Source organism: Poeciliopsis prolifica, unplaced genomic scaffold, assembly GCF_027474105.1.
Source record: "Poeciliopsis prolifica strain line A6 unplaced genomic scaffold, Auburn_PproV2 SCAFFOLD038, whole genome shotgun sequence".
Taxonomy (NCBI): domain Eukaryota; kingdom Metazoa; phylum Chordata; class Actinopteri; order Cyprinodontiformes; family Poeciliidae; genus Poeciliopsis; species Poeciliopsis prolifica.
Genome location: NW_026562413.1, coordinates 2,075,562 through 2,147,650, shown reverse-complemented (window position 1 = coordinate 2,147,650; position 72,089 = coordinate 2,075,562). Strand labels below are relative to the sequence as shown.

The 72,089-nt window shown below is 36.7% G+C and overlaps 2 protein-coding genes and 2 long non-coding RNA genes across 4 annotated transcripts in view; 2 read left to right on the top strand and 2 right to left on the bottom strand.

Moving 5' to 3' along the window:
• Positions 1 to 1,799, bottom strand: part of LOC129374948 (transcriptional repressor scratch 1-like) — an 11,413-nt gene extending 9,614 nt beyond the window's left edge. Inside the window, exon 1 of the mRNA XM_055053656.1 lies at positions 1,781 to 1,799. The gene's annotated coding sequence lies outside the window, so the exon portion shown is untranslated. The remainder of the gene's footprint in view (positions 1 to 1,780) is intronic.
• A 35,873-nt stretch (positions 1,800 to 37,672) lies between these two features.
• Positions 37,673 to 39,697, bottom strand: LOC129375133 (uncharacterized). The gene is made up of 4 exons (XR_008607603.1): positions 39,623 to 39,697; positions 38,568 to 38,659; positions 37,906 to 37,996; positions 37,673 to 37,739 (listed from the first exon to the last, which is right to left on the bottom strand). It is a non-coding gene; the product is annotated as an uncharacterized LOC129375133 (long non-coding RNA).
• Positions 39,698 to 42,237: 2,540 nt separating this feature from the next.
• LOC129375122 (uncharacterized) lies at positions 42,238 to 44,453 on the top strand. Its single transcript, XR_008607601.1, has 4 exons — positions 42,238 to 42,411; positions 43,374 to 43,465; positions 44,040 to 44,130; positions 44,293 to 44,453. It is a non-coding gene; the product is annotated as an uncharacterized LOC129375122 (long non-coding RNA).
• Positions 44,454 to 66,589: 22,136 nt separating this feature from the next.
• slc39a4 (solute carrier family 39 member 4) overlaps positions 66,590 to 72,089 on the top strand; it is a 10,723-nt gene continuing 5,223 nt past the window's right edge. Inside the window, exons 1-3 of the mRNA XM_055054072.1 lie at positions 66,590 to 66,888; positions 70,193 to 70,510; positions 71,807 to 72,008. Of these exons, the coding sequence (XP_054910047.1) occupies positions 66,631 to 66,888; positions 70,193 to 70,510; positions 71,807 to 72,008 (778 nt within the window). The 5' untranslated portion in view covers positions 66,590 to 66,630. The remainder of the gene's footprint in view (positions 66,889 to 70,192; positions 70,511 to 71,806; positions 72,009 to 72,089) is intronic.

The window sequence follows — 72,089 nt, the reverse complement described above, 5'->3', positions numbered from 1 at the left end:
TGGCGTTATCCCGTGCTTTGAATAGTGAGTGTAAGTTAATAGCGATGGAGTCAGTGTTATGTGGACATAAATGGCTTTGCTGGCTTCAGAAACGCTGCTGCACTAAGTCCTACAATATTTTCCCTTAACAGCAGAGGGCGCTACTCAGAAATTAACACCAAGACTGACGTCGTAAAATTAATCGTGCAAACGTGACTGTGTAGGGGCCCGTCCCTGATTGGCTGCCAGAGGACACCGGAAATGTCCAATTGGTGGCCTCCCGGAAGTGACGGATATAAAAGCTGCTGGCAAGTACTTCCTGCTATCCATCCACTTGTTAACACCTTGTCAAGTTCTGCTGTTTGTTTGCTTAGTTTTCTCATGTTTTTCCTAATTAGGGAGGCAAATTTTTGTCATTGGGTTTTACTTTCAATTAGGTAAGTTTTGGTTAATATTCAGGTAGTTTCTTTTTGTTTATTGTTTTTCGCATTATAGCTCACTCTGAAGCCATTTGCTCCATTTCTTAACATCTCAATCAAAAATACATCTTTTTAAAATAACATTATGAAATGTTTAACTTCGTGTGTATCAACTGCTTGGGATCTGATAGAGGATGTTGTGATCTGGCCACCACTCATCTTTTTGTTCAGCTTTATAAATAAAAGTTAATTTTTTTGTAAAACGAATAATCTGTCCTGTGACTGAAGTGGAAGGTGAATCTCTAGGCAATATTCCCAAAACTTCCCAAAATGCAATTGTTAAACAGAAAACTAGCTGCAAGAGAATACTTTCATGCACAGAAAAAACATTAGTTTAATTTTTTAGTGGTTTTTGAAACTCTTACAGCACAACTATCTTAGATTTTTAATGTAAATGTGGATGTATGTTGAAACTTTTTATGATCCGGCCTTAGTTTTATATTATTCACATCCAACAGAGCATATATAAAAGATAATCAGAACCTACAACAAACATCTCTGTCTTTTGGACTCTAGAAAACAAATGTTGGTGCCATTGGCAGAAACAGACACATTTATTGTCGTATAAATGGTAGAATATACTGTGAATTCATAAAGTGATGAACCGACCAGAAGAGGACCGACAACTGAGCCTTGTGGAACTCCATGACCTGCAGATTTCTCTCGCTTTAGCTATATTTACATGTTTGACAATTAATTTGGAACAAAAATGAAGGTAAATGCAGAAAGCAAGTGAACTGATGCGTAGATAAATGGATTTGAGACTTTCTCACTGCAACGCCGCAATGCTAACAACTTCGTCATTATGCAACCCACCATCACAAATTGAACTTCTTATGAGACAAAACATAGGACAACCAACAACTTCCTTCTTTACAAGTCGAGCCCCTTGCAGCTCTACAGTGAGAGTAATCCAATAAGTGGTCACTGTTGTTTTATCAAATGATCTTTATCAGACACATACAGACGATGTGAGCGGACTCTGCGGGGCACGATGTTCATTCGTGAGTGTGCTGTAGGGAAGGGAAGCAGTGCAGTGACGAAGCACTAATTTGGAGTTTAAACTCACACACACACAAACACACACCGAGAGTCACACAAAGCCGGCAGTGCAGATGAAGTGTGATGTAATTCAGTGACGTCTGTATTTATGTAAGTCTTGTTCAGAGAGGTCCTTGTGTTATGAGTTAATTGATAGATGCTTGGGAATTTATCTGTTTTGTAACTTACAAGTGTAACTTCATTTGTATGTTAATGCTTTGCAGTGAGGATGTTTTCTGTTAGCTCTCTGGTGGATGGTGTTTAATTTAATTCATACTCACAGCACAGTATGTGTCTGAACATGTAATCTGACGCTGTAAAATGCTCCGAACGTGGACAGAATTTGATCAATCGGATTGTGTGTTTCCAGGGCAATCCAGTTAAACCGGGCTGTATTATTTGATTGAACTGATTATTTTGAGAACTAAACAGTTTGAGAGTAAATATTTATCTTCCAAAAAGCTTTGAGACAGTTAAAAAAATGCTAATTGTGTTTGTAGACAGCTGGAATATAAAATGTTTTAATATTCTAGTTGTCGCTTTTAACAAGCCTTTGTTTGTCTTAGCAAATGTGCAAAAATGCAACGTTTTACTATTCAAACAACAAAGCCCTCTGGTGGACAAAAAACTGATGACTTTTCAGTGAAGACCAGAATAAAAACAGATAAAATTGCTTTAGCAATAGAAACAGTAAAAGAGTAATTGGTAACACATAAAAAAAAAAATCCTTTTACATGCGAATTTAAGTCATCCTATTTGGCTTAAAACAATTCTGGGAAATGGTGCTTAATTTCACTTAAAACTATCACATCAAGTAAAATCTTGTAAAGTTTTAGACTTTCTGGGCGCTAAAGAGAGTTTTCTTTCAATAAATGAGTATAATAAATTATTTTTTTAAAGCACATTGAGATATTTTTTTCTTGTGAATTATAGAGATGATACCATAGGTTAAATGTCATATAACTGAAGTAAACTAAGCTGCATTTAAGTGAACTGACTCAAATTAGGAGACAGAGTTGGTAAAAGTGTAAAGGTTCAACATTTATGACTTAATTTAGATAAAATGAATTGTTCAGGATGAAAAGTGACATTTTCATCCCTGTAAACAAATAATTACTGCAGTAGAGAGAGTGACAGAGCGTGTTGAACCTCTACAATAATAAAAACATCCACTTTAGACACAAGGTAATAATAAAGGTCAAATAAAAACTGTGATATATGTGGTGCTTATCATAAAATCTTAAAAATTGAAATATAGATCTTTTTCCTTCCTTCTCTTTCCTGTTTTGGTAGAAACCAAATAGACATTACTGAGTCAGGTTCATGTTGCCACTTAGTTTACTGGATTGTATAACAGGAGGATGTGCCACCAAGCTCTCCCACAAATGACATTTAAAATGGGCCACTGCAATGTCAAATCCACAGAAAATACACATCATTATGTGCAGTGAAACTTTAACCTCTGGGGCTAATACAACAATGTCAAGACACTGAATTTACAGTGAAATAATAATGAATTTAGGACGCAATTTAGGCAACAAATGACTTTTGAAATCTAAAGGTGACATAATTGATATAAAAATCTAGTTACTTATGTTTTTGAATGTTTTTTGGGGGAGGTTTGCTTGCAATTTGTCCAAAATCAGATTCAGCACAGCATGGAGGCCAATTATGTTGTTTGTGCATCATGTTTAGTTTTTTACTTTTCAAGGAAGGATGTCAAACCGATGACAAAAAATACAATAAAATACCTTAGTGGCGTTTCTGTGTCCGTCAGTGACCATTCTGTTTGAAAGCTGCTGAAATTTCGGATTATTTTCCATGCTAGCCACGAGTGTTGCCACGCTGCTGAGCTCAGCAAAATAGAAAAAAACGCTCGTGCATGCGTGTGAACGTGAAGACTGTGGGGACATGTGGAGACTGGAGACTCATTAGCATAATAATAGACTTGGATGCATGTAGACAGGCAGGCAGTGTGCGAGCATGTGTTTGTGTGTGTGTGCGCGCGCGAGTCCTGTCAAGAAAACACAATCGGAGGGTTCTTGTTGACTTTTCATTGCTCTGTCATCTAAAGACCTATTTAAATGACAGGGTTTAAAATAAAACCCCTTTCAAATAGACGGGTTTTACATTTAAAGCAATATCCAGATGAAAGGGTTTGTAAACAAAAAGTGACAAAGAGAGAGAGACTGGCCAGGAGGAAGGAGAGAAAGCAGAAGGAGGAAACAAAGCAGAGAGGAAATGTACAGAAAAACCTCTGATGGAGGACAAATGGAAGGTCAGACGGGTTTAGGTGTGCAAAGAGATGGAGAGAGACGGCTCAGATAAGTGGTTAAACGCTGTGATGGATCACCCTCACTATCGCTTCACCCACTTCAGAAATATATCATTATTGTTTTGGTAGCTGCTCTTCATTTTAAAAGTTAATGGTAGCATGCAAAAGCTAACAAACAGTGTAAGGTTCCATATGTTAGAGTAACTGGATATTTGTTTTATTCCCTTTCCATCAATCTTGTGCACACAAATCTGATTAGTTCTGATCACTATCTGCAATATTATAAATGCCACCAAACTCAGGCTGAGTTTAAGTGAGCTCAAAAGCATTTTGGGAATAGTTATTTGCAAGTCAAATTCAAAATATTTGCTCTAATCTTGAGCTAACAAATGAAAACTAGTGTAGTTAGAAACTAGAACAGAGTTTCCTCAGCAAGTGTGTAGCCTGAGTCTTCAGGCTGCGTTCACATTGAAGTGACCCAATTCCGATTTTATTTTATTTTTTTCGCCGTGTCCATTCACACTTCCAAATACATGTGATTTGTATGTGGAAGTATCCCGCATGCGCAATGGAGGGCGCAATAACGTCGGCGTTCTCAGGGATTTGCCAACAGAAGAAGTGCTCAGTGTTTGCGGAAGTAAACATGGACCCAGAATAGTGACGTTTTGTCGAGTATCAATGATGTTCAGGTCGGATGAATGCGACCTGGACGTTAGGTCACATTTGAATTGGATGCATATCGGATACGCAAGTGACCTGGGTCGCATACAAAAAGAATCTGACCTGTGTTGTGCAGACTGTCATGAGAAGATCAGATCAAGTCGCAATATATTAATAGAGAATTGGGAATTGGGTCACCTCCGGCTGCATTGTGAATGCGACCTTAGCTTTACCTTTCCAAGATTTTGGAAAATTCCTTACCTGTGTGTTAATGATTAAAATGTTTGCTTCTCTGTTTTTATCCATTTGAGCACAGTCTGTACAAAACGTCACAATCTAAATATATCAGTTTACGTTTCAGACAGTTCAAGAAAAAGTCTTTGTGTTAGTTGGCACTGCCTTTCTTGATGCAACCACAGAGATGCTCCCTTTAATGTTCAGGGAATATTCTCAAGGGGCCAAAAGAAAAGATAGTCAGGGTAGCAGGATGAAAAAGGAACAAAGAAGAATAAACTTTGTTTCGTTTTTTTTTTGTCCTTGAAATAATATTTAAAACTTTCAAAAAATCTGCAAATTAAACAACATGTGGGTGGAAAGAAAACTGGTGAAGCCACCAAAGTGAAGCAATTCAGTGTAATATTAGTGTAACAACATGCAATACAATTACAGTTTATTACTGTTACAGTGTTGGGATGACACGCCTCTTTAGTGTTACTTGTGGAGTGGCGGGTTTGGGCGGTGGGAGGCTTTTTGAGGAACGGGTCCAGAAATTGAAGTTCTAATTATCAGGGAACACTTTTCTCAGTCTCAGAAAGAAAACTTACTGGATGGTGTGAGGCTTTCATCCTGACCTTAGAAGAACGTCTAAGGGCCTTGTGGGAGTTTTATTCTATGTTTAATGGATCTGAAGATACGCTCAGTGTCTTTAGCTGGAGTGCTTTGTGAATCTGGATTATCTGGGTTGTTTTAAGGCAATTCAGATCTTGTACACTCAAATCAAGCTGCATTTCGTCAGCACTGCCCCTGCTCTGATCCTGTGTGTAGCGTTCATTGAGAGCATTGTGTCAATGAACGCCCCTGGAGAGGAGAGTGTCTGGCTTGGGTTTTTGCAGATTATGTGGTTCTATTGGTGTCTCCAGCATGCAATGGGGCACTTCACAGCGTAATGTGAACCAGCAGAGATGAGAGTCAGGTCTTCTAACACTGAGGTCCAGGGAAAAGTGTTATAAAAAAGTTACATAAAAGAAACAGTTAACCAGAAGATTTCTGCAGTTCTTATATGATTTATTTAGAGTAAAATAAACAACATGGAAACTGAACAGTGTCTTGGGAGAGAATTTGAAATAAATATTGAGACAGGGTGTGTTCAGATGACTTTTTTTCACACAGTAGACTTTGCACGTGTTTTGTAACATCCAGTCTAGATTTCGCTGTGCACATGATCAATCTGTTCATCCTATTTTTAAGTCCAAATAGAAAGTCCTAAAGTTCAATGGAATGCTAAGTCAATCTGATAAATCCTGGTCAGCGTCATATTTATACACCTGGTTATGTATGAAGTACATAAGCCACATAATGTGGAATAGCCAAACTAAGCAGGGGCCACCAAGGGGCCCCTCAGTGGAGCTGATTTTTTTTTTTTTTAAGTTATAATTTCTATGTTATTATAAGCACACAATTTCATTATGAATTTATTTGTTTTTACAGTAAAATATATCTAATAATGTAGCCTATATAGAAATCATTTTTTTATGGATAAAAATTTTTAAAAATTAATTGCTCTTGGGGCCCCCTGGTGGCTGCGGTAGGTACACACGCTAACAGAAAATTAGCTGTTCAACGGTCAAACATTTATGCTAGCGTCTTAGTGTTTGTTTAAACCTTCAATGGGTTGATTTTCATGGTTGGCTCTGTATATTTCTGAGGTATTTTGGCTTCAAAACGCCGTGTTTAAAACGTTTGATAACAATAATTAAAACTTCTCAATGTTGGACATCGTCTAACAAAATGTTTTTACATCAGGCTACATGGCTGCTACATTGATGAGCTGCTCCATGCTGTAGTTGGGGATTTGTTGTTTGCTATGTATATAATGTTAACAGCACTGCCAGAGATGCAATAAGTTTATAGCAGGTGTGTAAATGATCTAATAATCAACCTGCTGATTGCAGCCAGTCCACATTGTTAGCAGATCCAGCGGGCCCCAAAACCACTTCTTGGATTTTGCTAAATTTATCAAAATTTTCTTACTGTATTGTGGAGTTGTTCCCTTATACTTTTGAGGTACAAGAATTGAAACAGCCAATGTTCAGGAAATCTGGAGAATCATTGACAACCAATTTAGAAAATCACAATAAATACATCATTGGTGTTTTGTGCACTGCAAAAAACATTGGACTGTAAACAACAGGAGGCTTGATAATTACCGTAAAAGGGACCTGCATGTGGTCAGATGCAATAAAACCAAAACACAGATGAAAAGACCTGAACACCTCTGGTAAAGCCATCATGTCTGTGTCATCAGGACACATATACGGCTCTGCATGTGTGCTATGAATATGTATGTTGTATGTATAAGATGCGACCCTGGGCATTAATATGTATTGGGTGGTAATGAGGCGAATTGACAGATCAGATGGTCCCTTCTTTAACTGGTCACATGTGGCTCATTAGGGTAGGGCCACACATAGCACCTGATACCCCCAAAATGACTGCGGCACCCCAAGAATTATTATAGGTGATTTATGTTTTAGGGGACAGGACAAAGAGATGAAAAGTGAGACACAAATGAGGAAAAATCTGATTATAACTCACATGGCAGGTATGTAGAAACTTGTGGTTAATTTCTGAAAATCAAACAACATACAGGAAATAGAAGAATTGTCAGAAGATCAATATAAAAACTATTCTTATCTTATTTGGTGGTAAAAACAGCTGATCTCCTCATGAGAAAAGCCTGTCCGTCCTGTTTGTAAAACAGTAAATAACATAACAAAACAGAAGTTAAAACCAGGTTAAGATTAACTCTGAACACAAGAGTTATAGAAAAAAATTACACCTGTGTTTCCTGAATCGTTTTAAGTACCGACCCGCCTCTAAACCATCACATACGGAGAAATTAAATTTCCTTTGTTTAAAAAAAAAATGTGATAGAGTTACAGATTCCACACATCCAATAAAACTGCAATTTCTCGACGATAAAACACCAATCCAATCCAAATCCCAGAAATATTCCTCTGCTAGTATTAAACTGGAAATCACATTAGTCATGATAAATCTCGATGCTTGATTTGAAAACTAATCCATGGGAGAGCTCTAACTCGGCGGGCTTCTTTGAAGGAATGTTTCGTTTTTCATTGAAACTTTTGAAGAAATGTTTACCTGCCTCTCTAAATAACAGCAGGAGGAAAATACAGTTATCACAGCATGAGCTTATATTTGGTCAATTATGTGTTAAAAAGTCCATCTGAATCAAAAACAAAAAAATTTTTTTAGACATTATAAATTTTCTTGAAAAATATTCATGCCTCTTGACCTTTTTCAAGTATAGACACCATTTTTTGTTGGTATTTTATTGGAATTTCTTGCATAATTAAGAGGAAGTTAAATCATACACTGCTTTCAAACATTTATACTAATGAAATCTGGAAAGTGTGGCATGCATTTATTTTCAGCTCCCTGAGTAAACACAGTTTGATACTTCGTATTTCCACCTTTCAAAGCATCTTCACCAGCTTTACACATCTGGAAATGCTTTTGGCTCAAGCTCAGATTGGATCGACAATCTGATTGCCCATCAGACAATCAGATTGTCACAAAATAACAGAATATTATTCTGTGAACATGAATAATCAAATTCTGTGACAAATTCTCACTTGGATTTCGGACTTTGACTGGACCACACTAAGCTTCTATCTGATTTGATCAAAACGATTCAGGTGTTTCTGTGGCTGTAGGTTTAGTTTTTTTCTCAGGTTGTTCTCTAATTAACTTCATACATCGTCCTCTCAACTCCGATCAGTTTCCCTGTCTTTATTAAACACAAATTGTGCTTAAATATTATGTTATCTATCAAATCAATGCAGTTTTTATCTGCTTGCTACCAAATTATATCAATCAGTTACTACAATTTCTTCAGAAGTATTGTGGAAATTCATTCAAACTCACAAATCCCCACACTTTTTTTGCACTAATATATAATTTGAGTTTATTGCAGATTTTCTCAGAAATTCTCAAAAACTTTCTTTATCGGACTAAACAGCCACCTCAACTTTAATTGATGTCAGATTATAGTCCATGATCTATGCAGCGAGTAATAAAAATTCGCATTTACCATCATAATAGAATAGAATAGAATCCAAATGAGTACCACAAACATTTTGAATTTATTGCAAAAATTACAAAAAAAATTACAGAATCTTGGAAGAACTGAAAAGATGTTCAATAATGTTATTTAATTTGAAGAATTCATTGATGTTTTAACAGTTTGTGAACGTGTTTTATCAATACATTCAGGCACAACCGGCCCTTTAACAGCATTTATGATCATGATTTGGCCCAAAACGAAGATGAGTTTGACACCACTGGATTAGATGTATATATACTTTTAAAGAACATTATAAATTTTGTATAAGTGAATCTCCTTAGTTGAAAGAAAATAAACCCCCTCCAGAGTCAGAAAGAAAATAAACTCCTTCTAAAAACAAATTTAAAAACTTTATTGGGACTTTAAAGGAAGCTTTGAGGTTTTTTACGGTTTCTTTTTGTACTGATTGGATTTTCTGGTGTCATTTTTTTTATACTTCTCAATAATCGTTAACCATGAAGATATATGCTGATTCTGAAACTCTTCTAAGATGGAATTAAACTTTATATAGACAATAAAAACACAGCTAATATTCCTTTTAAGGTTTATGCTCAGCCCGTATTTAGAGAGCCAAGGCTGTGCCAACACATGTACAATGTAGGCTGACATATATCCAGGCAGGTTTATGAGTCATTAATTCAAACACAGAGGGCTTATTAACCCGTCTGTGCTCACAGCTGTGGCACACCTGATACCTTCAATGGGCCCCTGACACCTTTTACCACACGTTCAATTTCCTGTTTGTGCTCCCAACCTGTGATAAAATGCTTAAGAAATGCTTTTACGTCTTTCAACTCCGCTACGTTCGCCAGATAAATGTCACCTCACATTACGAAAGCATTCAGATGTGTTTTCATATGTGGATAAATGCTTATGACATTCATTATTAGCAATGTTTCAAGTGAGAGCTTGGGTTTTAAATGCTCGAACTGCCTTTTTTTAAATATATTTTTTATATCTTTGCCGCTGAACAGAGGGGAACATTTAATTACAAACCATTACTTACAGAGACCCTAAAACTGTACATCTAAAAACGGATTTTGCCGTATGTAAACACAAAATCAGCTTAATTTCAGCTTCCATTCACATCTCAGTGAGAATTAAGGCTTTTTTCCATCGCATTGAATTAGTTTCCAACTGATTGATGCCAATTTCATGCTAGTATTGATACATAAATTTAATGCAGTTTCAAATTGTGTTTGTTTATTCGCTAATTGGATCTAACAGAACCGGCAGGAGCACCGGTGATCCATTTACCCTCCCCACTGTGCGAATTAAAGCGTCTTCAAAGTGAGTCCGTCAGGTTCAGTCTGCTTTTCTACTTCAGATTTCAAAGGAAGTAAGATGAGTAGGTGAAAATGTGCTCAAATTAAAGTTGATCAGTGTTTTTCACAAAAATGTGTCTAACCTTGATACTGACAACCAAGGAATTTGTGGTTTGTAGCCATTTTTGCAAGTTAAATTCTTTGTAATTTTCTTGGAATGAGATGTTTTCTGTTATCTTTGACAACATTTCTTTATTTAAAAGGAACAAAGCACATTATTGCACATATGCACTTCAGAACGTCATGGAAACATGCCTCATTTAGCCGTGAAGCCTAATTTCCATCATCAGTCGCTGGCAGGTTGATGGGGTAAAACAAGATTAAAACTATAAATCACACCAATTCCTTAATCACAACGTAATGAATAAGAAGTTGCACATGCAAAAATTAGAAACACACATTTCACATGTATGTTGCTGAGCTACAGATCATCACAGATTTGATTAGTTACCAATTAAAGTTTGGTGGATTAACTCGAATGTGTTACATTTTCTAATCCAGTTTGCACATTAATCCAAGCATGAACTCTTGCATAAGGAACATCTAACAACCCAAATGCACCTTTTGTGTGCCGTTTCCTCTGGTTGCGACTCTTAAGGACAAATTGCCACTTTGGTTTATAAATATATCGAACCACCAAGGAGACAAGTAAATTATCATCACTATTTCATTCTATCTCCTCATTATGAGCCATTTTGCTTAGTTAAAACTCTGCAGTAATTTTTTCATCCAATATTTTTAGAGCTTGACCATCCAGCTCTCAAAAACAATAATAGCTCCCTCCCCCTGGTAATTCCACCAAATATTGATTTCTAAACTCTCCCTGAGTTAAAATGCTAGTATTGTTGTTTCTAAATGAATATGAACTTGTTTTCTTTACATTATTTGAGGTCTGAAAGCTCTGCATCTTTTTATTAGTTAATCCATTTCTCATTTTCTGCTAATTCAAATTTTGTTGCTTGGAATTTCAGAGACATGTTGTCAGTAGTTCATATAATAAATGAGCAATGTTCATTTTACTCAAATATAAACCTATAAAAAGTAATATCTTCATTTTTTCAGAGCTGTACAATCTATACTAGTGATGCAGTTTTTCCTCTATGTGATTCCTGTCATTCATGTACATTTATTAAGCTTCTGTGTCTAAAATACGGATGTTGTGTTTGAAATTCCATCCATCCATCCATTTGCTCACACCCTTGTCCTGAGTGGGGTCAGGAGGTGCTGGTGCCTATTTCCAGCTGACTTTTTGGACGAGGGGCGTGGTCACCCTGGACAGGTCGCCAGTCTGTTGCAAAATTCATCCGAGTTTAATTTACATCTGTTTAGAACTTGAAAAACCATGTTTTAAAAGTTGTGAGACATCTTCTTTATAATCCCAAAGACTTTGGGATTGGTTTCTCAGTTATTTTGTCGATTGTCATTTTGTGGTTTCTTTTATTTATATTACGAATATTCATGTGTTGAATGTTTCCAAAAGTACTGATAGCCATATCTATGAATACTAAAAATGGTAGGTTCACCAGTAATAACTCCAATATTCAAAGCACTTTACCAGATGATAAGCTGGAAAAGAAACTTAGTAAGTGCCTCCTTGTGGGAAGGGTTGTAACCATGCCATAAACATCTTTGAATTTGTCACTTCTCTATAATGCTAAACAGGAGAATTGCTCTGTAGTGTTTGCAAAACCCTGAATTGAAGTTCCATGCAGCTGTCTTGCAGACCAGGTCTCAGCTGTGTTTGTGTGATGAAGAGCAGAAATCTGACACAGTTCAGGTCGTCTTTAACAATTTGGCCACCCCTTCGGAAGGATGAAAACATCGCACACAAAGCTGTTATTAAGAACTTCTCCTATTTTGTGCAACAACTCTGCTGAGAGAAGAGATTCATGGGTGTTAATTGGGTCTAGGGATACACACACGCACATTGGTGTAACCACACACAAGCAGAGACAGCACCAAATCCTCTTAGCTTTATAATGAAGGAAGTGAAGATGGGTAGAGAAGAGATGAAGAAGAAAGCGTCCTGAAAGAGGAGACTGGGAATGAGGAGAAAAGAAACTAACAGATGCAGGTCAAGATAAAAGGATAAACACTTGGAAGAGAAAAAGGGAGCATTGCAGAGAAATCAGACGCAAAGAAAAAGTTGAAGGCAGTGACAGTCAGCAGTGGACTGTAAAATAACAATGCCTTGTTGCCATAGAAAGAAACATTTTTTCAGCAAAGAAGTAACCTGATTTTTAAACCTCGTGCACTATCTTGTTAAGCTGTTTTTGTGTTTGTGAGAGCAGCAGTTGTGGTGTTCCCTTAATGAAACACTCCAGGCACACGTCTCGTTTTGTGCCATTTCAGGCTCTTCCCTTCAGATTGTAATAATTATTAGTGTTTTCACTCCTTGATGGGAGATTATGTCCATGTTTTCTAGAATTGTTTAAATTTTCAGCTTTGCATGTTATGTTGGAATGAAATGTGTTCATTTACCATTCAGAGGTACTTTTACTCTTTTCAGTTGAAATGCTTTTCCAGCAGTTTGGGCTAACAACCACCAGGGGGAGTCGAGCGTTTTCGCTATAGTGAAGAGCACCGGAACCGGAACTTCCTCCTCAGCTAATGATACAAGCTGGAGCAGAAGCATTTTTGACACGCTGCATGTTGACGCACTCTGTTGTTAGCTCCATTGTTAGCATCGTTGTTAACTACCATACTGTTGTTTCAAGTTTTATATCATTGTGTATGTTTGTAAGCTAAATAAGATAATAATACCGCTTATTATATTCTTGTACTTCCCTTTTTCAGTTCTTTTACACATGAATGTTTCAGACATATAAAAGAGGTTTGAATTTAAACCTCTTGTTCTAAACTTACAAAGAGGAGTCTGAGGCATTTTTACTGTCTGGCATCAAAACAAATGTTTACTTTTACACTTTTGAAGATCTGCTGTCTTTTAGCTTTACTCTTTAGGGATTTTCTATTTCCTCTTAAACGTTATAGATTCTTCAAGCGTGAAATAGTTTGTGTCTAAACACAATTTTCAAAAGAAAACCACTTTTGTTGGTTAAGATGCATTCCTGAATTCAAATTCACTTTTTTATGTTTGGATTTACATTTTTCTGACTTTTTTCACCCAGCAGCAAAACAGAATGACTGAGGCAGACATAAAAGTATATATATAAAAGAAAACACTACAGTTTTCAGAAATACCCATCAACCGCAAGGAGTCCTCACCAACCCTAATTACAACATTCAAAATGGCTGCTGTACTATTAAATATGAAGACAAATGCAGAAACAAACTGTCTAGCAGCATTTAATAAATCTTATTTATTTAGTTACCTATTGGTAATGATCGTGATTCTATACTGTTTGAAAGTTTAAAATGATGATGTTCTCAGTTTGTATTGATAAGAGGAGTAAAAAATACAAAACAAGAAAAGTGGAAGACTTAGGCCTTTGTGAATGAGTGAATACCAGGAATAAAGTAAATTATTTGAGGAATGGTAAATTATTTGTTTAAAAGGTCGATTTGTCGCAGCATTCTGATCGCTTTTGTAACATGGCAACTATACCTTTACGTATTGATCCAAATTTAAATACTGCTCCAAATTTAAATACTGCTATAAAAATAAATGGTGATCACCTGCCATCATATTTAAAATTTAACAACTAATAAATTGTTTGCTGCTGCAGTTGCCTTCTAAAACACCATGCTTTCTTAAATAATTGTGTTCTTTGCAATTATTATTTTGGGTTTTTGGTGAATCAGTAAAAATACATCAGACCAAAAAGCAGAGACAAGTATTAAATTGAACAGAGCAGGTTTACCCAGAAGTGTGAAGCTAAATTATATAAATCCCAAATACTGGAGCACCGTACCTTGAAATGAAACCAGATATTGACACGTTTGTTTCTGTTTTGTCGTGTAAACCCAACAGTTTATTGAATAGTAGAGATTATAAAAAAATAAAGTTGGTTGAGATTTTCTCACAATCCTTGACTCTTAATATATAAAATATGTGCTTCTGTTGCCTTTAGGGGAGCTGAGACAAAAAGCTTAAATCAGGTCAGGTCATATCATCAGCTCATGCACATACAGCCATGCATGCTAATTCAGAATATCATTAATTTATTTTAGCAGAAACGCTTGTCAACAAAAAGATCCAATCTAAGCCGTACACCAGATGTGAAAATATGATTTGAAAAGCACTAAACCACAGCAGTGCATACAACCATATTTTCATTATGAGTTCTTTCAATAAGGATGAAAAAAACAACTTTATTTTTAACACGCTGGTGTTCAAATGATGCTTAAAGCTTATTTAAAAGTTCATAACTAGATTTATATATTCTTCTTATGGATCATCCAGCCTCAACCACAGTGCAGATTTTCCTTAAATGCTGCTATTGTTACCATTTGCTATAGCTTCTTAGTTATATGACTATTGTTGTTTAGCTTCTATGTTGTATTTATATTATTTAAGTTGGGCTATGTATATTGAGGAATGATGAGTGTTAATTCCTTGAAGAACACATATTGCTACTCCTTATAGTTGCTGACAATATGCAAACATAAAGCAAGAAAAAATGTAATTGAAATGCATTAAAATGGTGGGTGTGACCAACATCTATCTTCAACACTTTCCAATAAGATAAACAAGCTGTAATAAGTTTATAAATAATGAGAATAGAATTCAATTTTATTGACATTGCACATGTCAAGTACAAAGCAATGAAATGCATTTTGTTTTCATCCAGTAATGCTTAGCAAAACAATTAAAATATATATATTACAAATGTACAGTAAAGTTTTTAAAATTTTTTGTAAAACTGTAAGTATTCCTATATAAAGACTATGAACATGCATTATATGAACAGCAGTAAATCATCTATACAGGGCATTTCATTCACTCAATAATAAATACTAATAGTTTTATTTATGTATTTCAAACAAATGGTAAAAATAAAATAAAAAATTATTAAAACAGCTTATCTTGTTTAATTGACATGCAATTTTACGTTATATGTTTGAAAAGCAGCAGGCAGAAGATACAAGAATTCAGGGTTACCCTCAGTGTGTCATAAGCCTGGCGGGCCACCAGGCTTTACTTGTTGTGCCCCCACCAGGCAAAGCATTGCTTTTTTATAAAAGTATTTCTTACATGTTTGCATTTTTAAGTCTTTATAGTTGGTGTTCAGGTGTTAATACCCCAACCTTTTGATAACAATTATCAGGTGATATTTTCACATTTCTTGTCAACTTTAGATATTTTTTAATTCAAAAACACGACAGGCTGCTGGATGAATGACTGCCGAGCGCCCAACCGCCAGGCTTAGCAAGTTTTCTGGGGCAAACCTTGAACATCTTCTGATTTCCTGCCCCTCTCACACTCATCAGCCTAAAAACATTAAGTCTCCAGACACCAGATAAACTTAATTTATCTCCACACTGTATAACACTTAAATCTCACATTCTCGTCCTTAAATGTCTAATTATTTATGGATTTTTAATATCATCAATAACATGTTTGGTCTTACAACATATTTCCCAATAAGCTCCTTTTTAAACAGTTTTGTATGTAACAATTGAAATAAAAAGAAATCCTGGATTAAAAGGATTAGAAAGAAGTGTACATTTATAATATCTGCCCAGTAAAATGAAATGTTTGCATATAAATCTAAGGCTGACCAACTCAGGCTGTACTCATTGAATTAATGTTCTCTGTAGCCTATGAAAACATTCCCTAATAGGACAAATCCACAAAGGTATCATCATGTGTCATTTTCTAAATGTTATTGGTTATTTATTGTCATTACATCTCATCTAAAAAACATTGCAATGCAGCATTTTTCATGTAAATGCTGGAAAAGAAGCTAACCTACCTACAGAGAGAGATTCAGCGCAGATGATGGAGCTGTGTTATATTCTGTCGTTGTCAATGTCAATTTATTTACAGAGAGTTTTAATCTGATACGAAACACACTGGGAGGGTTATTGCACAGGAATTTCTTGGTCAGCTAAGACACTAAACGAATCAGAGGAGAATATTATATATAGAAGTTCGGCTCTGATGCATTCGTGCGGGCTATTCCCTCTCGCTCGCTCCTTCCCTCGTGTCCTGTGAGCCTCTCTCTGCCTCTGAGTAATACTGCTGATTTCTTTGTCACAGAGTTGCAGAGTCACGCAGTTATTCTATTGAGTTATGCTGTTCCCACTTTCAGCTGCAACGACTTTCAGTTTGCAGAAAAGACGACGGGAGAAAAAATCAAAAAGTCCAAATCATCTTGTTCCACTCACAAAAAAAACCCACTGATAAGACATAAAAAGGACAATATCAATTCACTTTCATCATTATTTTTATCATCTTTTATCTAATTTAGTGCTTTATGATGATTATTTATCCTTAAAAGGTATTTCATTAACCTCATGTCAAACTATTATCACGTTAGTAATATTTTTTCACTGAGATACTGTATGTTTTTCTCATTTCTCCTCCTATTATTCACTATATCACTGTTTGATGGAGGAATAGACTCCCTAAATAGACAGACTCACTCCATCTGTGTTCATGTGCTTGAGTTATAGGACGCAGGGGGAACAAAGGATTTCCATGACACAAGGGGCCCAGGATGGCACTAAAGACGGGGGTGTTGAGGATGGACGAGGATAAATTAGAAAAACGTTAGCCCAGCAGAGCCATCGACAGCCAGGGAGGAGTCAAAAACAAAAGAAAAAAGGAGGGTTTAGAGGATAAATGGGGAAGAAATGAGAGAGAAGTTTCAGAAAGACATGCTTTAATGGTTTTAGACTTGAGTACTTTTTTTTTAGATTTAGTTTCGGTTCATTTTTAGCTCCAGACTCATTCGACGTCGTCTGAAAGCTCACAGGGAGTCTGGTTCAGTCAGCTTAGCTGGGCCCAGTTAATGGGAGGCTTTGCTGAATTTGGTGAGAACCAGTTAACTGAATTATGGGCTTAAAAAGTGAACCCAAGCAACCAAAGTCATTCTGACCTTTTGATCCTGACAGTTCTCAACTCCTGGCTGATTTTGTGAAGCATGGATGGTTTCAGAAAAGCGACTCAGTTTTTATGTACAGCTCTGGAAAAACCAAAGAGTCCACTGCACTGAACCCCATTGAAAATCTCCTGGTTATTCCACCAAATATTGACTTCTGAACTGAGTTAAAATATTAGTATTGTTGTTTCTACGTGAATATCAACTTCATTTTCTTTGCATTATTTGAGGTCTGAAAGAACTGCATCTTTTCTCATTTTCTGCTAATAAATATTAAATTTTTGCTTAGAATTTCAGAGACACATCAGAAGTTCATAGAATAAAAGAACAATGTTCATTTTACTCAGACATATACCTATAAAAAGTAAAATTAGAGAAACTGATCATTTTGAGTGGTCTTAATTTTTTCCAGCGCTGTGAAAGTTTTTTTTATAAGGTGAGTTTTGCTTACATATTCCAGCCTTTCCTTCACTTTAATGTGAAATTGGTTTAACTGTTTATAGAAAAACCAAGCAAGAACTACTACTTGCTACTTTCTCATCCACTACTTATTAGTAGTGGATGAGAAAAATATTCTTTTTAAAATGTCATTTGTTAACTATTTAGACGAAGGGTTTTTTTTCCTGTCAGCTGTAAGTATAATACGTGGAGCGTTTCCATGCTGTCACGCTTTTCAACAAAATGCTTTATAAAATCTGGTTTGATGGCTGATTATCAGTGCACACCCAGACGTCTGTTGTTCCTCCAACAATAGACGACTACCACCAGCACGTCTCTATTGTGTGTGTGTGTGTGTGTGTGTGTGTGCGTGTAATCATGCCTCTCTTATCAGCGACCGTCAGACCTAGAGAGACGCTGATGTGCTCCCTGCTGATAGCTGCACACACAGAGGTCTCTCCCTTCCCCCCCTCGGGGTTATTCAATAGAGAACTAATAGACCTCATCCCAGAAAATAAAAGCAGAAGATCATTACCAGGCAAGAACGACTGCTCAGTGAAACAATAACTAGCAAACATCTGATGAGACACCAGCCTCTTGATGGACAGTTACCAGGAGAGAAAAACTCAAAATGAAAACAGTGCCTTTGCAAAAAACGTCATGAATTCAACAATTACTGCACTGAGAAGATTTAAAATATGAAAAAACATAAGAATTTAGTCCTTGACAAACTTTCTGACATTTCTTCCAAATCCTTTATATTCTTCTATTGTGTTGTCCAGATCATTACCAGAATATGGAATCAAGTCCTCCAGTGAACCTTTCTACTCTTTATCACATTAAAACCTCAAACTTTAGACGCACTTACTGGTATCCAGTGTTTTGCTATCTTTAACCCTTTGAGTCTTAAGTTACAAATTTCCGCCTGGATATTTTTGTTTATTTTAATTGTTTGTAGTTTTCAAATGATCTTTGAGAAAATATTTTTACCTCTTTGTGCATGACGACTAAAACTTCCGATATCTAGCAGTTATTTTCACAATTTACGTCTATTAAAAGAGCGTCCTTCAGATTAATTTCACTTCGCAACGTCTCCCCTTTCAGAAACTGTTGGAAATCTTGAAATAGCGCAAAGTGTGGCGGATTTACGGTACTGCAAATGTGGCTGGATCGTCAATGACACATTCAGTCTGGAAGGGTTAAAATTATTTCCTGTCCTGTGTTTAACTTCGTTAATTTTTCCATCAACCAACCAGCTTCTCTGACCATGTTCATGAAATCCCCACAGAATGACACTGCCGCCACCATACTTCACAGTGTGGGCTCATCTGACCTGAGTAGCCTGCCTCCTGCATAGCCTGTAGCAAATGCTGTTTCTTATTACATCCTTTCTACAATTCAACAATTTTATCACTCTTCCAGAAAGGTCTTTTTTTAGAGATACTCTCACCTGAGCTGTGGATGTCTGCAGCTCCTCCAGAGTCAGGCTAATAAGGTGCCTCTCTAATTATCTTATCTTTTCCTGTCTGAAGGCTTGGATGGATTTGTGTTCCTACAGTTGTGCTCTTTCCATTTTTCAGATATTAGATTGAACAAAGTTCAAACTTTAGAAATTTTTTAAAAACGAAGCAATATTTAAAGTTAACATATGTTAAGTTTAGGAATATTATGAGAGTTAAAAATATCAGAAAAGGTCCAGATGTTCTGAAAAATCTGGAAAACAATTCCTTCAGATCACTTTGAAGACTTACCAGTTACTCCAGGAATTATTTAGAAAAGATTTGTGGAACCATGGATTTCTAACCCATTAGAGGTCAGACATGTCTTCCATCCCATGTTTGAAACATGTCGCTGTTTGGAATGACTCTAATTTCAGCTCTGACGTTGAGAGGAAGACACACAGAGATGAGGTGAAAGGATAAAATCAATCATTAGAGACTATTCAGACAGTCTCTGTGGTGGCGATGGAAAGGCTCTTAACCTGCTGACACACACACACTCTTAACACTCATGGAAAAGAGAAAGGGAGCTGTAATGAACAGTCAAGGGAGTCCATAGCCCCTTCTGTTCACATTTTGACTCTTGATTGGGCGAGACCTTTGACCATAGAGGTCAAAAGGTCCAAATTATGACCTCAAGACAGCCCGGTGCGCCTGCGTGTGTGTGTATGTGTGTGTTTATGTGGGACAATGAACTGACAAGAAAATGTAATTCCAGATGCCGTCTTAAATATTTTGATTGATAATTTTAATAGCCACACACTGACGGGAGTTCACTTTAAATTTTCATGAATGAAGATCTTTCCAAATCGCAGGTCAGCGGCGGATGAACTCGGCGTGTGTTTGAATGTGTGGGAACTCCGGTCTGCAGATGACAGCTCATTAACAGAGGGAGATTTGACCGCCAACACCAATCACTCTTTCTTTTCTTTCCTTTCTCTCCCATCCCCCGTCAAGCTTTGCAGCAACAAGGTCAAACACAGAGGCGGAGCAGGAAGGTATGACACAGAACATATATTACACAGATAGAGTTGGGATGGAAAGGGTTTTCTCTTTTAGTGTAAGACATGGTAAAAACATATTTGTCTTTTCTGAAGTTATTTAAATTTCTGCAAAACCCACAGCATTCAAAACAGAAAAACTCAAAAGTTAACGTACTCTTCTCATTTCTTTTTAGTCAGACGTTCCAGAATGAGGTCACCTGGTGTGACTTTAATACACAGATGTATAGCAACACATCAGTGCCTGCTGATTTCTGACGTTACAATGCGGAGGTTTTTGAAACGGCTCATTTTCCATACACCACAAAACCATTAACATTTATGCATGGGTTGTTTTTAGAAGATGTAGAAACCCAAATGGAAGAATAAAAATGTTCAAAATTCAATTTAAAAAAAAAATAAAACGTCATAAAAATAAAATTTTAAATGTGTGTAGAACACACAATTGATGTTCAAATAAAATAATTTCATCCTGGCACATGAACCTTAGAAAGAAAAAGGCTTTTGCTTTATAGTCACTATATTGTACCTGCCCACCACTGCAGTGGATAGAAAGCCTATAAATTCTCAGGGTTTTGGTCCCTATAGTTAGATTTAAGCTGAAGAAGTTCATACAGAGACTGTATTTATTTTGTTGCCTCCTTTGTTTTCCCCAAGCCTCATCAGCAGTTTTGGGACCTGACAGAGAAAAGTACAAAAAGGAAAAATAATTTTAAACACTCCAGCTGAAAGAGGAAGAAAAATGCATTATTGCCATGTTTTTATCTTTATTCATTACGGGGTTTTTAAAGGGTTTTCTTGCCCCAAGCTGACTTGATTTGACAGTGAGTGGACAGGAATACAGGATGTCGAGAGGAGAAAAATGACCAGCAAATCTTTGTCTCGTCAGATCTTCATTTCTTTCTTCTATTATCCTCAAATTTGTTCTTGCAAGCCAACCAGCTTTCTCCTGAGAGTGGCGCCTCTAAACAATGAGTTTCACCATGTCAACATATTTCTGCCAGTGTTACGTAACTACAACATACAACTTTAATGTCTTTGACCAATTTTTATGTGCTCTAAAGGAATATTTGCATTTTGTGAATGTAGATTGAACTTTTTCATCTCTTCTAGTACTTTTGCTTACACTGGAACATCTCCATTAATGCTTAGTAAGCAGCATCCTGTTGGCGTTATTGTTCAAAATGTCACTAAAATTGGAGCAAATGACCCATTTCTACATCGAAATACAGTCCAGTTTCTCTCAGTTGTACGTGATGCATGTAATTGGGCTCACTGCTTGTTTAGATTTTTATGAGTTTTCGTAAAACCACACAAAAATCATTCAAATCCCTTTACGGAGGTCAGATGATAAAAAAAATCACGCCTGTTGGTGAGGATTTTATTATCTGACATACCTGAGACAATGCGGGGGGGGTGGGATTCAAAGCAATCAGATAAAAACAGCTTATCACCCTTCTTTCCATTACTTTTTGTAAACGTGACAGTAATTGTGGGGTGCAGAGGCACATGTCACTGCTGGGATCACTACCTGCTGAGAGAATAAAAAATGACAAAGGGGAGAGATAAAGCAGGAGAAATGACAGATAAAACTGCAAACTGCATTCAAACACCAAATACATTCTTTAAGATCTGGTAGTCTAGTGAAAACTAGATCAGATGAGGTAGGAATGTTTATTAATTGAAAGAATAGGCAGATGGGAATATGATGGGAAGTTATATTGATGGAAAGAGGTAAAGAAATGGGCCAAGCAGGGATCAGCCTCACACTGAGATCACAGACATGCAGCGCTGTCATCCAATCTCTTATTTCCTACCTCCGTCTGTTTACCTTCATCTCTCTATCTGAACTCCAATTTCTGTCTGATTTTTTTTTACCAATCTGCATTTCTGTCTCAGATTGTATGTGAGGCAGATATGAAAGGGAAAAACAGGGAGATTGGGTTGCAAAAGTCAGACAGTTGAAACAGAAAGACGGGAGGGAAATCCAAGCCAACAGGTTTTGGTTTGAGTCTTTTTCACTCACATTTTATGCAACTCTTTGACAAACTCCTATGACATCCGACTTAACCAAATATTTTAACTGTATTGGATTTGACCTTTGAGATACAAAGGTAGACATGGTAAACTAATGTTAATTAGACTTTTTTTTCCTTTTTAATCAGTTAGTGTTTTCACAATCAAGCTCATTGTTTTGGCCATAAAAACTGCTAGAAGCTTTTCACAAGACATTCAAAGATTTTGTCAATTAATAATCTAGTTTGTTCTTTTTTTTCTTCCAACATAAGAATCCACAAAGCTTAAACATAATCTTTAATAAACCAGAATTTTTGTATGGATTGTGCTTACCTGTAAACAGGAAGTTGGCTTTTATTCAGTGGCATAATTACATTATATGGACATTTTGTCAAAGTTTTCAAGGGGAAACACTTTAATCTTATAAATTTGATTCCCTTTTGACTCAAAACTGGGAAACTGGAACATTAAAATGATAGTATGTATGTAATTAATCAATTTAATGTGTTTCACTTAAAGTACTGAGTTACTGAAATAAATTATTAACACCGTAATCTATTACAGTAGGGAGAGACACAGTCACCAAAACAATAAATAGTGAAAAAGCAAACAATTTGATCACAGGGATGGTGAAAATTTATCATTTCCTTCTGCTTTTTAAATAAAGTACTAAACTACTGCATTAGCTATTACACAGGAGTGTCAAACCAAAGAGCACAAATCAAACACTGATGTGAATTTGACCTAAAAACAAATCAGAATACAAATATTATTCGGCAAGATACCACCAGTTTGCACCTGTGAACACAGAAAATCATTTCAGGGCCTCATTGCAGCAGTTTTACTCTTCAGTCCAACAGATGGCTTTGTGGGCTGGTTTGCCAACTGTCTACTTGAAAGAAAATGAAAGGAGTTAATCTAATTTCCCTTCAGGAATTAAACACTATTTCCATCCCGGTGGTCCCCCTGAGTGATAAATTGTCCAAATTTAGATTACAGCAAATCTCCTGACACAGGACCTCCTCAAAACATCCATTTTGGTTTTTTTCTGTGATGCAGTTTGGTTGAAGGTTTGTCTCTTTTCTTCTGCACCGCTTTTTAAATGGGAGCTTTTTGTTCATGCATGGATTATTGGCTGGCAGAGTTCAAAATGCTAGTAATACTTTATTTAAAGAGATGTGGATAAGACTGACATGACACTGTCATAACCATGACATAACACCTATTATTAACTTGAAGAAGTCTTTATAAATGATGGTTTCAATGCAAAACTGCACTAAACGTTGCATTAAAAAACAATTAAAAGTGTCAACTTTGCATTATTCTGTAAATAATGACACTTTTAGTGCAAAGTTCCATTGAAACTTATTTTAAAACCCAAGGGTGATTCTTTACAGCAGGAGTGTCAAAATCAGAACTCAAATCTGAACCCAGTTATGCTCTAGAGAGCATAGTTTGGTCTGCTTGCAAAATCTGGAGCAAAAAGGCACCAGAAATCAATACTAGATAGTTCTGCCTTGTGATCATTTTTCTCATGTGATGGAACATTTCTGTCCAGAAGCGAATGGCCGCTTATGGCCTCATCAGCAGAGTACAAAAGGTCATTTGATGGTTTGGTGATTAGGAAAATTGTCTACGTCATGTGTTTTGATTTTTTCCAGACTGTAGACCTTATTTTCAACAAGAAAAGGATTGCTCTCCATAATCATAACCATAACTGGGGGAATGAGTGAACGTCCGTCTGAAAAATGGTTTTCTGTCTTTTTACAGGAGTTTCACAGAGTTGTAGAAAGAGTAACTCCACTGGTACTCCATGTACAAAAGCTGCAGAATTCTGCTGGCCCATACTAAAGTCCAAATGTAAAGTTCCTTACGTTGGTTTGCTCTTTACACTGCCAAACTGGTGTGAAAAACCAACTACCCTGCAAAATCTTAAAATAAAAGCAGTTAGTTGTGACAAAATGGACATTAGAAATAGTTACACTCACCCCCTTTTCTTATTCAAATTGAAGACTTCTGTTTGTATAAGTTACGGGCAACATAGTCCTTAATTACAAAGAAACGGTTTCTAGGTGAGTAGTAACATCCAATTGTTGATTACATGACTTGTGTGATGTTTCTGTTGCAGTTTTGTGAAATACACTAATTTATTTACAGCCGAAAAACCACCTACAAAACTGTTTATGAAAAAAAAAGTTTGTTTTTCCAATTAATTCCAGTAATTCCAATTTGTGCAATTTATGGTCAATGAAAAAGCAGCTGCAGTTAATATGAATGAGCTGGTCCTTCTCAGAATGCACATTTTTATTACCTGCTTTAAGGTTAGGGTGCAATTTACTGTTTATCAGATAATCTGCAGATATATATTGCTTTGGTAAATCTCTTCAACATTCCCGTCAATCAGTGCAATTTCCTCCGGCATGATGGAAACTGCTTCTTTTTGTGTGATTGAGCAAATTCTGAGGGGCAGAAAAGACAACTAGAAATCATGATAACAAGAAAGAACAAACGCACACTCAGACATATACATGAAGAGAGAGGGAATGAGAAGTATAATCATCTCCAATCAAGATGTTTTTGATTTACTGCTTGATTTGTCTCTCCCATCAGCACCTGGCTCTTGTCACAGTGGGACACTGAGGCTCAGTGGCAGCAGAGGCAGACGTTGATGCATCATTATCTTTTCAGCATCTACACACACAAACATTTCCTCTTTTGAAGTAATAGTGCTGGCACACAGACACAAGGTTTCTCTGAATGTTTCCTGGTCACTGGCTTAAAAGTCAAACAAATTGCTTCTTCTTGTTGTAATTCTGCAGCAACAACAGAAGTTTTATTTTCAGGGATATTTTAGTGTTTTAAGGTAGATTTTTAGTATTTGAAGACACTTTTTTTTTGTTGAAATGGTCTCCTAAGTTTAAACCTTCAAATAAACTATCAATGCATTGATTGTCTTCTGCTTATCAGATATCTGGAAGCAAAACTGATGGGAAATCCAGAGTTTTCTCTTTCTGGTATCCCAAACCATTGTCAGGCCAGAAAGTGACACAATCGCTCTGAGTTTGATGGTACTTTCTGGGTCTCCTCCCAGTAGCATTTAACCAGAAAGTACTGTAAAATGAAGCCACCTGAAGACCCGCTCTGAATCAATTAAGCTGACAGACATAAAATTAGTACTTTATTCCTTGGCTCACCTCTTTCCAGGACCAAATTAATATCCAACTTACTTTGGCCTAATGGAAACACAAAATTTAATGGAAATTTTCAGCAATTTTAAGGTCAATGGAAACAAGAGATAGTAATGATCTAGTCAGAGACTTAAGAACTTTTAACTGGACAAGTTAGAAATACTTGACCGTGTTCATATTCTGAGAGACAAACTGAAGAAATGTCAGGTCCTTGGTTTTAATTAGTAAAAATATGTATTTTCTTATCAGGAATATCTTTGGCTAAAGCTGATTTTTACTCCATTTCAGAGCAAAGACCTATGAAATTGTCATCATTTATGTCATAAATTGTTTTTCTAAAGAACCACTTGCAAAACAAATATAATGTAAAAAGATTGCTTGGTGAAATTTTAAGAATTTCACCTGTATGTTAGATCACCTGTGTCAAACTCAAGGCCCCTGGGGCCCAACTCTGGCACACCGTAGCTTTGTATGTCTGCCTTCAGATTCCAAATTAGATCAATAAGTTTCTCCAGTTCTCTGCACTAATCACACAAAATCAGCAGATTCCCACATTGGTTCTGATATTTAATGCAAATTTTTCTCAAAATTGGCCAAAAAGATTTGGTTTAAGTGACTGCTGCCTCAGCCTTATTTGATGTCAAGTTATAGTCTGTGACCTATATGGTGAGAGATAAAAAGTCACGTTGAGCATTCTACATTAGCCCAAATATCATAAAAATTCATTTTGAATATTGATTTTTGTTTTACTAAAGTAAAGGATTTAAGCGCAAGTTCCACCACTAAAACGTCACCCATATTGTCGGTATGAATATTTTTATCAAATTTGACTTCAAAATGTAGCTAAAATTAAATTTTGACCAGTGTTGCCCTAAAAGCAGCAGCCAACTCAACCTGGTGACAGAAACCAGCTAAAGGCTTCAGAAGGGATTCCCCCAATATGTGTGATCGTGTCTGCAGCCTTATGTTAATCAATGCCGTTAATGTAGCAATGAATTAGTAGTTTAGATGTCACGGGATGCTTAACACAGCTGATCCTTACCAGACATCCACGCACACACACTCAGCCCACAGGACCCCTGGGGACCACAAGCAGACATTGTATAGGAGGCTAATTATCGCAAATTGCTAAAGTAGTGGAGAGGGTGTGCGTGTGTGCACGAAGTCACAGCTGCTCCCGGTGTCAAGCCATTGATAGATGAGAGATAGAGAGAGTGTTCATTTACTGCTCCGGGACACACACACCCACGCACACACACACACACACCTGACTGCTCATTTATTGGTCTAACAGATTGGTCTTTTGTTGCACGGTCGCCGGCTCACGCTGGCAGTTCTGCAGAAGTTCAGAATACAACGCTCTGGGGAAAATGCACCCTGTTGTCAAGCGTAAATGCGGTAAACGCGACCGCCAGGACTCCTATGAAATTTGTGGTCATAATTAGGAAATAACAGTCATAATAAGACGGCAGCGTGACAATGAACAGACGCGGGGCAGAGTGCGGGGAAGTGTGATGGATGGGAGGATATGATTGCCTTCAGCTCTGACAGCAAGAACTCCCTTTGCAGTCACAGCAGCTCTGTGTTTATGAGGAAATTCTCACATTGTGCAAAAGTTTCTTTGGGTAACAATGGCCAAACTTTTAATCTCTCTGCATCGTTTAAGGTATAACAATAGGGAAAGTTTATATGCAGTCTTCAAAGATTTTGCACTAAGAAGCTACACAAGGGAATATTCCCCCATTTCCATGTTGATGAGTGCAAAGTTGAAGGGTGAATACATTTAGCACAAACAAGTATTCACAAATAAATCTTCATTCTTTCTAAATCACATTGGGGATCAGAGTTACTTGTTGTAAAAATGCTGGATTTAACCAAACCGTAGGTAGAAAAATAGTCAATTAAAACCCGGTTTGACCACTTGGATGATGCGAGTTAAATATTGGTATTAAATATTGAGAGTTTCACTTCTTTCATGCAACATCAGCATAGATAATTCAAACAAACCAATTTTCTTGATTGGGTTCTTGTTCTTCGTCTCTCATTTCTGGTGGTCAGACAAGTGGGTTAGAGAGTGGGAAGACACTGGGCAAAGGTCATCAGGCTGGGACTGGAACCTGTGACGACCGCGTCAAGGACCCTGCATGTTTTACCCCTTCGCCACCACTGCAGCCCAGCCGCCAACTTCACAGAATTACTAATTACATCAAATATTGGAATGGCATAATATACACAAAAACATTTTGTTTAATGAAATATAAAATAGCCCTGGGACACACCCCCCTAGGGAGGGAGGATGGATTCATTCATTCTCAAACTTCACTGAGATTTGTTGGTGTCGCTTGTGTGTCAGATTTACAGGAATACCAGAAACACAATTTACATGCATTGAACTTTTGCATGTAGAAAAAAAAATACAATTAATTTCATTAATGGAAAAAAAAAAAAAGCATTAAGTTAGTTAGTTGCAGCCTCGATTAAGATACAATGGCCAATTTTCTTGTTTGAGTCCTTGTCCTCACCAGCTCCAGGAAAGGAGCCAGTAATTCCTGGATCCTTGGATCCATGCAGCAAAAACACGCTATGATCAAAAACTTATTTTTTCTAAATTAATTCAGCTCAAGTAGAATGAGCTGTTGAGACTTTTCAAATACAAATTCCAAGTAACTGACTAAAAGTGAATTGACAGACGGCAATGTGATGAAAACTGACTTTAGATCCACCAACCCTTTGTTCTCCAGTGGAACAATGCAGTCCATCCATCCTCCTCATTCCAGCGTCCCTCCATCTCCTCATGTTGATGACAGGGCCACAGCCTGAAAGGCACCAGCTCATCTGCTTTAAATTACCTCTGATCCACACACACACCTGCACCGGCTCCACGGCAGCTGTTTGCGTGGGCGAAAGCCGAAGTAGGGGTGAGGGCCTCTGGGATCGGTGTCGGGGGAACGCCCCTGACCCTGGCCGTACAGATAAACGGCACGCACACACACACACACACACACCCCCACACACACACACACACACGTAGAAGGGTGAGAGCAACAGAGGTGTGAAATGAGCTGTAAGGCAGAGGGGATATTAAGCTGCCACATGTGTTCTGTTTACCATTCTCTAATTAACCCCCAGGCTGTCTTATAGACTCCACACTCACACACTCGCTGATGCTATCTTGCCAGGAATGAACTGGCGCTGAACATCATCAAAGCTGATGTTGCACTTGTTTAAACTGGGAACGCAGGAGAGTCTGGATACACACAGAGACCCATCAAGGATGGGTTTGAACCTCCGGTTTTGATTTCTTTACCAGTCGGATGCTACTCAAGTGGAACGCTTCGCATCGACTCCCACTTTCTGAATCCGAGTCGATGCGAAGCGTTCCACTGTCTCTCCACAACCACACCTGGGTTTATTCTTGGTGACCAGGACCAAGACTGACAGGCTTTTTACACCTGCTACAGGGTATGAACTTACAATACATTTACTGCAACTCAATAATCTAGCACTTAAAAATTTAGAAATTTACAGAGGGGGAAAAAGAACTCAAATTACTGTAAAAAAAAAAAAAAATTCTGCGAAGTATTTTTGGTCCAGTTTCTAGTGGAAATATCTTGAAATTAGATAAACTAACTTAAAAGTAACTTTTCAGCCAGATATAGACTTGTTTTAATTAAATAATTTGACAATATTGATGAAAAAGTTGGTTTTACTGGCACATAAATTAATTCAAGGGGAAAATGTCTTGTTATAAGTGAAATAATCTGCCAGTGAAACTAGTACTTTTTCATCAATATTAAGGAATTATCTACTTAAAAGAAGTCTTTATATCTTGTTGAATTATTAATTTTAAATTAGTACACTTAAAATTAGATTAAATCAAATATTTCCTCTACAAATACTTGGTGAGATGTTGTGTTTTACAGTGACATTTTTTAAAAAGGCTACAATGAAGTCGGTACTTTTCCAAACAATATCAAGATTTGTTTATTTCGCAAAACTGCAATGAAAACAATTTTCTGCGTCATTCAAGTCACATGATCAACAACAGCATCTTGTCACTGGTGCAAAACAGCATGTTTTTTGATGATTCATCACACAAACAAACTTATTTACATGTGATTTTAATTGCATTTCTAATTTAATGGAAACACCGCAGCTGAGAAATAGTGTTTTTTTTTTCTGTATTAGCAGAATACTGACAAGGCTTTGTTCACAATTTTAATGAAAACACATTTCTGGCATTTTTTCACTAAGTTTTCTTTCAAATTACAAGCTAAAAACAAAAGTTAAAACATCTAGTAATTGTAAAAGTTAAAACTTTGATATTCTGAATATTTAAAATTAATTTGAGATCATTAAAAACCCAAAAACATGGACAAAGTAAATTTGACCCACATACGGTCAAATTACTGTTACTGTCGTCTCAGCCTTTAGATGAGATCTGTGTGTGTGTGTGTGTGTGCGTGCGCAGGGGGGTGCGTGTGTGTGTGTATATATATGTATATAGCCTACATATGAATACAGTGAACTATCGCGGTTCACCTTTCATCGCGCATTGTGTTCTGCATTCTGATTGGCTAAACAGTCTCTCCGCTTCTTCTCTATCTGTGTGTCAATAACGTTGCGTTTAATATGTACACGTATGTAAATAGCTTGTCAAATTTAAGTTTGCAAAGAAAAAACTACCTGTAACTATGTTGCCAGCAAATGTGGGCTGTAATCAAAGCTAAAGTTGGTCCAACAAAATATTAGAGCATGTGACCATTTTTGGGTGGCGACTTTTTTTTGGCCAGGCTATATATATATATATATATATATATATATATATATATATATATATATATATATATATATATATATATATTATATATATTTATATATATATATATATATATATATATACATATATATATATATATTAATGTATATATATTAATATATAAATATATATATTTATATATATTAATGTATATATATTAATATATAAATATATATATATATATATTTATTCCCTTCTCACCCACCGCGGGTGGTTCTTATCCTCTGAGCTCGGGTCCTCTACCAGAGGCCTGGGAGCTTGAGGGTCCTGCAGTATCTTGGCTGTGCCAAGGACTGCACATTTCTGGACTGAGATGTCTGATGTTGTTCCTGGGATCTGTTGTAGCCACTGCTCCAGTTTGGGGGTTACTGCCCCGAGGGCCCCGATGACCACAGGCACCACTGTGGTCTTCACCTTCCAGGCCCTCTCTCTCTCTCTCTCTCTCTCTCTCTATATATATATATATATATATATATATATATATATATATATATATATATATATATATATATATATATATATATATATATATATATATACAGGAAGACACAGGAAGATGCAATTTTATTTTGTAGATTTGTTCTAAAGAAGTATGTTTTTTTTGTTGTTTTTTTTAGGAACCCCCCAGTCATTATATATGTATAGAAGTGGGTCAGCTCTGATCTCCCACAGACAACAGACGACAGGTGGTACCTTTCAGTACCACCTTTGCATTTGGCCGGCACATCTATGGCTTGACTGGAAACTATTCGGTGTTTCCTGGTCAGCCTGTGGAAAAAAACACTAGGACCTCATTGTTGGTAAGGCAGTGCTTTCTCTCCAAGGCCGACCCGCACACCGAACAACGGCGTTTTCCCCGCATATCCAACCAGTAATACAAGAGAGTTGCAATACTGGTTGGAAATCTCACCGGTGGAAGGGAGAGCAGGGAGCCGTTGTTTAGCAGCTCAAGAAACACAGTACCACAGACAGAACAAGAGTTGTTGTTATACAACTCTCTATCTGTGGCACTGCCGAAAGAGTCCAGCCAGACCATCGATGACTCCAGCAGACATTTCACGTCAAAGTCCCTTCCCATGTCCGATGCCTGGTACCTCTCCCTCAGCTCCCTCAAAACAGGGGAAAGGTCCTCCTGACTAAAATGTCTGCCGGGGTGATGGACAGCAGACATGATGAGACTCGCCCAACTGGGGATGGACAAAGTCTCCAGAAAGTCCCTTTCCTGAGCGAGACACCTCCGTGTGACGCTCAGGTTCAGGACGCTCTGCAGAGCAGCGTCCACCCAGCTGTAGCAGAGTCCATCCTCTGCTCGTCCATTGCCTACCAATGCCATCTTCTGTGTCCCTGGGAACTCTGAGCCGACACCATCTTCTTTTTTCATGTCCAGGGGACAATCGATATCAAGCACAACAGTTATCTTTGCAGTGACAGTACGCCTTTGAGCTAAAAGACCTTTCTCATCCTGGGAACGTTGATCCATGTTTTCTTCAGGGTCCTTCCTTTCTTCATGGTCCTTCCGTTCTTCATGGTCCTTCCTTTCTTCATGGTCCTTCCTTTCTTCATGGTCCTTCCTTTCTTCATGGTCCTTCCTTTCTTCATGGTCCTTCCTTTCTTCAGGGTCCTTCCTTTCTTCATGGTCCTTCCTTTCTTCATGGTCCTTCCTTTCTTCAGGGTCCTTCCTTTCTTCATGGTCCTTCCGTTCTTCATGGTCCTTCCTTTCTTCAGGGTCCTTCCTTTCTTCAGGGTCCTTCCTTTCTTCAGGGTCCTTCCTTTCTTCATGGTCCTTCCGTTCTTCATGGTCCTTCCTTTCTTCGTGGTCCTTCCTTTCTTCAGAGTCCTTCCTTTCTTCATGGTCCTTCCTTTCTTCAGGGTCCTTCCTTTCTTCATGGTCCTTCCTTTCTTCATGGTCCTTCCTTTCTTCAGGGTCCTTTCGTTCTTCATGGTCCTTCCTTTCTTCAGGGTCCTTCCTTTCTTCAGGGTCCTTCCTTTCTTCATGGTCCTTCCTTTCTTCATGGTCCTTCCTTTCTTCATGGTCCTTCCTTTCTTCGGGGTCCTTCCTGTCTTCATGGTCCTTCCGTTCTTCATGGTCCTTCCTGTCTTCATGGTCCTTCCTTTCTTCATCGTCCTTCCTTTCTTCAGGGTCCTTCCTTTCTTCATGGTCCTTCCTTTCTTCAGGGTCCTTCCTTTCTTCATGGTCCTTCCTTTCTTCAGGGTCCTTCCTTTCTTCAGGGTCCTTCCTTTCTTCAGGGTCCTTCCTTTCTTCAGGGTCCTTCCGTTCTTCATGGTCCTTCCTTTCTTCATGGTCCTTCCTTTCTTCATGGTCCTTCCTTTCTTCATGGTCCTTCCTTTCTTCAGGGTCCTTGCCTTGATTGTAACAATCCGTAAGTTTTTTCATCCCTGTGTTTACCACATACCCAATGCCCCAGCCCAGGGGGATTAACATGGGAACAAGTCCAAACATGATATTTCTGTGCAAAAACGGTCTTGATCTGGCTGATGCTTTCAGATTCAATCATTTAAGCATCAGAACCTCTTTGATCTATTGTGATGTAAATAATGTCATCTATGACCTCATCAGTGACCTCACTGGACTTCTGGTGCAACATCTTGCTTCTGATCGTTTCCAGAGCAACGATCAGATCAGTTCTGCATAACTCAAGCTGACATAAATACTTAAAGTAATATATTTTAATTTATTTAACATGAGATTAATGGATTTGTATATGATTTAATATTTGCATTTGGTCTTAAGCTATTTATCCACTATTATTTTTAATTATTAGTCATTTATCATGATTAGTCATGTATTATTTATTACACAGTGCTAGGAATAGTCTGTGACTTATTAAATATATATATATATATATATATATATATATATATATATATATATATATATATATATATATATATATATATATATTTATTTATTTATTTATTTATTCAAACATATTTTATATCGATACATGTTTATTTATTTATATAAAATATTTTATATTTTGTTTATATATGTGCGTGTGCGTGCGTATGTGTGTGTGTGTGTGGGTGTGTGTGTGTGAGTGTGTATGTGTGTGTGTGTGGGTGTGTGTGTGCGTGTGTGTGTGTGTGTGCGTGTGTGTGTGTGCGTATGTGTGTGTGTGTGTGTGTGGGTGTGCGTGTGTGTGCGTGTGTGTGCGTGCGTGCGTGTGTGTGTGTGTGTGTGTGTGTGTGTGGGTGTGTGTGTGTTAATACAATCAACTGCCAACAGAAATGCACTGACCTTCTAACAGAGTAAATGAAGAGAAAAGAAGAGGGCAGCAGACGCTCACCGTGTTGTGTTTGGAAAATGCTTGTTAATGGAATAGTTAGTGTCACACAAACCAGCACAGAGAGAAGCCTGGAAGAGAGAAAGACAAAGAAAAGTTGGGAAAAGGCGGAATACCTAAGAGATTAACTTATATCACAGAAACAGATCATCAGGACTTGATGGTTGGAATTTCATCTGTGATATTTTTTGCCATTTTTTACATGTCACAACCCCCAAATGTCTTGACCCTGATTATAACATCTAAACTATGCGCATACATCTTGTTAAAGTCCTGTAAAATCCAGAAGAACGTTTTCAAAAGCCTGGATACATAGAGTTATTTGTGTTTTAAGTTGTGATGAAAGAAGCTTTAAATGTCTATTGATTGGTGCTATTTTAAGTAATTAGTCTACCATAATAACGCTATCGCTAACAACAAAGCTAACCCATGTTATTCCTATGTGCTGGTATCTACTTGTAAATAATTTATTTAGCTTCTGTAAACCCAAATTCTTGCTGGAGTTGTATGTTAATGTAGAGTCATACTGCATTTCTACAATGTAGGACCATTTGCAGCAATTTACAGAAATATTTATATATATATATATATTACCTTAAATATGAATGCTTGCCTTTCTAAGTAAGTGTCCAATAAAACATCTGAAAATACCATTTAAACGATATGATCCTCTTGGCCGCTGCAAACTCTGGCATTGTTAGTTTCCACATTTCCTGTTTTTAGAAGATTGTTGATCCACTTCTCTCCTCAATTCTGTACGTTTTTTCAAAATTAATTCCCTTGTCACCAACAGCCTTCAAAACACAAAAATAACATTTATCTTTCTCTCTATTAGAACGGTAGAAACAATCGAACAGGACTCAGACTTTAGGCATTTTAATGATGGATCAACAGAAGTAAACAGGCTGCATTTACTTCCTGCCCTCCATCTGCATTACGTGACGTTGATACGACGTCATCTGCAACCCAACAATTGTCTCCAGAAACTTTCTTGCTCAGCTTTTTAAAGTTAGGACCGTTGGGTTTTGCAGCACCTTTTTGTCAACAGTGTTATGATAAAATAGACGGAGCAATAAGAGATAGTCCAGAACGTCTCCTGTGTTTTGACCACCCAAACACCATTTAATGGACTCTCAAAGTTTAGCCAACAACACAGATAACTGACAGGAAAGAGTAATTTGTGTTGCTGTGATAACCAACAGTAAAGGACACAAAGTGAATTATATTATAAGCCCAACAAAGGCCAAGTACACACACTCACACACACACTGACATGGTCTTTGTCTTGTTTCCACCGTCTTAACTCTCACATGTAATTAGCCTCACTCTCTCTGTCCGTCGCAGATACCGATAGCACACAGGAATGGGTCAGAGTGTGTGTGTGTGGGAAGGGCAGGGTGTCTCAAGGGACAGGTTATGACAAATAAGATTAATGTGTCGCCTATTTCCAGACTGGTTCACTGGCCTTACACACACACACACACACATACACACACGTCACATAAAACACATACATGCCTCCCTGATAGCTTTTTCTCTCAGGAGAGGGTCCATATGGGGACTGGAGCAGCGTAGGAGGGTGTGTGTGTTCATGTCTGTGCACCACACCAGGACGTCACCTCAGTGTCCTTTTCTTTGTTGTCATCTCAGCTGCTCCGTGTTTCAGGATGTAGATCAGAATCCTGTTCCTGCTCCATCGTGGCTTTGAAGAATTTGACACCTTTCTGTCTTAATTGACACTTTTCCTCTTCAATCAAAGACATATCGTCTTTAATACGTCACATGTGGAGGCCAGATAGAGGTCACATGTCCTCATTTTCAAACAAAAGTTAAAAAACAGTCAATAAGACATTGTTCTGGTCTTACACAGAAAAAATGATTTAACCATTTTTTCTTTCATCGTGGTGCTGATGTTGGGGCGGGGGGGAGGTTATCCCAAAGATAAGACTGGAAACCAAGAACTCGGACGACCAGTTAGAGAAACTGACTGGCTGTCAAGCCAATGGGAAAGTGAATGAGTGACAAATGGGGGAAACTGGTGAAAACCAAAGCAAATAAACTGTGAGGCGCTCACCTAGAAACGCAGAAGTAAAACGAGACACAAAAGGGATTTTTTTAACCTAAAACTTTCCAGTATATGAGAACAACTTAAAAAATACAGTCAAAGCTACAATAAAATGGCTTTCCATCCAATTTAACTGAGTTTGATCTGTAGACGAATGTAAAAAATGTATCTCACCTTTATATGTAGCAAAAGATGCAATAGGTTTGAATATGAACACATTTCAGAATCCAGATATTCGTAAGTAGTTTTGAAGACTGCACATTGTTTTCCACTCTGATGGACAAAAACTTGTTCTTAGTTTGTGTGTTTAAGGTTGCAAAGTGAGCACTGGACCTTTCTTCTGCACTAAAACAATTAAAATTAAATAAACATTGCATGCAGTGGCACAGTTGACTCCAGAGATGGAGTGTTAAGCTTTAAAACCCTTTTTCTTGCAGACACATTTTAAATTGCCAGCCACACGACTCTCGCTGCCTACAGACTGCTGGGGAATTATTTAAACTGCTGGCAGATGTAGATGTATGGGACGCCAGCAAAGTGCCTCTTGGTTATTGAAACATTAGACTCAGCGTGAGGCTAATAGAGGAGGAATCTGGGCTGAGCTGTTGATTTGTTTAAGCATTTCTCCCGCTGAAAAATCTGCTGCTAAAGTTTTTTCAGTGTTTCTCCACACAGAAACAGATTCCCGGCGAGTTTCAGAGCCGCATTAACGTTTCCATTTGCAGCCATTCAGTGAAGATGAGCGCCATCGTTCATCAGTATTGTGATCCGCCTCGTGTCAAATGCTGCAATCCGCTGTAACAGTTTGAGGGGAAAAACTCGCATGCAAGATTTTCTTTCTGTGAAAGAAATGAACACCAGGTTCTCCGGACACAATGTGTTAAAATGGATCCAAACTGCGGCGTACACTGAAAAAAATAAGTCATTGGATGAACATAAAAAATTATGGAAAGGATTTCCACCTGATTACTTTGCTTTATTTCAGCACCATGTACTTGTGTTACTCTTATTTAAAGCAAATGTGTTAGGTCAACCTAATTTATTAAGATTATTCCAAGGTAAAGCAAATGTGTTGGCTCAACTTGTTACAATGGTGATTCAATGGTGATTCTAAATCAAACATGTTGGCTCAACGTAATATATTGTGGTTATTCTTATATAAATTAAATGAGTTGGCAAAAACATAATTCATTATGGTTCTTCTAATTTAAACCAAATGTGTTGGCTTAACCAGAATTATGGTAATGCAATGGATGATTGTAAATCAAATGAGTTGGCTCTATTCCATTCATTAGGTTATTCAAATTCAAATGAAATGTGTTGACTCAACATATGTTTTAAAGGTTCCTTTAACTCAGTTACTATAGCGTGACCCAGTGTAATGCAATACAGCCAGTCCAACTAATCTGCAATGTTTAGGACCAAATCATTGATGTAACTTCATTAAGATGAATGTAAATCTAGTTGAAACCACCTTATTTTACAGTGGTACCTTCACACTACCTGATTCAGTAGGTACAACTCACTAAAAGTAAGTTAGCTCAACAAATATGCTTCATGCTAAAAGACAGCTAGTTAATCGTGTGGAAATCCTTTCCATTATTTCATGATGTTAGTTCAAAGACATTTTTTCAAGCGTTAATCAAGCATTTTAAGATAGCACTAGGTGAAAGTGTAGGAAGAACACTCAACAATTAGAAGGTACAACACAATTGTATTTTCAAAATTGTTATACATCGTTTTTTTACACAGCACAAAACAGCTGAGTTGGACATTGAAATAAAAAAACAACTACAAAAAGGTTACAGTTTCATTTCCCAGCCAATTCTTTACAACATAAAACATGTCATTATAGTTGCTCAACTTAGAGAACTGTAACAATATAAATCTTTTTTACTGCAGACTTTAAAAACTCATTTCCATATGAAACTTTTCAACTTAGCGGCAAGTTTCATATTGAGAACTTGTGCTTTCTTTGATAAGTTCTTTCCATCCAATTTCATTATTTCCTGTATTACTTCAAAGGTATGCTTGAGTTACTGAGCAAGTTGAGTGCTGAACGCACTAAACTTGAGGGTAGCTCAAGTTTAGTGCGTAGATTAGTCCCAGCAGCATCACTATTGCAGAAGATACACTGCCCAAGCTGTTCATAACTTCCACCTCCTCCAGGACAATCCCAACATCCAGATGTGCATCGGCAGCCTCTGCACCTCTGCTCAAATGACGATTCCGAGGACAGCCTCGGCTTTGGCCATTTCTGCACATTCATCAACGTCCTAAGGGAGTTAGGGAAGGGTATTGGGGGGGAGACAATTCACATGTAATTAAATAAATAAATAAATTAGACTGACATTGATTGAGTCACTCATGGACCTTAGTTGGTGAAAGTATTTTAACAACTCTTAGGACTTCTATTATAAACACAAAGAGAATTTAACATACCATGTACTCCCTCACCAGCTTCTCTGGATCTTCATTTAGGTACACACAGACCTTTGAGGATGCACTCTCATCTGACCTCAGCAGTGTCTTCCTAAATATGCAGATTAAAAAACAATGAGAACAATCTCAAAACTCCAGCAGTATAGGTTCACACACTTGAAAACATAGCTGCATTCAAAGGAAGTCACAACAAAAGTGATCAGTGACTTGCAGTCTGTTTGAAAGATATTTAAAATTGTTAGTATCCCTTCATTATGCCATGACTAAAATGGAGTTTAACATTTTATTTAAACATCTAACTGAAGCTGTTAGAGGTTTAATAAGACATGAATATATCACCAAAGAAATATGTGAAAAGTACAGAATGGTCAACACAGTCTATATCCTTCTACTTAAATGAATATGCAAAGCATTCCATGTCTTACAAGTACATGGACAGTCTATGTGTGGGCATGGGTAACATCGCATATGCGGTGTTTAAGTGTAAAATGTTTTAACAGGTCATATCTACGAGACAGAGAGAGACTACACTCCTTACATTCCACATCCCCACGCAAATAAAGACAAATAAAACAGACTGGCCAAATAAATGTTTAGCTGAACCCTAGCTTTATAAGCTCTCTAACACTACATTCAGTCACTTTAGATCTGGCAAAACTTACTATTAGCCACTGAAATCTATAACTTGATAGCCGATGAGCCCCTTGACCAGAACTTAAGCAGGTGGATTACAGATAGGTGATCAGGTGATGTTCTGAAAGAGATCAGATATATTTTCAGCCATTAAAATATGCAATTCATACTGAACTGAGTTGTATCTTTTAGTACAAGACCCTTGAATGCCTCATGAATATAACCACTGGACACATGCAAGCACATATGTGCAGAACAATGGTGAATTGAACATGGTAGAAAGCAATAGTAACAAAGGTCAAAATGAGCACAATCAACACAAAAACATCAACATTTCAAAATTAAACCAATGAACTTCAATATTGTTTCTGAGCTACAATTATTTGGGACAACAAAGAAGAGTCCAAAAAAAAACCAACATCTTTACAGCAGAGGAATATGTATTTTAAAGAAAAAAATAGAAAGCTCAAGTCTGTAATAATGGATAATCCATTGAGAGTTTTAGCCTGACAAAATATACTAGAAATCCATAACTAACAGGTATTTTAGGAACATTTAACAAAGCTCAGAAAGCAATGCTTTCTGCAGGTTTCACCGACTGAAATGTAGGACTTTTTATTACCATAATTAATTAAGAATCTCGATGATGATAGAAAGGTACCAAAGTGTGTATCTACGTTTACCTCCATAGTAACATTACTGAAATAGAATTAAAATAGTTAGAAATAGACTGATGTTAGATCCGTGTGTTAAAAATCCACTAAACCTCCAGGGAGCTCAGGAGGAGCAAAACTGTGACATTTCTGGGGTCCATTTGTGTCTCTGGCAGCAGCTTTGTGACCCTTACACTACTATGGCTCTGCAGAGTTTTTTCGCACAGAATGTACCTAACATGGTGCGGCGATAAATGTAAACTTACCAATGATATCACATATAGCTAACTGCCTTAACCTAACCGACTTAATCTACAGAACATGAAATAATGTGACACAAGTATGGAACAAGTAGAAAATGGTGCAAATGTAGAGAAATTTTAAGTTACATATTTTTATATGGATTTAGATGAAAATAGTTTGACTCTTACCTTCTTCAAATTAAGCAGATGCACGCCAGGAATCTCCCCTCTGCCTTTGAAAAAACCCAACAAGGTGCAAGCCAGTTATCTCGCGTGATTTTCCGTAATCTCTTGATGTCGCTGGATCCTCTTCAGCGGAGATGAGTCTGACACAATAGCGCTTTGGAACTGACGTCACTGTGTTTTTTTTTATTAGATTAACTTTGACAAATATTAATATTGAATAAAAAATAAAAAAACATATATATATATATATATATATATATATATATATATATATATATATATATATTATATATATATATATATATATATATATATATATATATATATATATATATATATATCTTATATATATATCTTGGCACAACCAAGAGCTCGGTCCTCTGGTAGAGGACCCGAGCTCAGAGGATAAGAACCACCCGCGGTGGGTATATATATGTTAATTAGATGTATTCAAGTTGAGATAACGTCATTCAATCACATTAGTCCAGTTGAGAGAAAAAAACCGATTGTCTCGCGTGTTCTCGCGTGATATCCCGTGATCTCACTCGTTGTCGTCAGCACAATATCAGTCTGACTATAATGAATCGTGTTAGCTCAACATGATTCAATTTATAAATGTGAAGTCGTGGAATATCTTGTTTATCCAACATGATTTTATCACGTTTTCGCTTCAAACCCAAATTATTGAGTGAAAGATACATGATATTCTTTTGTTAATGTAATACGCCCCGACGTTCTTTTTTTTGGCGGAAGATCTAGCTGACGTAATTCAATCACGTTATCTCACCTTGAATACATTTTATTCCATTTGCGAGAGGAAACCGATTGTCTCGCGTATTCTCGCGTGATATCCCCTGATTTCCCGTAATCTTGCGTGAACTTGCGTGATATCCCGTGATCTCACTCGTGGTCTTCAGCATAGGATCGGTCTGACTATAATGAATCATGTTCTCTCAACATGATTCAATTTTATAAACGTTGAAGTTGTGGAATATCTTGTTTATGCAACATGATTGTATCATGTTTTTGGCTCAAACATGGAATTATTTAGTTAACAGTACATGATATTCTTTTGTTAATGTGATAACCCCTGAGGTTCCTTTTTTACAGTGTAAGGATTATGTAGTGCTCTTTGCGATGCTTGCATTTTAATGTCAAGCAGATGCGTCCTCCAGTAAGGTCTGTGTATTTGTGTAATTTTTATTGTTTGTTAAAAACACATTTGCACAAAAAAAAAAAAAAAGGTTGTTGAGTTAAAGCCGATGGTTGGAATTGCCGTGGCAAAACTTACTTCTGTTCAAAAATTTTAGTTAAATACTCAGCAGGAACAGTTCGATTTAGATGTAATTTATTTCACATACACTGTAAAAAGAAATTAGCTTCACCAGCTTAATTTAATTGCTTCAATTGAGCTTATACAAATCAATTCATGAAGTTTTTTTTTTATTTTAACTGAATGCATTAAGTTGGTTTAACTTGACACATTTAAGTCAGTCTTATTCAAATCATTTAGATTATTCTAAATAAAGAAGAAAACTAAGGAAGGATCTCCTTTTTTGCTGGATTTTTTAGGCTCTTGCAGCCTTTATTTGAGAGTTAGACAAGAAACTGAGTAATGACAGAGGGGGAGGACATGCAGCAAAGGTCATCAGGCCGGAATCGAACCAAGGACTCCAGAGTTGTGCTCTACCGCTGCACCACCACACTGTAAAAAAGGAACCTCAGGGGTTATCACATTAACAAAAGAATATCATGTACTGTTAACTAAATAATTCCATGTTTGAGCCAAAAACATGATACAATCATGTTGCATAAACAAGATATTCCACAACTTCAACGTTTATAAAATTGAATCATGTTGAGAGAACATGATTCATTATAGTCAGACCGATCCTATGCTGAAGACCACGAGTGAGATCACGGGATATCACGCAAGTTCACGCAAGATTACGGGAAATCAGGGGATATCACGCGAGAATACGCGAGACAATCGGTTTCCTCTCGCAAATGGAATAAAATGTATTCAAGGTGAGATAACGTGATTGAATTACGTCAGCTAGATCTTCCGCCAAAGAACGTCGGGGCGTATTACATTAACAAAAGAATATCATGTATCTTTCACTCAATAATGTTGGGTTTGAAGCGAAAACGTGATAAAATCATGTTGGATAAACAAGATATTCCACGACTTCACATTTATAAAATTGAATCATGTTGAGCTAACACGATTCATTATAGTCAGACTGATATTGTGCTGACGACAACGAGTGAGATCACGGGATATCACGCGAGAACACGCGAGACAATCGGTTTTTTTCTCTCAACTGGACTAATGTGATTGAATGACGTTATCTCAACTTGAATACATCTAATTAACATATATATACCACCGCGGGTGGTTCTTATCCTCTGAGCTCGGGTCCTCTACCAGAGGACCCGAGCTCTTGGTTGTGCCAAGATATATATATATAAGATATATATATATATATATATATATATATATATATATATATATATATATATATATATATATATATATATATATATATATATATATATGTTTTTTATTTTTTTATTCAATATTAATATTTGTCAAAGTTAATCTAATAAAAAAAAAACACAGTGACGTCAGTTCCAAAGCGCTATTGTGTCAGACTCATCTCCCGCTGAAGAGGATCCAGCGACATCAAGAGATTACGGAAAATCACGCGAGATAACTGGCTTGCACCTTGTTGGGTTTTTTCAAAGGCAGAGGGGAGATTCCTGGCGTGCATCTGCTTAATTTGAAGAAGGTAAGAGTCAAACTATTTTCATCTAAATCCATATAAAAATATGTAACTTAAAATTTCTCTACATTTGCATCATTTCTACTTGTTCCATACTTGTGTCACATTATTTCATGTTCTGTAGATTAAGTCGGTTAGGTTAAGGCAGTTAGCTATATGTGATATCATTGGTAAGTTTACATTTATCGCCGCACCATGTTAGGTACATTCTGTGCGAAAAAACTCTGCAGAGCCATATGTAGTGTAAGGGTCACAAAGCTGCTGCCAGAGACACAAATGGACCCCAGAAATGTCACAGTTTTGCTCCTCCTGAGCTCCCTGGAGGTTTAGTGGATTTTTAACACACGGATCTAACATCAGTCTATTTCTAACTATTTTAATTCTATTTCAGTAATGTTACTATGGAGGTAAACGTAGATACACACTTTGGTACCTTTCTATCATCATCGAGATTCTTAATTAATTATGGTAATAAAAAGTCCTACATTTCAGTCGGTGAAACCTGCAGAAAGCATTGCTTTCTGAGCTTTGTTAAATGTTCCTAAATACCTGTTAGTTATGGATTTCTAGTATATTTTGTCAGGCTAAAACTCTCAATGGATTATCCATTATTACAGACTTGAGCTTTCTATTTTTTTTCTTTAAAATACATATTCCTCTGCTGTAAAGATGTTGGTTTTTTTTTGGACTCTTCTTTGTTGTCCCCAAATAATTGTAGCTCAGAAACAATATTGAAGTTCATTGGTTTAATTTTGAAATGTTGATGTTTTTTGTGTTGATTGTGTCTTTGACCTTTGTTACTATTGCTTTCTACCATGTTCAATTCACCATTGTTCTGCACATATGTGCTTGCATGTGTCCAGTGGTTATATTCATGAGGCATTCAAGGGTCTTGTACTAAAAGATACAACTCAGTTCAGTATGAATTGCATATTTTAATGGCTGAAAATATATCTGATCTCTTTCAGAACATCACCTGATCACCTATCTGTAATCCACCTGCTTAAGTTCTGGTCAAGGGGCTCATCGGCTATCAAGTTATAGATTTCAGTGGCTAATAGTAAGTTTTGCCAGATCTAAAGTGACTGAATGTAGTGTTAGAGAGCTTATAAAGCTAGGGTTCAGCTAAACATTTATTTGGCCAGTCTGTTTTATTTGTCTTTATTTGCGTGGGGATGTGGAAATGTAAGGAGTGTAGTCTCTCTCTGTCTCGTAGATATGACCTGTTAAAACATTTTACACTTAAACACCGGCATATGCGATGTTACCCATGCCCACACATAGACTGTCCATGTACTTGTAAGACATGGAATGCTTTGCATATTCATTTAAGTAGAAGGATATAGACTGTGTTGACCATTCTGTACTTTTCACATATTTCTTTGGTGATATATTCATGTCTTTATTTAAACCTCTAACAGCTTCAGTTAGATGTTTAAATAAAATGTTAAAACTCCATTTTAGTCATGGCATAATGAAGGGATACTAACAATTTTAAATATCTTTCAAACAGACTGCAAGTCACTGATCACTTTTGTTGTGACTTCCTTTGAATGCAGCTATGTTTTCAAGTGTGAACCTATACTGCTGGAGTTTTGAGATTGTTCTCATTGTTTTTTAATCTGCATATTTAGGAAGACACTGCTGAGGTCAGATGAGAGTGCATCCTCAAAGGTCTGTGTGTACCTAAATGAAGATCCAGAGAAGCTGGTGAGGGAGTACATGGTATGTTAAATTCTCTTTGTGTTTATAATAGAAGTCCTAAGAGTTGTTAAAATACTTTCACCAACTAAGGTCCATGAGTGACTCAATCAATGTCAGTCTAATTTATTTATTTAATTACATGTGAATTGTCTCCCCCCCAATACCCTTCCCTAACTCCCTTAGGACGTTGATGAATGTGCAGAAATGGCCAAAGCCGAGGCTGTCCTCGGAATCGTCATTTGAGCAGAGGGTGCAGAGGCTGCCGATGCACATCTGGATGTTGGGATTGTCCTGGAGGAGGGAAGTTATGAACAGCTTGGGCAGTGTATCTTCTGCAATAGTGATGCTGCTGGGACTAATCTACGCACTAAACTTGAGCTACCTCAAGTTTAGTGCGTTCAGCACTCAACTTGCTCAGTAACTCAAGCATACCTTTGAAGTAATACAGGAAATAATGAAATTGGATGGAAAGAACTTATCAAAGAAAGCACAAGTTCTCAATATGAAACTTGCCGCTAAGTTGAGTAAAGTTTCATATGGAAAATGAGTGTTTAAAGTCTGCAGTAAAAAAGATTTATATTGTTACAGTTCTCTAAGTTGAGCAACTATACTGACATGTTTTATGTTGTAAAGAATTGGCTGGGAAATGAAACTGTAACCTTTTTGTAGTTGTTTTTTTTATTTCAATGTCCAACTCAGCTGTTTTGTGCTGTGTAAAAAAACGATGTATAACAATTTTGAAAATACAATTGTGTTGTACCTTTTCTAATTGTTGAGTGTTCTTCCTACACTTTCACCTAGTGCTATCTAAAATGCTTGATTAACGCTTGAAAAAATGTCTTTGAACTAACATCATGAAATAATGGAAAGGATTTCCACACGATTAACTAGCTGTCTTTTAGCATGAAGCATATTTGTTGAGCTAACTTACTTTTAGTGAGTTGTACCTACTGAATCAGGTAGTGTGAAGGTACCACTGTAAAATAAGGGTTTCAACTAGATTTACATTCATCTTAATGAAGTTACATCAATGATTTGGTCCTAAACATTGCAGATTAGTTGGACTGGCTGTATTGCATTACACTGGGTCACGCTATAGTAACTGAGTTAAAGGAACCTTTAAAACATATGTTGAGTCAACACATTTCATTTGAATTTGAATAACCTTAATGAATGGAATAGAGCCAACTCATTTGATTTACAATCATCCATTGCATTACCATAATTCTGGTTAAGCCAACACATTTGGTTTAAATTAGAAGAACCATAATGAATTATGTTTTGCCAACTCATTTAATTTATATAAGAATAACCACAATATATTACGTTGAGCCAAACATGTTTGATTTAGAATCACCCATTGAATCACCATTGTAACAAGTTGAGCCAACACATTTGCTTTACCTTGGAATAATCTTAATAAATTAGGTTGACCTAACACATTTGCTTTAAATAAGAGTAACACAAGTACATGGTGCTGAAATAAAGCAAAGTAATCAGGTGGAAATCCTTTCCATAATTTTTTTATGTTCATCCAATGACTTATTTTTTTCAGTGCAGGGTCGGATGATGCAGGATCTGTCCCCGATGAGCCTTGCATCACGACGTTGAACTGATTTGTTTCAAATACACTTCTGAGCGTGCGCTCTGAGTAGTTTACTCCAAATATACACTTTTTAGAGAGCAGCTTCAGCCTTTTCTGTGAAATACGTAACATCCAGTTTAGCTTGTGATGTCCCTCAGGAATCACTTCTTGGATTCTTCCCTTTATGTCATCGATGAGCAGCTCATACAAGTTTATCAAAGCATGATGCCAGGATTCCTGAATGCAATACTTGAATGCAAAGAAGATGTTGATGGGACTTAATTTTTAAAGTGTAACTTTTAAGACTTTTGCTCTTTTTCAGAAACATTGGATTGTCATAATCAACACTTTAACCTTTAACAAAACACTTTAACCTTTAACAAAGAGATACATGTTATCCATATCAAACTATTTAGCTACACTTTGTGGTTTTGAGTTCAAGTTGCAGCGTAAACCTCTAGTGAATGAGTCTGGGTTTAATTTCTCCAATCAGTTTCTTGTATTTTTTGCGTTAAAGTGGTTTCAGTTCTTGCATATGTGTGCAAGCTTTTGTTTCTCCCTGTATGTGAGCAACTTTGTCGGGCCCAGGGGTAAAATGTTTTCCCCTAATCACCCGCTGTGTATTTTTCTCCCCAAGATCTGAGCCTGTGCCCCCTGCTGGGGCCATGCCTTCATGTGTGTTGTGTCCTCCCAGCATGTGGATGCTGCAGAAATTCAGAGAGGCACACCAAGTGGGAGCTATGAAACGCCCCAAAGGGATCGAAAAGAGCTGCAAAAGGGCTGAAAAGCGTATATTTTAGATATCGTTGTAACTTTGTTTAGTATTAACTTGTTAGCAGCTTACGTTTGGAGAGTTGAGCTGCTGGAAAAGAAGAACAGGACAAAGTTGTTGGGGCCAGCGGTGGAAAAATGACTAAAAATGGCTCCGAAAAGAGGAATAAGGGCAGATAACACGCTTAGAGCTAAATGAAAATAATTCTGTGAGCTAATTGGATTAATAAGAAGCAAAATTAATGCTCTGTAATTTGGAATATGTATGTTTGTGTGAGCCTCTGCAAGACCAGCTGATGCAAAGAATAAGCAGCGATATTTTGAAGGAGCAGGGAAGGAAAGAAAGAGAAACCCTCAGGGGGAGAAGAGAAAAGACGTCCCTCTTCTATCCTGGTCTGAAAGTAATTGGTCCAGGATTAGAAGAGATTATAAATAAAAAACAAGAGAAAAATATACAAAGCTCACCACAGGTCTGGTTTCCATAGCAATGTTGTGCTGTGCAACAGTGCAAAAGCAACAGGGAAAGAAAATAAAACCAGTTGCTGCCATGATCAGCAGAAGGTCACAGCGACAAAACAACTGAAAATGAACCTGTGGCGTTCACAGGTTTTGGTACAACAAGCAGCCAGATGTTTGGGCAGCTTATTGTAGCAGTAGCTGCATTCATATCACAAATGTGCACAAATCTTTGTCTGTTCTGTTAGAGTAAGAAAAAACTAAATTTTGTCATTGCAGTGTTTCCATTAAATAGAAAATTAAATTCAAATCACGCACTAATAAACGGAAGAAAGAAAGACAACGATGGACGTACAGTTGCATGAGATTATATCCATAATCCAGCCTCTAGTGCTCATCGTCTGTCTTATCAGAGGAAGCGGTGTTTCAACATGTTTTATAAAGCCAGCTGCAAACCGTCATCCTCCTGCTACTTCCTGTCATCTTCCTCGTCATTTCCACTAGTAGTAACATCCAGGTGCTGATCGCCTGGATGTTAAAACGTGTTTACATTTCACAATGAGAACTAAATCAGAATGAACATCGGGACAGGTGCATCAGAAGATCATTTTTACAACAGGAGATGAAGATGGTACTGCTACTCTGCCACATTCACATGCATTTAAATCCCTTTTACTTCACTCTGATGCTCCATTTGGATTCAGCAGGCCGACTTTGACCAGACACCTAAATATTGACATCGCTATAGCGAGATTAATTCTCCAGACATACATAAAAACAATGAGAACTTTTAAAAATGCCTTGCAGCTTTCAGAATAGGAATCAGATTTAATTAGTTTGCCTTAATTACGAAAAACAGTCAGCAGTGGGGAAAACTTATTGTGCACAGCAGCAGACAGAAAAATGTCTACAAGATCTTATTCAAACCAAGAAAAGCAAAAAGTAAGACTGGTTAGGACAGACATAAAACACCCTGAAGTCATCACACAAGATGGAAAAGGAAAGAAAACTCTAAAGCCTCAATCACTGCAGAGACGTCTTCTTGTTTCAACATCTGCTGTTAATTAAAAACAGGTTTTCTTCTTACAAAAGCAGCTGATGCTCTGATCAGAGTTTCGCTTAAGGTTTCCCTTCCAGCCCAGTTTATACATTACAGCACTTGTACAAAAGCTCCAACTTTTCAGATGTTTTCTTTTTTTACTTTTCCCCTTTCAGTGTCATTCAGCTGTCTTATCTTCAACGCTTGAAGCTTTCCTTTCCATCTGTCTTCACTGATCAAACTGAGATATCTCTGTTTCCCCCCCTGTTTCACATCTTGACAGCAAGCATCAGATGTTTAAATTTTCTGAACTTTTTGATAAGTGGATGAGCATTTTTGGGGGTTTTTTCGATCTGAGTCAAAGGGAATCTTTGGTTTATAGGTTGAGATATAATTTTATGCTGTTCAGTTCATTAGGGGCCACTTTCTGGTTCGAGGATCTTTTCTTGTGCCCCAACTCGTGGAAGCTTAGTCTCTCTGGCCCGCTAATGATCTTTGTGAGCTTTAATGAGCGAATCCCCATTGAAATTAGACGCATGCATCCCTGTGGTCATGCTCAGCCCATCCTGATGATCATCACAACGTGTTTAAACACCAGAAAAACACAGAAGCAGATAAATATCCCTGTTGCTCTAAAATTAAAGCTTCTTCACACCTTAGAAGGTTTTTTGCTTTTAAACAATTTGATTCATAATGGATCAATAATGAAGGCATTTCAGTGAAGGTCTCTGCAGACCGAGGTAAAATATTGAAGAATCTGCTTTTAGGAAGATTTGTCTGGGGGAAGGAATTGTTTTTAACCCATTTATTAACTCTCAAGGATGTGCATATTTTTCCACAAGCACCGTTGAAACGACAATAAAATGCAGCTTACAGGGAAACAGCAGCCATGGTGTTTGGCAAAGCGTGGCATTTCAGTGATTTTAATGAAAAAGCGAAACGTTTTCTGTACTGGAATAAGGTACAGAACGAGGACCATGAATGTAGACAAAGGGAACGTAATAGAACAAAAGTCAAGGCGTCAAATGATGAAAGGATCTGGAAAAGAACCAAAAGAGATCTGGAGCTCCAATACTGAGACAGAGACGTTATAAAGAGAAACCAGATAAACCAACCAGGAGAAAAGTGAAGCAGCTGTGGCAAGAAGAAGACAGGAAACAAAGTATGAGAGTAATTAACCAGGAGCTGAACTAAACTAAAACGATCTGAACTAAACTAAAACGATTTGAACTAAACTAAAACGATCTGAACTAAACTAAAACAATCTGAACTAAACTAAAACAATCTGAACTAAACTAAAACGATTTGAACTAAACTAAAACAATCTGAACTAAACTAAAACGATTTGAACTAAACTAAAACGATTTGAACTAAACTAAAACAATCTGAACTAAACTAAAACGATTTGAACTAAACTAAAACGATTTGAACTAAACTAAAACGTTCTGAACTAAACTAAAATGGTTTGAACTAAACTAAAACAATTTGAACTAAACTAAAACAATCTGAACTGAACTAAAACGATTTGAACTAAACTAAAACAATCTGAACTAAACTAAAACGATCTGAACTAAACTAAAACGATTTGAACTAAACTAAAACGATCTGAACTAAACTAAAACAATCTGAACTAAACTAAAACAATCTGAACTAAACTAAAACGATCTGAACTAAACTAAAACAATCTGAACTAAACTAAAACAATCTGAACTAAACTAAAACAATCTGAACTAAACTAAAACAATCTGAACTAAACTAAAATGATTTGAACTAAAATAAAACAATCTGAACTAAACTAAAATGATTTGAACTAAACTAAAACGATCTGAACTAAACTAAAACGATCTGAACTAAACTAAAACAATCTGAACTAAACTAAAACAATCTGAACTAAACTAAAACGATTTGAACTAAACTAAAACGATCTGAACTAAACTAAAACGATTTGAACTAAACTAAAACAATCTGAACTAAACTAAAACGATCTGAACTAAACTAAAACAATCTGAACTAAACTAAAACGATCTGAACTAAACTAAAACGATCTGAACTAAACTAAAACGATCTGAACTAAACTAAAACGATTTGAACTAAACTAAAACAATCTGAACTAAACTAAAACGGTTTGAACTAAACTAAAACAATCTGAACTAAACTAAAACGGTTTGAACTAAACTAAAACAACCTGAACTAAACTAAAACGATCTGAACTAAACTAAAACAATCTGAACTAAACTAAAACGATTTGAACTAAACTAAAACGATCTGAACTAAACTAAAACAATCTGAACTAAACTAAAACGATTTGAACTAAACTAAAACAATCTGAACTAAACTAAAACAATCTGAACTTAACTAAACTAAAATGATCTGGAGCCAAAGTTTAAAACTTGACAATACTCAAAATAATATAATTCAGTTCAAAAATATTTAATTAATCCCAGAAGGAAACTAAACATCATAACTCATATTGTATTTTTATTTTTCAGAGTTGTAGACGCTGTTGTCTGTTTGTAGGTAGAAAATCCTGTAGCAGTCTGTACTACAGCGATCCCAACATAGCCTCTGACTGGAGACAGTATATTGTTGTATAACAGTCTCCTGAAGAGGTTAACCTTAAACATGCTGCTGGATATTTGACCTCTATTCACAAAAGAACTATAAATAAATTCATAATTAACATCATCAAATGTGTAGGATGTAAACTTATGACCAATAATTTTGTTTCTTTTTTGATTATTTTGTGCAAATTCCCACTATGTGCGTAAACTAAACTAATACAGGCAGATTTTGTACACAGTCTAACAACAATACTGCTGTTTGTCCTCACAAATTACACTGCAGTGAGACCAACATAGTTTTATATTTGTAAATTTGGCACCTTTAGACAGTTTTTAAAATGCAATATGATACATTTTGATACATTGATAAATTTTGATACATTGTCCTATTCAAAGTAAACATACCAGGTTGTAGCAAAAACAATTTTACTAGTGCAATGAATTGTTTATATTTACTCAACATTCAACACCTTCTTAATACAGTGTTTCATTCATTTCTGCTGTAGTTCAGAGTGTATCATTAAAATATAAGGAAAATAAAACTGAAGAAAATAAATTAAATATCAAAATTGAACTGATTTAATGTTCATGTTTCCTGTATTTAACCAATATTTGGGGGTTTTCTAAAGTTGTAGTTGCAGGTTTACTTAATTTAACTGTCTGTGTTATATTGTGATTACATAACCAAAGGATTGTTGGCTCAGATTATTCACTAAAAGCGCACACACACACACACACACATACACACACACACATACACACACATCTGTTCTTTCTACCCTTTATTCAGCCAGATGTTCATGCAAACACTTCAGTGTAAAATCAAGAAAGGAAAATGTTCTTAATTATCTAGCCCCCTGGATTGGGTGAGCAGATACACATTTACGTACAATCACTTATTTTATCCCTCCAGAATATCTTGTAAAGAATATTTATTAGCTTTATTTCCTAAGTTCAATTGTGCAGTTATGTCAGAATTACCATCCTTTCTCTAATTGTGCAATTTGTAAGGATGTAATGAGGAGAAAAGAGCCCATTCACACTTCCATGCATGATTTTCAGGTAACAGATGTTGTCCTTCTTTTTAATTACAAACAGCAAATTAATACGTTGTCATCAGTGAAGGGAAAACAGGCCAAAGCTGCACACAGTCTCTCACAGATGCAGTTTTTCTGTTATTGCCTGTAGGGGAACGTTGCCGCTTGTTTGGAAAAGCTGTTCAGTATCAGATTTAATTCAAGGGTTTCTGCAGATTCGGGTTTTAAGCCTTTTTGGTTGTGGATAAAGGGTTTTGATTCTCCTACTCTGAGCATTTTAAATCACAGCTTGTGACACTTTCCTGCATAAACCATACGTTTTCATTTGGTTCAAGGTCACAGCTGTGGAAAACTCATTCCCAAAGCTTCCAGAAACTTCTTTAAATGTCTCTTACAGGAAAGACAACGACTGAAACTGTCACGCACAGTGGTGGTAGAGTCATGATGTGTTCTACCATAAAGAATGACTTTATGATGAAATGTGGAAAAACTGCTTTGGTTCAAAAAAGAATGACTCCTCCAAAATGGTTGAAACTTGGAAGTAAGTGGATCCTCTAACACAATGTCAAACTCCAGTCCTGATGGACCGCAGTCCTGCAACTGTAGATGTGCCTCTGCTGCACCACAACTGAACAGAATTATTAGGTTATTTTTGAACATTTATCCACTAAAAAGCCAAAACTAACCAGTTAAAATAAGGTCTTCCATTCCTGAAAACAAGAGTAAACAAATATCAGGGATTAGGGATCGACCAATCCGGCATATCGGATTGGTCGATATCCAATATGCCAATATACTACAACTAATTTTTCTGATAACAATGAGAATACCGATATTTTTGTCCTATTCTGACAACATGGCTTCCTCTACTGTGGAGTTAAAATACTGAATTATCTTTGTCAATTTAGCCTGCTACCAAATGCTAAAAAGGCAGCTGAAAATGATGCAGCACTTTCAACTTATTATGTTTAATAATAAGATTTATTCATGACATTTGCTTTCTCTGAGGCACTCAAACTGTGAAAAACATCATCATCACTGGTTTGTCATATAAAAACAACAATTTTCACATCATTAAATTATTTTGCAGAAATGGCTGATGCCTGATATTAAATTTTACTGCTGATATCGGCCGATACCAAACTGATAATATCGTTCATCCTTATCAGATATCAAAAATTACAGGTAGAATGAAAGTAGCAACAACGTTGATGATTAAATTCAAGAGTTGCTATTTTCATTCCACACCAAAAATAGTTAATCAATAAAATCTTAATTTATTACACATTTTTTCTCATGAGCAGCGTGATTAAACTTCTGACCAGCAACAACGGTCTTGAACCAAAGCAGTTTTTCCACATTTCATCATTAAGTCTTAATAGTTCATTTTAAGATAAATGACTGCAACAATGCAACACAAAAAAAGCAATAAAGATTCACTGCGGTACATTTTCATAACTGTGACCTTATTTGTCTGCAATTTTGTACTTTTCAGCCTTTGCCTTTTAAAAGAAAACTCATGATTGGCAATTTCAATTTCTTGTTTTTACAGAAATAATTAGATCGCCCCAGTGTCTGTAAAGAAATTAGATAGATAACAAGTTAAGAAGACATTAACGGCATTTTGGAAATTGAAACTTTAGCAAGACAAAAGAGAAGAAAAAGACAGAGCAAAGGAAATGGGATAAAAGAAGGAGAGATAACAAGAAAAGGGGGAAAGTTAATCATTGAACTTTGTTTACGGGCTGCAGCATGCAGGGAATATCATCTAGTCTTGTAACCAGTTGATATCGCAGTTCCTGAGGAATGGAGCTGTGAGCTGGGAAACTGTTATTGCTGCAAGATTTGCCCCAAACGTTAGGAGGCCTAATATCTCTGTCTATCAATGGGCAGAAGGAGTCAGCAGATTTCAGCTTCCAGGAAATGAATCAGCGTGAACTTCGCCAGGTTTACAGCAAACGCCTTCTGGAGAGAGAAAAACCGAAACAACAGAAACTGACAGAAAACTTTTAATGGAAAAAAGATGCACAAAAAACAGAGGTTCTGCTTTATCAACACGCTGTTCTGGAACAAATCAGGTCGGCATTTCATTTCTCTTCTTGGTCGTTTATAAATTATTAAAATTACTCAGCTGTTTAAAGTGTATTTTGTGCAAAGCACCTTTTAGGCAGTTTCAAAGACATAAACAAAACTCAAAAGGATCCAGGAAATAAACCCAGAATAAGAGATTAAAAGCATAAAATCAATTTGAAAATATGAATAAAACAATAAAGAAATTCTAATAAAACAGCGTAGAAGAAACATTTACATAAATGATACATAACAGCATTAAAGGACCATTAGTGCATGGATGATTTTCATCAGGAAGGTGACAATCACAGATAAGATCTTTTTTTTTTTCAAACTAAAGATGAACAAAGAAACCACCTGAAGTGATTCCTGACTCATTTTTAACCAAAATATTGCAGGTTTTAGTTTAATTACCTGTTTAAATATTGTTACTGTCTGGCTCTGCTCTGCTCTCTCGTTCCCATAAAATCGCTCTTTCACTCTGAATACAGAAGTGATTCCATGGAAATAACACAAAGCGGCTCCTTCACCTTCAGGCATAAGAAGCCGGTCCGGAGTGAAGTGAAGGCTGCAAACTTTGCTGTGCAGCTTTAGCTTCAACTGTTATTTACGAATATTTACAAGTCACCGTCTTCTTTATTCATCACTGCTTGGAAATCCATGAACACTTAAAAGCCCATTATATTAGGAAGACCACAAATGCATAGTGTTGTTTTATTTGCGTCTGAAAGACGACTTTGTCTTTTCTAGCTGTCATGGTAACTCAAAGCGATAAAAAGACAGCTGCATATGCGCATGCAGTTGTGACGTGCAAAGAGCCCATATGTACAAAACTTATCACGAAAAAATCAGATTCAAAACAAAACTCAGGTACGTTAAACTTAAGTTTACCTGAAACAAATGCTGTTTCTTTTTTGACAATAAAAAGTGCTTGGGGAGCAAATTTTTATTATAAAATCTTTACTCTTTGAAATGACTTGGACTGCCAACATGCCGTTTATGTCAATAAACATTTCATCAGGAATGAAGCCTTTCTTCACATTTTATTTGTTTTTTTATTCCTCATTCTCAGTACTCCTATTGAGCTTCACAGGCCGACTCTGAAAATAGATAGATGAACCAAGCTTTATCACATTCAAACCTTTACCAGCCCCCATAGAATAACAATCAGGTAAAAGAAGTTCTGCTGCTGAGATCATGTTTAACCCCGATGACTGAAAATTATCATTATGAATCAAAATCCTTCGTGGAGGCAAAGATTTTCTCTCGGATGTTCAAACAGCACCTTCTGAAGCCAACTCTGCTTTCCTTTGCAATTTCATGTGTAAAAGGTTAATGACTGGCTATCGAGCTGCTCATTACTTCTTGTCTGAGGCTGAGCTGACGGCCGGCGTAATGAGCCGGACCATTTGTAGCTGCCGCTGACCCGGGCTTCTCTGAGAGCTTCAACCTCATTTTGCATTGAAGTTCTGCAGAAAGTGCACAAGGGATTTTACTTTCACTTTAAATGGCTATTTGAGAATCGGTCAAATAATTGTGTCGTAGTTTTAAAGGTTCGCAGATGGATTCAATCAAGAACTTCTTTATTATTTTTTTCTATTTCTTATTTTGTTGTGTAATTATTGTGTTTAGGTACAGTTCAGCCACCAAACATAAAGTAATTCACGACTTTAAAATACTTTAGTGTACATAGGAGGACACTACTTCGCCCGTCTGCAATTAGCTGTTTCCCCTGACCATATAACTTCAAACACAAATTGAAGTTCTAAAAATACAATTGCTGAATAGAAGTATTTTTGTGCTGGAATGAGGTGGGTTTTAAACTGCATCAAAATGACAGCATTTTATAAATTGAAAATGGAAACACTTTTATGACATCACACGGGTCACATGATCCACAACCGGATGTTGCGAAGGCCAGAAAAGACGAGAAGACGACAGAAAGTGGAAAGAGGACGATGGCGCCTCGTGTTTTTTAATGACAATCTTGTCTTTCTCACTTTCGCAATTGCAAAATTGTGAATGTGTGTGGGAAGATGGCGGGGGGTCTTCGTTAGTGGAACATCAATAAAGTTTTGAGCACATCTGCAACGGAAACGCAGCTGCTGACCTTCAACCTTTGGATGCATTCCAGCTCCACCTGAATCAAACAAACGCTTAATGACCAGGTCTTTACAAAACCTTCTGCTGTTTGATAGTAGCAGAAGGACGCATCCAAATGTTCCAACACAGAGGAACTTGGAGGCTGAAGAAAGCGCTGGCTCTGATTTGCAGCAGCGTTTTGCATCATGGCCAACAAACATTTCTATTTTGTCCCCAACTTTCCAAGTGACGTTGCTCCAGAAATTGTGTGGATTATTCAGAAGCAGCTTTGCAAACTTAAGTAGTCATGTTCTCCTGTGATTCCTCCACACGAACTCAGTGAGTCTTTTTTACTTTTACTGTCATTAAACATTCAACTGCAACCATCCTGCTCTTTGGACTTTTCCAATTTCTACTGCATTGTTTGATCAACGATTTATTTTCTAGGACCTTCCACTGGTTTGAATGTTTTGTCTTCTTGTACATACAACTTCCTCACTATTGATTGGCGCGCTTCAAATTAACTGGAGATATACATTTAATTCCTCCCTGACTGATGAAAACCAACAGTTGCTTCTCTAAAAGCTGCTCTAATGTCTGTCCACCCCGACAAACAAACGCTTCCTCCATTTGTTTTGAATTGTGGCGGTTGGATAACATCCTGAGATGATCGGAAAACCCTGAAATATGGAATTCTTGTAAATTATCCCAGTGTTTCACACTGGGATAAAACATGACAGCATTATTAAAGTTTAATTAAAATGTTGGTGTCTTGATAATTGCTTCACTCTTTTGTCTGAAGATTTTATCTTGCAGTGGGATTTTTGAAGAAATCCATCCTTTATAATGTAAATGATATGAGCTGCATTGAAACATGAATGTCGAGATTTTATTTTGTGACATAGTTTATAGTTTTAACTTTATTGCAATAGCCACATCTTCCAATTCAATGTTGTACAGCATGTATTTCCTTCGTTTTCTGTCCCTTTTATCCATCTGTTGTTTCATTGTTCTCCTTTCCTCTTCGGCCTGCTGCCACTACTTTGTCTTTCTCTCATTTCTCAGTCCGCTGATTTAAATATTGGAAAACCAAGCCTATCAGGCCATGACATGATTATTATTTTTAAGTCCTTCCTTCTCTCCTTCTCTCGCTCTGTCTCTCAGTCAGAATTTCTCATTACTATTCCACTGCTTCCTCCATCTCTCCATTACTTTTTCATTCAGTCTTTTTTCCTTCTGATGGTTTGAAAAATTTCAGTATCGTGACATTTAGGAAATTGTTAACATTTGACCAGCATATGTAAGTGTGTTTGATAGCTAAGTTTCTCTCCATTTTGCAGGGATGTAAAAAGCAGGTATTTATATTCATTAGAGGAATTAGAGGATCAATATTCACTGATTCTCTGATAAATAGATTTTTCTGTTGAATTTTACTCCACATTAATTTCTTAATATCTAAAACATTCGAAAGAAAATACGGAGACGCTACTTGACACGCTATTGGTCGGCGTTTGCAGAGCAGCCAATCCGGGAGCGGCATTCATTTTCCTTTGTGCTGATTGGCTGAACCCCAATAAACAAAGGAAAGCTGTAAACATTGGCTTGTAGCTTCTGTTGTCAGGCTGATATGTTTCCACTCTGTTATTATTGATACCAATATAGATTTAGTGTCTGAACTAATAAAATAGTTTTGAGTTTTTAGATGGGCTCTTGGTTTTCACTGATTTTAGATAAATTACCTGGATACCGGAAACATTGTACCCACATCATACAGTTTACGGTAAAAGTCCTCCACTGGGAAACTAAGGACATTTATTTTTACATTTGGATCCCACAGGATAGTAGGTCTCAGCTTGTCCGGTCATTTTTTGGACACTCACAATTAAATGGTGTAACTAACCTTCAATTAGGCAAAGGAATAATTTGTGCCCTCATTAAGAACATAATTAACTCAATTGATGACCGTTGAAGACCACCGAAATACCAATTAAACGCCACACGCTCCGTATGAACAGAAACATAAGTGGCTGTGGGTTTAAACGTCCACTAGACAAACACGCAGATGTGATCAGTAATTAATACATATTTGAGTGAGGACATAATATAACAAGCTTTCAGCGGCTTGGTTGTAAAAATATCCAGAAAGTTACTTATGAATATTGTCTTACTTTAAATGCAAAATTGCCTCCGGTTTAGACTTAGTAAGGAAAAGCTTCGGCTCACCAAGGTTAAAAAAATAACATCGAAAAAGTCTGGGGGAAAAAAACGATTAACTGTTTATAATAACATCTGGAGCAGTAATTACTGTCTTGAATCCTCAAGGTTAGCATAAAAATGAACTTATTTGTTTTTATACATTTAGTTTAAGAAATACATAGTTTTACTGTATTTTTTTTTTATCATTTCGGAAGACTTCAATAAAAAATAATAGGTATTCCAACATAAAAGATATAGTAGGAGTTGTTTTGAAGGGGGTTTGTTGCTTTTTAAATGTTTTTGCACATGTTTGGATCTTTCTGCAAGTTGTTTTCTGAAGTCAGATTCAGTCATGTACATTCTTGTTCCAACCTTACGCATGATGTTCAGATTTCTTTTCAACCAGACGTGGTTTCATTGGCTCCAGCTCTATGCTTATCTAAAGAAATATTGGTGAAAGTATCAGGAATGAAACATTTATTTAAAGCACATTTTAAAGAAAGAAATTACATGCATGCAAACTGACTTACCCAAAAGGTGAGTTGAGCTTAAATCAAAGCTCCAGGTGAGGCCAGTGCTTATGCTGGCGGGGAAAAAGGCTCACATATGTAGTTTGAGGTAAGTAGACAAAAGAAAATAGTCCATAAGAGGAAGACATTTGGACATCTGGCCATCCAAACATGTTCATTCTGACAACAGGCCAAAAATAAAAAGGCCAGACTTTAGTTTGCCAGAGAGAAGGTAGTCAAAGACCAAGACTTCTGGAATGACGTTGTTCCAATCGATTGGTCTAAAATGAAGTTATTGGAATACAGGACATATTTATACCAACAACTGTAAAGCATAAATATGGAAAACGCTTTACTGGACCAAAAGCTTTTCGTTATAAACTCTACTATGTGAGGCTGATGTCAGAGACTGGCAAGACGCTGAAAGAAACTGAGGGTAATGGCATTGACTTTAAGGGAGAGGACTTTCTAACTTTTCCCTTCTCAGCTAGAATTTTATGTTGATATTTTTTATTTCATGTGTGTAACAACGGTAGTTTTCACAGTTCAAGTGAAACTCAATCACTTTCTTTTCCACCAATAAATGGATAAATGTAAAGATTACAAATTAACCTCACGCTGTCACATGGGTCATGTATGAGTGTTACTGGGGTGTGACTGGTTGCTATAATGGCTGCTTTTATTACTGATAAAAGTGTCTATTTTTATAAGATTGTATCCCTTTGACAGTGCATCAACACGTTGCATCAAAAACAACCAAGGTTAACTGAAAAAGTGGAGGATCTCCGTTCTTACTGCTTTTACCTTGTTGCTTTCTCTGTTGTCGCTCCGTGGGAAGGACGTGCGGCGCTGTGCGAAATTCTCTTGGGAGATTACAGAGATGTGAGTCTTGGTGTGTGTGGATTAGCTAATCTCGGTGTTTATTGCTCTGTTTGACTTTCATACAACAAGCGGTATTCCTTCAATCACATGCCCCCTGTGTGTACGCGTACCTCTCTGAGCTTTTGTAGATGCAATAACTTCCCATGTTATTGTTTTTTAAGCAGATTTGTGCATATATTTACATTAGTATGTCTATGTGTAGGAGGCTGTGTGCTTGTTCTTGCGAGCTTTACATGCCAGTGTGTGTTCGGGTCTGTGTGTGGGTGTGTGTGTTGTCCAGGGAACGTCTAACTGGATTAGCCGTCATGCTTTTATTTCTGTAATGGAAACATCAGCATCGCCGAGAAAGTAGGGCTGAAGCCAGGGAGAGCCAGCGTCTCAGGAGGAAGAGGACGGGGCAATGCGGTGAGAGGAAAGCATTTCAACTAAACAAGCATGTTTGGTGTCAGTTAAATAAGTTAAATATCTGTTTGTAAAGATGCAGCTTTAGTCTTCATGATGCTTGAGACCTCTTAGACCACACGTGTCAAACTCAAGGCTAGAGTATAGATATTCAAGGTTCTAGACTAAACACTAAATGTGCTTAAATATTATGTTTTCAATCAAACCAATGCTGTTTTTATCAGTTTACTGCCAAATTATATCAATCAGTTCCTCCAGCTTTTTGAGGATTATTGTGGAAATTCACACAAAATCCACAAATCTCTGCATTTGTTGAGCTAATACATAATTGGGAGTTTATTGCAGATTTTTCTCAAAAATGATCAAAAACTTTCTTAAACTGTCCTAAACTGCTGCTTCAGCCTTAACTGATGTCAGATTATAATCCATGCTCTGTACTGCGAGAAATAAAAAGTCACATTTAAGCACAAATATTTCCAAGTTAGTATCACAAACACCTTGATTGCAAAAAAATGACAATATCCTGGAGGAAAAGGTGCTCAATAATATTATTCAACTTTAATAATTTATTCGTATTTTAACAGTTTGTGAACGGGTCTTATCAATACAGTCTGGCACATTCGTTATCTTGATTTGGCCCAAAACAAAATTGAGTTTGACAACGCTGGATTTGACCCTTTTTCAGAAAGATTTGTCTTTTAGTAATTTTATTCTGATTAGTTCGTCTTCTTTAAGTTGACGCAACAGAATAATACCTGGTGAATGTTTTAATCCTGGATCATCAAGCTGTATAATGAATTAAAGTTAAATGTATTAACTCTCCTTGATGGTCTGGTTGGTCTGAAATCATTTTTCCCTGTAATAAATGAAATCAACATTTGAAAACTTCCTGCATGCAGTACAAACCACCATGCAAGGATACGTTCCTTCCTATGTACTATTTAGAGAGACCCATTGATCTAACCGTCATGTTTCCTGGCTGGAATACCCAGAAGACGTCCACGGATGCAACAGGAGAACATGCTAACTCTGTTTGAACCCTGAATCTTCTGGCTGAAAGTCAATAGTGCTAAATACTGTACAAACTCTCTTTCCATCGTATCTTGAGACTATAAAGTCCTTCTTCAATGTTGTTCCAACATTGACCACTAGATGGCAGCTCAATGCTTCCAAATGCATGTTTTATACGAATCAAAAATGCATCAACAGTCACTTCAGCTGCTTTAATACTGAGGAAGTCAGACTGAAAAAGGTGTCTATATTTTGGTATTTTCATCATTGCTTTTTATTATCATGTTGTTTCTTTTCCATTTAAATTTTAACTAGCTAATTTTGTGCAATCACCACCAAATAAGCCTGAATAAATAAATAAGTGTTGTTTGTGTCACTGCATTTTCTTAAAATGAAATGAAAAAAGATCTGGTAGTATTTCATCGACATTCCTGCAGATGTTTTACTGAATCATTTCCAACCGCTGCACAGAAAAGACACATCCATGTTTATGTGTATGTGTGTGTTTTATAGAGGCACACTGTGGAGCTGGATGAATGGGAGTTTTGAGAACATCTACAGGTTTGTCTGACACAAAGTAGCGTGACACAGTGTGAAAGCAGGTCACTGGACAATGTGTTTTGTCTCCAATAGCGGGTGTGAGCATGAACAGATGCCCAGGATCCCACACTGTAAGGAAGATTTAGTTATATGTGTGTGTGTGTGTGTCCACTCATGGATTTAATTTATTTTAAAACGATGTGCAGCCAATCAACTCGATAACTCTCCCTGAAGTGATCCATGAAGCAGAGAGAGAGCAGCTGATGTGAGTCTCGTTCACTCTAAAATAATAACCGAATAAAATCTGACATTTTACACCCAAAATTGTTGCACTTTTAGACAGTCCCTTGATTTGTGGCACCATGCACAATTGTTTTTCCTGTGTGATTGCATTCAAACTAAAAAAAAAAGAAAAGTATTTATACAACTGGTAGATTTACAACAAAATTAAATGTTTTTATGTTAAACATAAACACCATCCCTCAAAACACAGAGAGTTTTTCCTCCTCATAAATGCCTGATATTGTCATTAATAGACCATTGCAGTTAATTAGACTTTGGAAATTAAATTTACTTACTATTAGAAAATGCATTCAATTTGTGAAAAAAAGTACATACATACTGATATTTTCAAGCCTTAATTTTTCTAAAGTCTGATGCTTTTCCCCTTACAGTGAATGGAAACTAGACATTCGAGATGAGAATGTTACATCAGATTAATAATTTATTATTAAAACCTATTTTTAGTCTTGAGAAATGTTAATATTGCTTAAATCAATATATTTATATATTCAAATATGTTAGAAAAACACCTCAGTTTCTAACCTGCCAAAGCAGTTTGTCATATCTTCTTTAAATAGTGTGATATAATGAATTGCTTTGGTGGTAGTGTAACTATTCCCTGAGTTTAAAAGCCCAACAGCAGCTGAACTTTCAGGGAAATGTTCCTGTCTACTGTCGCCACATGCTTGCTCAAGAGAAGTGATTGTGAGTGAATAAATGCAAACACAAGGGCTTCCATAGAAAGTCACTTTGTACCAACTGGTTTGAATGGTAAGCTAGGTTTAATTGCACTGTAACGTAATTAGAATTCAACAATGTTGTATGTATTTAGATCAGAATTCAACTTTGGGCAGAGTGAACCACTGCAAACGGATTTGAACTCAATAGCATTTCATTTTTGAACAACGAACAAAGTACTTTACAACATTTCTGACATGTCTAGCTTTACAAATAAACTGATGTGAAATAAATCGCTCAATGTTTCTGCACTTCTTTTTTGATTTTGTAGAAAAGTTTGGATTCACGTTGTTTTTAAGGGCAATTTTAACAAAAACGTACCATATTAATGCCACAAGGTTCTCCAGACTGTTCTGAAAACATTTGTTTCCTGTCTGGTCTTGAGGAAATGTAGGAATTTCCTGTTATGAAGAGCAGATGCGCCATCTAGTGGCACAACATAGCGAGCAATACATCTTGAAGAATGGTCCACTTTTCTCTTCCTATTCTGATTGTTATTCACTACTTGGATAAGATACGTTTTCAACATATTGAGATTTCAGGGGACAAACAGTGAAGCACAAACATACATTGTGATGATAAAGATATCTAGAAACTAATCATCTCTGAGGACAGAAAGAAAAGACCGCTTGCCTCAAAGATAAAATACATATATGCAGCTCTGGAAATAATCAAAAAGACCATTTTAAATTGTCAGTTTCTCTGATTTTACTTCTTATAGGTTTTTGTTTGAGTGAAATGAACGTTGTTCTTTTATTCCAGGAACTGCATGTCTCTGAAATTCCAAGCAAACATTTTGTTTATTAGAAAATAAGAAATGGTCAAAATAATAAGATGCAGTGCTCTCAGACCTGAAATAATGCAAAGAAAACAAGTTGATATTCATTTAGAAACAATATTAATGTTTTAGCTCAGTTCAGAAATCAACATTTGGTGGAACAACCAGGAGGTTTTCAGTGAACTCTTCATTTTCAAGTGGATTTTTAATGAAAGTTATAAGAAAACAAATCTATGTCTCCATATGAGTGGACACCTTCTAATAAAATCAGGAAAAAAATGTAATCAATTATCAAATTTTTTTTTTAAAATTCAGCCCAAAAGCAGGATTCAACCAACGCCGTACCTGACGGTTAGCGAAAGCCTCCTCTTCATTTTACCAACCGATCTTCCTGCCGTTGAGGTCAAACAGTCCAATCTTTGTCTTGTTTTAACAGGAATCTTTTCTCCAAAAGGTTTTTGACTTTTTCATCCAAATTCTAGTTAGGCTTAACGGAGTCTGGAGCGAAGCGTTCTTTATTGGTTGACGTCCTTTTCCTCCAGGCTAATGTTGAACCCGTGTTACTGTTCAAGAGTTTCCCATTTTTGATAACTTGTTCCTGTGTTTCCTGATGATCAGCTTTCTGCAGATGACAGTGTTTTGGATTTCTTTCGCTCCTTGACAATCTGAATAGCTTGTACCACAAACATTGAACTTGAAGCTATCTAGAAATATCTCAAAAAGAGATACGGTCGGTCTCCTTTTCAGATCTTCACCGGATTCATCAGACTCTCCTGTTCTAAATAGAGGAAAATCCACTGATAATGAAAAATAACTTCCATTTTATCGATATATCGATAAAATGGAGTCAGGGTTTTAAAAAATCTCGAGACAAATTTACTGTCCAATTTGAGATCTCTGGATAATTGTATTCTTCACATGCTAGTTTAAATGTACCTTATATATTTAAAACAACTATTACTTAGAGGTTGTGAGTCAGTGTTTTGTGACGTTTATCAGCCCTGGGCGGATTGTCAAGCTTCTGATAAAACAGTGTATTCTAATCTAATGTAAAATATAAAACAAGTTCAACAGAAACAAAGTTACGAGTTTGTTTTTTTAAACAATGCAAGTCATTAATTCAGTCAGTTACAGTCAATAAATTAGAATACGCGATCCAGGCTTGTTTGTCAAATTAGAAAGTACGTTTTGAAAGAAAAACAGAAAGAAAGAAAAAAAAACATATTTGGTCCACATTTCTGAATTAAAACATTTTATTTCTTTGGTCTGATGTAATATTTTTATCTTAAATGTTGTGTTTTCACTAGTTGTAAGTGAAAATCGTCATAATTAACCTAAAAACAAAAACAAAAAATCTATTTCTTTCCCTCATTGAATATGTTTGAAATTAGTTTTCAAAAATATTCTAGTTAATTGAACTGGCTTGTAGTATTTATTGTCTTAACAGAGTAAAACAGACTTACTGTGACGTCTGTTGTGTCATCAAGCAAATAAACAATTAAAATAAATCTGTATTATCAGTTTTGCTAATGAAAACCTAGATTAAATATGATTTTAGTCCTGAGTTTACTTAGCAGCCTGGTCCCAATTGCCTTGTATCCTGGTGTTTCTTGTATCCTGAGGTCCTTAGAGGGTTTGGGTTTGGCTCAGCTTCCTGGGATTGATTCTAGACCCCAATAAACATGGGTAAAATTAACTAAGATCAGACATTAAGGATAGACAGTGGGTTGAGAAGAATAATCTGTAACCTGAATAACTAAGCAAGGAATATCTGGCTTAAACTTTTTAATTTAATGTACACACTTATACTCCAGGGTAATTTGTAGTGCAAATCATCAATCTGTTTTCCAAACGTAGAGCTTATCTGAGAACATGAAATGAGCTAAAAGATCTGAAAAGACAACATACCTTACCTTAAGAATAGATGAGAAGAAAAAAGTCAATAATCTAGTAAAGGTTCCCAGAACCTCCTTATGTTCTACGCTGATTTTTGTATCCCTGTCTACGATGGTTGTTTGTGTAGATTACATCCACTGCAGCGATTCCTCCTTCAGTGATCCGGACGCACAGATCTCCACCCAACCCAGATTCCATTTCAAAAGGGATGCATCTCATTATATCCATGTTAAATGAACACATATTTTTAAATGAGACCTACAGAAAAAACATTATAGTGGTAGTGTAATGATCTGGGCCTGCTTTGGTGATAAACATAAACATTTTGCTGTGTGACAGAACCAGAAATCCTGCTCTCCACCATCCTGAAGGAATATATATATCCATCATCGATTTGTGCTCTAAAGAACTTGATTGTATGGAGCGTGACAATAAGCCAACGTCTCAAAAACAATATCTTAGCTGGCCTAGACAGAAGGCATCAGCGTAACTTCACAACAATTTTTAAAAATGAAAAGTTCTGAAAAAGTGGGCTAAAGTACAGCCACACTTTAAAGATACGTAGCAGTTAGAGAACCTGAAAACTCCATCCAGGTCTGGTTCTTCTCTCAAGAAGGCAACAGCGCTACTAAGGCTGTGTTCACACTGCAGCCTGAAGTGACCTAATTACTGTATCTGATCTTTTTATGACAGTCTGAACAACACAGGTCGGATTTTTTTTATTTTTCAAAATGCTACCCAGGTCGTCTGGGCTGTGTTCACACTGCAGCCTGAAGTGACCCAATGCCGATTTTTTAATTTTTTACGTAATGCGACCTGTGTCCGATCTTCTCATGATAGTCTGAACAACGCAGGTCGGATTCTTTTTGAATGCGACTCAGATCCGATACGCATCCAATTCAGATGTGACCTCCCATCCAGGTCGCATCCGACCGACTTGAACGTCATCGATTCCCGACAAATGTCACTATTCTGCCCTGACACGCACAAGCGGGAAGAAAAATATCTTCTATGGCGGAATGTAATGAGGATTCAGTTGTTAAAGTACTGGCTCCAATTTTAAAATAATAAGTTATGCTCCACCGTTAGCATCCATGTTTACTTCTGCAATAACTAAGAAGAAGAATTAACTGAGCACTAATTCTTCTTCTTTCTTGTGGTGGTTGGTGAACCACTGAGCACATTATTCTACTGCGCATGCAGGATAGTTTCAGGCCTACCTGCAGCACCAGGCAGCCCCGCCCTGGGCAAAGTCACCTAAATGATCAAAAACTGACAAAACTAGTCATTTCACAAACGTTTAGACAATAGTAGCTTCCTCCAAAGGTCATACTATATTGTTAAAGTTTTGTCATGTATTTTTGGTATTTCCAGTCATTATTAAAAAGTTGCCCTTTGTATCCACTGATGTTATGTAACATTTTTCCAGAGGTCACGCTTCAGATCATTAACACTCCATTTGTTCCATTAAAATACTAAATTCAATATTTGTATTCCAGGCAGCCAGCGAACAGCAGGAGGTACCTCGTGTTGCTGAAGACCCTCTCTGGTCTGTAGGTGTTGCAGGCAACAGGTGCGCTAAACTGCGCGCCGCGTCTCAGCCAATCACAACCCAGAGAGCGGACACGGCGACAGCATGGCGGCTTTTCAGGAGTATATCTGCGAGCTGCGGCTCCGCGCGGCTCAATGCGCCGCCGCTGCTGCAGCTTCACACTCTTCCTCCCAGCGGAAGAAAGTTTCAAGATGAAGTCCGTCGTCCTGCTGCTTCTCTGCCTCTCCTGTTGCCCGGGTTCGGTCGGTTCCGCTTCGGCTGTGGAGGACGCGTACAGCGCGGTCGTGGGCGTCGTGTCTCCGGGCCAGCGCTTCCTGAGCGGGGAGTCCCTGCGCTCCCTCTTTAATACCCTGCAGAAGCGTGTGCAGTGCGGCGAGGTGCCGTGTGGAAAGGTGAGTTTTATTGGGCCGAACCCGGCTGCCGGGTTTAGGTAGATGGAGCCGGGAGCCGAACTGCTGCTCGGGGACAGAAAGGTCGAGGTCCAAGAGCTCCTGGTTACCTGATCATTAAATACAAAGGATTTTCTGATTAGATGCAAAAAAAAAAAAAAAATATTGGTCATAATATGTTGGTTTAGTTAAAAACAAAGTAAACGATAATAAGTAAATGACTAAAAAATAATTTAAAGCGAAGTTAATTAATTCTACTGTGTATATTTTAAATAGCCTAATTCCAGATTATCCTGACAATTTCAAAAAATGAGCAAAAACACATTTTTATTTATTTTCTTCAAACTAGAATTTATTTGAATGGAAAAAAAATAACGCAGAGAATTTAATTTTACTTGTTAATGTTGATTAAGAGAATAAAAGCGATCTTAAATGTTTAACCTGCAGATACCCTGGTTGCTGGTTTATTATTACCCTGCAGCGGCTCCATTTCCTTCAGGGTCTCTTAGTTTTTCTAGAAAAAATATATTAAACTTTGCAGCATTTTAAAAAAATATTATACAATAATAATAATAATAATAGTAAAATAGCTTGTATAAGTAGTTTATCTGTGTTTGCATACAATATCTGCATAAATTGGCAACAAAATAACATTAATATAATATTTTTGTTTTACTAATTATGTGTTCTCAATTAATTGCCTTTTATTTGAAAGGATAAAAATATTTTTTCATTAAATTAACTAATTAAAGTGGAAAAGATGCACTTTTGTTCACATCAGTTAAAATGCAAAAACTTTCTTGTTTAAAAAAAATAGTATATATTTTTATTAATAATTCTTTAAAACTTTTTTGAATGCAACCAGAAAATTAACACATTTTAAAGCAGGTGTGTTCAAGCAATTTTCTTTTTCTTATCATGTTGATTTTAGCCACGGCTAATCTGAATTAGCCGTGGCTAAAATGGACATGGCATTAAAAATACAATGATCAGAAAATATATTATTTTTATTGATCTCTTCTTATATCATAAATATGCTTTACAATGATATTTTTATTGGGTTGGTTTTTGAAGAGCATCTCATGACCCCACAATCGTTGATTTGTGACCACCAGAAGGTCCCGACCCCATCTTTGAGAACCACAGCTATAAATAAATGCATTGATTAATGAAAGCTGTTTTTATCAAAAGTAAAAATGGATCATCTTTAGTTTGTGAACAGGTGAATTCATTGCATCAGTAAAATTGTAGCAGAAATAAAGTAAAATCAAAAAAGGGAAAGCGATATGCACAGAGCAACATTTTCCAATAAATGTAATGAAATCCATAAATCTTGCACGCAAACTAAAGTGTAATGTTTCTTTTGGCAAAAAGACACAGTCCTGAATTGTTTTGTTGTTTTCTCATCGAAGCTAATTGTAATCTAAGCAATTGTTAAATTTAAATTTGTTACAGTTCACGTCAGAAAAAAAATTTATCGGTTTTTATTAACAAACTTCTCTCCAAAAAGGCAAAAGAAGCGGCAGCAGAGTTGGATCTGAATAAGAAAAGTCCAGAAAATGTATTTAATCTCCCATAAAATTCATAATTTACCAGAAATTAGTTAAGCTACAGCACTAATTCAACAACAATTTAAAAACTATGCTATTATTTTACTTGCCCTATTTTAAATACAAGGAGCTGTACCCAGATGTGTCTATATCAATCACACTGACTGTATCTTAATTGCGCTTATTTCTCAAAATAACTCTATATGCTAACTGTCGAGCACGGCAGTGGAGGGGTCATGACTTGGGCTTGTTTTATTACCTGAAATGACCTCAGCCCGAAAGGCTGAAATGACCTGGCAAATATTTGAAAAACATATCAAAAAAAGAAAAGAATTGAGGTGTTGTGATATTCCAGTCAAAGTCCAGACCTTAAACTGGAAACGGGTTCCTGGCCTCCATAAACTTAAGCAGTAATGTCGTAACTTGTAGGTCAGAATCCCTCCGCAAAGATCGGAGGTGCTGATAAACTCGCACATTATTCTAAGCTGCTGCTGGTGAAGTTTACATTCTGGTTTCACATTTTTGCTTTAGTTTTGTTTAATGATTACAAAGTGTAACAATATGACTTGTGTCTAACATTTACACCCAGGAATGCTTTCACCTTGAAAGTTAAATATTTGTAGTTTTTACCGTCTTTTGTTAGAGCAAACATTTTGACTGCACTTGTTTCTCAAAACCAAAATAACTGTATGTTAACTGTCGAGCACGGCATTAATCTGTTCGAGTGTTGAATCCATATTGAATTATTTCCAAATTTTATAAAAACATACAAACTAAAAGCCACTCAGATTTTTAAAAAATCCTTATATCTGGATGTTTTTGAGACCAAAGAATGAAGCTTAATTGTATTTCATGTTTTCTCTGCTTATAAAAAGTTCTTAATCTAACAAGTTGTAGGAACTTGTCAGGTTCTCAGAAGAATAATAAACCTTTTTGTTTCGTCATTGAGGCTGAATTGCTTTCCTTACTTCATATTAGATTATTCCACCGGTTTAATTTGATAAACTGCTATAATATCTGGTTGCGATAAAATACTTTATCAGTAGGAACAGAGTCCTTGAACTTCTTCAATGACAGCTGTAAAATGCATCAATGCGCAGCATGAAACTGTGAAATATCTCTGGTGTGACTGCAACGGGACAAAAATCAATAATTATTTATGCAGAATATAACTTTGTATAACAACTGAAGAATAAAGTAATATTTTTCTGTCTTGAACGTTTCTGTTCAGATCCTACATCGTTCAACATCCCCCACTTTCCTTCCTCATGTCTTTTAGTTGCAATAAACAATTCATAGTGGATCAATGACGACTCGAAATGCAAGTCTAACTTACAACATGAAATATGTAACCATTATTGTCAGTTTAAAGGATTAGGTCGTCTACATTGTAGCCTGTGATGAATGTTACTCGTCTCATCGTTTGCTGCTTCTCACATCTCCACAGATCTGAGTGAAATTCAGTTCCTGAAGCTTGGATTTTGCTCGTTTCTACTCAGAATAGATCCAGTTAGTAGTGATCTTAGAAATATAGGAAATGTTATCATGATTAAAGGCAAAAAGAAAAAATGTATACTTGGAAAATATGTCGGGATGAACCAAATTTTGAAACCACAGCTTGAAGATTTGTATTTGAAAAGAATTGCAAGAATCCAGAATAATGCAATTATAAAAACAGACTAATTCCTGCAAAGTTGAACCGATCTCATTTGTGTGGGTGTTTATTTTTTTGTCTCTTTCTTTGTTTGAATACTCAGTGTGACCTGGCAGGTTCTGTTCATCAACTCATCGGGAATCACTCTGTCCACGGGACGGAAGAAAACGGAAACGTTGAGGAAAACGTGACAGTCAGCGTGTCTCAGTTCCCGGCTCTGGCTGCAGGCAGCGTCCTGTACCTGTCCTCGCCGGGCTCGGTCTGTACGGCGGTGGGTCAGGGGACCTGGGGAGAGGAAACGGACCGCTTCCTGCACAAACACACGCACTCAGACCACCGCTCGCACACTCACATCGGTGTTGTTGGACTTGAGAGTGTGATTCAGGACCTGCAAAACCACTATGAGCCATCAAATAATAAGGTAAAACCCTTAGATTCTTGACTTTTGGTGCATAAAAATACAAGAAAGTCATTAAGTTACGATGCTTGGATGCTAAAATACTAAAAGTTTATGTTCAAAATTAGTCTTTAAATTAGACAATTTGGCTTGTTGCATATTTTTGCTTACGGTTTAATGAGCTTGAAGAGAAGATGGTTTCAAGTTTAATTATTCTAAGTTTGGAAACCGCTGCCCTGAATAAACAAAATAAGTCCGTAAGAAGTTTAATAAGCTTGCGTAACAGTCTTTATCTGGAGTTAACATTTTTCAGCTTTTATTGTACGCTGAAGGTATCAATAAGTAATTGAATAAATGTTTTATTAGTTAATAGCACCGGCTGACAAGTCAAAGTTTCACACTGCTCTCCTGAAACCTCCCTGGACGCAGGCCTGGTAAAAACCACCACATTCCAGCTTCAATCATACAAATCATACAGTTTCATTCTATATTTTACAATATTATGAGAATGTTTAATATTTTTTGTTTCTCATCCCGGATAATTAATATTTTTTAACAGACAGCATATTTATTTCTTGTTTTTTTTAGCTTGTTTTTGCTGCAGTGCTAAACTGTTAGTGCTGTTCAACACACCCAAGCCTGGATAGTAACTAGTTACATTTACTCAATTACATTTACTTGAATAACATTAAAAAATATATGTGTATATATTTTTACTACGCTGTAATTTTTATTTTTACTTGAGTAATTTTATTATGAAGTATTTCTACTCTTAGTTCTCATTTTTTAACCAAAAATTAAAAAGACAAAGACAAACACCTGCAGTTTTTGTTAAAGTTTAATAATATTTGTTTTTTATTGAAATAAATTGATTTGGATTTTTTTTTTGTCTGGTTTTGATAATTTTTTTTTGTCATTTTAGTCTTTTAAAATACAAAAATTTCCACTTCACTTCATATTTTGGTCTGTAATTTTTAAATATTAAACCATTAATTTGATCAGTAGACATTTTAACCAAATACTTTTTTTACTTGAGTCATTTCTTGAACAGCTATCTTTTTTTAATGCAGTAGTTGCTTTAATGTGAAGCAAAACAGAAGCCAGAAGATCAGATTTCCGAGCAGTAACTTTAATTAAACTGAACTAAGTTACATTCTCCCTCCTTTCGTCAAACTTGTTAAATAACTTCAAATTTGAAACGAGGACAAGTCTCTAAACCATCAGTGAGTTGTGATTTTTTTTTTTTTAATCAACTAAACTTACAGGAAGCTTGGAGACAAACCTTTTATTTGTTGTGGATGCTTACCTTTCTGTCCTCAGAGCTGTGTCGCGGCCAGCAGCATCATGGCGGCGGTGGACCCGTCGTTTCCAGACCAGAAACAGGAAGTAGGCGCAGTGATGGGGCGTGTCCTCTACTATGCCCTGCTTGGTAACTGCTTCAGTGGTCAGTCCCTGCCTGAAGAGAACTTCTTCCTGGATTACATCATGACTCGACTTGGTTCAGAAAATTTCACCGTTCATGGTAAATAATCCGACAGTCCAGTCCAGACTGAAACGAAGGAGAAATGGTTCACGTCTAGATATCTGTGCTCAGCTATGCTTT